Genomic DNA, 60,948 nt, shown 5'->3' on the forward strand with positions numbered 1-60,948 from the left:
ATGTAGTTCAGACTAAACTCACTAGCTGCTTTGATGGGTGATTGATAATACACAGGAGAGCTAAAACCCCTTTATAATAGCAGTCCTACATAAATGGTGTTCACATGGAAAACAGAAATAAAGCAAATACTTTAAATCTTTATTAACACACAGGAGAGCTGAATAGATCTTTAGAATTCTACTAATACTGTAAAAGTAGAAAACTAGAACTTAGTCTATCAAATCCGGCTGTGTACACTCTATGGATAGAAACTCTGGAACTAAAGAAATTGAGTAGGCGGAAAAACTGTAGAGGTTGAACTGGCAGTTAGTAGCTAGCTGGAAACAGTTTATATAGCGGGCCCTGACTGTCGATAGCGGATGCGGTCAATTTACCTACAATCAAAATCCCGACGGTCAAAATACAGACAAGATCAAAACACCAATTTTTTTTAAATTGAAACAGAATTGTACATACTTTACCATCCCAGTGGACATAGAGGGGGGATATAATAGTATGCCGAGCACAGCGAGGCACCGTACATGGAATTCATGTCGACCTATGTCAACATACAGACTTAAAAAAAATATGATAAACATGGGTCTAATTTTTCAAATAGGTATTTTGACAGTCGGTCAATTGCTGTCTGCATTTTGACCGTCGGGATTTTGATTGTAGGTAAATCATACCGAACCCCTCTGGAGTCATGTGCAGGAGATCTGGACTGGAATTGCTTGAGCAGTGGTAAGCTAATCTAAACCAAAATGACAGAGCCCAGTGTCAGGGGCATAACTCTGGGAGGCAATGGAGTCATCTGAAGCCGGGCTCTTGCTCCCAAGGGGGCACCTCTCCTCCCCTGCAAGTTTGAATGAGTTAGTTGAAAGCCATTGATATCGCGTCTATGACTCCCCCTCCTAAAATTTTTACAAATGTCACACACTGTATTAGAACCCATGACCTGTCTTACTTAGAGATGTGCACCGGACACTTTTTCGCGTTTTGGGTTTTGGGTTTTGGGTTCTGATTACCTTCAGGTTTTGGGTTCTAATGGGTTTTGCCAAAACACCCCCTAAAGGTTTTGGGTTTTGGGTTCTGATTTTTTTGAAAAAAGCATAAAAATGGTTAACATTGCATAATTTAGGTGTTTTTTTGCTCCTATGCTATTATTAACCCCATCAGCTTTCTTCTCCACTCATTTACAGTCTATTCTGAAGACCTCACACCTCACAATATTGTTTTTAGGCCAAAATGTTGCACCGAGGTAGCTGGATGACTATGATAAGCAAGACAAATGGGCGGCACAAACACGTGGCCCATCTAGGAGTGGCACTGCAGTGGCAGATAGAAAAACTAGGCCCCAAAGAGCACATTATTCAAAAGAAAAAAAGAGGTGCAAGATGGAATTGTCCAAGGGCCCTCCCACCCAAACTAGGCCCCAAAGAGCACATCATTCAAAAGACAAAAAAGAGGTGCAAGATGGAATTGTCCTACGGCACTCCCACCCAAACTAGGCCCCAAAGAGCACATTATTCAAAAGACAAAAAAGAGGTGCAAGATGGAAGTGTCCAAGGGCACTCCCACCCAAACTAGGCCCCAAAGAGCACATTATTCAAAAGACAAAAAAGAGGTGCAAGATGGAAGTGTCCAAGGGCACTCCCACCCAAACTAGGCCCCAAAGAGCACATTATTCAAAAGACAAAAAAGAGGTGCAAGATGGAATTGTCCTACGGCACTCCCACCCAAACTAGGCCCCAAAGAGCACATTATTCAAAAGACAAAAAAGAGGTGCAAGATAGAAGTGTCCAAGGGCACTCCCACCCAAACTAGGCCCCAAAGAGCACATTATTCAAAAGACAAAAAAGAGGTGCAAGATGGAATTGTCCTACGGCACTCCCACCCAAACTAGGCCCCAAAGAGCACATTATTCAAAAGACAAAAAAGAGGTGCAAGATGGAATTGTCCTTGGGCCCTCCCACCCACCCTTATGTTGTATAAACAGGACACGCACACTTTAACAAACCAATCATTTCAGCCACAGGGTCTGCCACACGACTGTGGCTGAAATGATTGGTTCGTTTGGGCCCCCACATCACAAGCTGCCATTTAATATGTCCCTGCACAAACTGGCTCTACAGAGGCAAAAGGTCGTCCTCATCCTCATCCAGCGATTCCTCACCACCATCAGTATCTTGTTCTTCCTCACCCTCACAGAGTATTAATTCGTCCCCGCTGGAATCCACCACCACAGGTTCCTGTGTACTTTGTGGACGCTGGTCTTTCTCGTAGAATTGATAATTCATTTTTATGAACATCATCTTCTCCACATTTTTTGGAAGCAACCTCCTACGCTTATTGCTGACAAGGTTCCCAGCTGCACTAAAAACTCTTTCGGAGTACACACTGGAGGAAGGGCAACTGAGGTAATATAGAGCCAGTTTGTACAGGGGCTTCCAAATTTCCTTTTTTTTCTGCCAGTACTGGTAAGGACTCTCTGACATGCCTACTTGGGTGCTGTCACCCATATAATCCTCCACCATTCTGTCAATGGTGATAGCATCATAGGCAGTGGAAGTAGACATGTCAGAAATTGTTGGAAGGTCCTTCAGCCCAGACCAAATGTCCAAACTTGGTCCTTTATCACCACCAGCGGGGGGTTTAGGAAATCGCAGTTGTTTCCTTGCAGAACCAGTTGCTGGAGAAAATGAAGGAGAAGGTGCTGCTGAGTCACTTTCCACTTCAGAAGATGACAGTTTTCTAACCAGCAGTTCTTTGCACTTCTGCAGGCTTGTGTCCGCCGGAAAGAGTGACACCACGTAGGCTTTAAACCGAGGATCGAGCACGGTGGCCAAAATGTACTCCTCTGATTTCAAAATTTGTACCACCCTCGAATCCTGGCAAAGCGTATGAAGGACTTCATCCACAAGTCCCACATGCTTAGAGGACTCGCTCCGTCTCAGCTCCTCCTTCACTTTCTCCAACTGTTTCTGCAAAAGCCTGATGAGGGGAATGACCTGACTCAAGCTGGCAGTGTCTGAACTGACTTCACGTGTGGCAAGTTCGAAGGGTTGGAGAATCTTGCACAACACTGAAATCATTCTCCACTGTGCTTGAGTCAGGTGCATACCCCCTCCTTTGCCTATGTCATAGGTGGATGTATAGGCTTGAATGGCCCTTTGCTGCTCCTCCATCCTCTGAAGCATATAGAGGGTTGAGTTCCACCGCGTTACGACCTCTTGCTTCAGCTGATGGAGGGGCAGGTTCAACAGTGTTTGCTGCCGCTCCAGTCTTTGGCATGCAGCCGCCGAATGACGAAAGTGGCCACAAATTTTTCGGGCCACCGAAAGAGTCCCCTGCACAGCTCTGTTGTCTCTTAGAAAACTCTGGACCACCAAATTTATCGTGTGAGCAAAACAGGGCACATGCTGGAATTTGCCCTGCTTTAATGCCCGCACGATATTGCAGGCATTGTCTGACACCACAAATCCCCAGGAGAGTCTAAGAGGGGTAAGCCATTGCCCAATGATTACCCTCAGTTTCTGTAAGAGGTTATCGGCGGTGTGCCTCTTACGGAAAGCGGTTACACACAACGTAGCCTGCCTAGGAAGGAGCTGGCATTTCCCAGGTCCTACTACTGGTGCTGCTGCTGTTGTTGCTGCTGGACAAGGTGATTCATCTACCCAGTGGGCTGTCACGGTCATGTAATCCCTAGTCTGCCCTTTTCCACTTGTCCACATGTCCGTTGTTAAGTGGACAGTGGGTATGACCGCATTTTTCAGGGCACTGAGAACACTTTTATGCACTTCACTGTACAGCTTCGGTATCGCCTGTCTAGCGAAGTGGAATCTTGACGGTATTTTGTAACGGGGACACACTAAGTCCATCAATCGTCTAAATCCTACTCCAGCAGTTATGGACACCGGAAGCACATCTAATACAATCAGATCTGCTAAGGCCTCAGTTACCCGCTTTGCCATTGGATGACTGCTGTCATACTTCATCTTCATGGCAAAGGACTGTTGGACAGTCAATTGCTTAGTGAAATAAGTGTTCCGACTTCCCCTCCGGGATGATGAATGACTCCCAGCAGCAACAGCAGCAGCGGCAGCAGTAGGAGGCGTAGCAATGCAGGATCCTCCAGAAGAATCCCGGATAGGAGAGGAGTCAGTCAGGCAAGTAACATGGCCTATAGGACTACTCCCAATCCTCATTGAGGAAGAAATTGACGAGGAGGGACTTTGCGGTGTAGTTGGGCACGTGGACACAACAGGACAAAGGGATTTAGTTGTCCCTGGACTGTGTACATTCTTAGCCACAGTTTCTGAACTAAACAGCAACTTATGAACGCTCTTCAAGTGACGTAGAAGGGAGGATGTCCCTAGGTGGGAAACGTCCTTACCCCTGCTTATTTGAGCTTTGCATAAGCTACATATGGCAAAACAATTGTTGGACGGTTTGGGATAAAAATAATTCCAGACCGAAGAGGTGGATTTATTGGTCTTCTGTCCAGGCATGGTGATGCCCTTTGGGATCTCACGGACAACAACTGTCTTGCCCGGTGCCTCATTTAAGCAAACCGCATCAGCATCGTCCTCCTCGTCAATTTCTCCCTCAGCACCAGCTTCATCAATATCCTCCTCCTGGTGTACAACACTGACACCTTCATTATCGACATCTGCAACTGCACTGTCTGTGATCCTTCCAGCACATGCAGAGGGTGTGCTGCGAATGCTGAAAGGAGCATCCTCTTCCCGTACAGTGATGGGAAGGTCAGGCATCGCAACCACCAACACCCTTGGACTCTCCACTGGGATTTGTGATACCATGTCTTCTTTGGAAGGCAGAGTTGTTTGCTGGATTTTTGTTGGTGACACCTTAAATCTCTTAAATTTTAAAGTGGGAGAAGGAGGAGGAGGAGGAGGAGGAGGAGGAGGAGGAGGAGGAGGAGGAGGAGGAGGAGGAGGAGGAGGAGGACTTTGATCATCTTGTGAAGCTGAGCCACTAGTCATGAACATAGGCCATGGCCGTAGCCGTTCCTTGCCACTCCGCGTTGTAAATGGCACACTGGCAACTTTAAGTTTCTCCTCCAATGATTTGCTTTTTCTTTTTAAGGGCCTTTTACTCAACTTTGGCTTTTTGGATTTTACATGCCCTCTACTTTGACACTGGGCATCGGCCTTGGCAGACGACGTCGATGGCATTTCATCGCCTATGTCATGATGACTAGTGGCATCAGCTTCAGAAGCACGACGAAGTGGCTCCTCATCTTTTCCTTTTTTTTTATCCTCCATATTTTGGATATCTAACGGTAGGCAGCGGTGTCAGCAAACTGGATACCGAGATATCAGCTGGTTGTTGTCACTATCCAGTGACAACAGCAGCAAGATACAAAAGTGGATATATATCAGTAACACAACAAGTGGCGTCAGCAAACCAGAGTTATGTACTGCGATATCTAACGGTAGGCAGCGGTGGCAGCAAACTGGATACCGAGATATCAGCTGGTTGTTGTCACTAGCCAGTGACAACAGCAGCAAGATACAATATTTATTTTGTGGATAGTTACACTGGTAGGTAACACAACAAGTGGCGTCAGCAAACCGGAGTTATTTACTGCGATATATGTAACGGCAGCGGTGGCAGCAAACTGGATACCCAGATATCAGCTGGTTGTTGTCACTAGCCAGTGACAACAGCAGCAAGATACAATATTTATTTTGTGGATACACTGGTAGGTAACACAACAAGTGGCGTCAGCAAACCGGAGTTATTTACTGCGATATATGTAACGGCAGCAGTGGCAGCAAACTGGATACCCAGATATCAGCTGGTTGTTGTCACTAGCCAGTGACAACAGCAGCAAGATACAAAAGTGGATACACTGGTAGGTAACACAACAAGTGGCGTCAGCAAACCGGAGTTATTTACTGCGATATATGTAACGGCAGCAGTGGCAGCAAACTGGATACCCAGATATCAGCTGGTTGTTGTCACTAGCCAGTGACAACAGCAGCAAGATACAATATTTATTTTGTGGATAGTTACACTGGTAGGTAACACAACAAGTGGCGTCAGCAAACCGGAGTTATTTACTGCGATATATGTAACGGCAGCAGTGGCAGCAAACTGGATACCCAGATATCAGCTGGTTGTTGTCACTAGCCAGTGACAACAGCAGCAAGATACAAAAGTGGATACACTGGTAGGTAACACAACAAGTGGCGTCAGCAAACCGGAGTTATTTACTGCGATATATGTAACGGCAGCAGTGGCAGCAAACTGGATACCCAGATATCAGCTGGTTGTTGTCACTAGCCAGTGACAACAGCAGCAAGATACAATATTTATTTTGTGGATAGTTACACTGGTAGGTAACACAACAGGTGGCATCAGCAAACCGGAGTTATTTACTGCGATATATGTAACGGCAGCGGTGGCAGCAAACTGGATACCCAGATATCAGCTGGTTGTTGTCACTAGCCAGTGACAACAGCAGCAAGATACAATATTTATTTTGTGGATAGTTACACTGGTAGGTAACACAACAAGTGGCGTCAGCAAACCGGAGTTATTTACTGCGATATATGTAACGGCAGCGGTGGCAGCAAACTGGATACCCAGATATCAGCTGGTTGTTGTCACTAGCCAGTGACAACAGCAGCAAGATACAATATTTATTTTGTGGATACACTGGTAGGTAACACAACAAGTGGCGTCAGCAAACCGGAGTTATTTACTGCGATATATGTAACGGCAGCAGTGGCAGCAAACTGGATACCCAGATATCAGCTGGTTGTTGTCACTAGCCAGTGACAACAGCAGCAAGATACAAAAGTGGATACACTGGTAGGTAACACAACAAGTGGCGTCAGCAAACCGGAGTTATTTACTGCGATATATGTAACGGCAGCAGTGGCAGCAAACTGGATACCCAGATATCAGCTGGTTGTTGTCACTAGCCAGTGACAACAGCAGCAAGATACAATATTTATTTTGTGGATAGTTACACTGGTAGGTAACACAACAGGTGGCGTCAGCAAACCGGAGTTATTTACTGCGATATATGTAACGGCAGCGGTGGCAGCAAACTGGATACCCAGATATCAGCTGGTTGTTGTCACTAGCCAGTGACAACAGCAGCAAGATACAATATTTATTTTGTGGATAGTTACACTGGTAGGTAACACAACAGGTGGCGTCAGCAAACCGGAGTTATTTACTGCGATATATGTAACGGCAGCGGTGGCAGCAAACTAGATACCCAGATATCAGCTGGTTGTCACTAGCCAGTGACAACAGCAGCAAGATACAATATTTATTTTGTGGATAGTTACACTGGTAGGTAACACAACAAGTGGCGTCAGCAAACCGGAGTTATTTACTGCGATATATGTAACGGCAGCAGTGGCAGCAAACTGGATACCCAGATATCAGCTGGTTGTTGTCACTAGCCAGTGACAACAGCAGCAAGATACAATATTTATTTTGTGGATAGTTACACTGGTAGGTAACACAACAAGTGGCGTCAGCAAACCGGAGTTATTTACTGCGATATATGTAACGGCAGCAGTGGCAGCAAACTGGATACCCAGATATCAGCTGGTTGTCACTAGCCAGTGACAACAGCAGCAAGATACAATATTTATTTTGTGGATAGTTACACTGGTAGGTAACACAACAAGTGGCGTCAGCAAACCGGAGTTATTTACTGCGATATATGTAATGGCAGCGGTGGCAGCAAACTGGATACCCAGATATCAGCTGGTTGTCACTAGCCAGTGACAACAGCAGCAAGATACAATATTTATTTTGTGGATAGTTACACTGGTAGGTAACACAACAAGTGGCGTCAGCAAACCGGAGTTATTTACTGCGATATATGTAACGGCAGCGGTGGCAGCAAACTGGATACCCAGATATCAGCTGGTTGTCACTAGCCAGTGACAACAGCAGCAAGATACAATATTTATTTTGTGGATACACTGGTAGGTAACACAACAAGTGGCGTCAGCAAACCGGAGTTATTTACTGCGATATATGTAACGGCAGCGGTGGCAGCAAACTGGATACCCAGATATCAGCTGGTTGTTGTCACTAGCCAGTGACAACAGCAGCAAGATACAAAAGTGGATACACTGGTAGGTAACACAACAAGTGGCGTCAGCAAACCACAGTTAAAAATTTAATTACTGAGTCTGTGATATCTAACGGCAGCCAGTGGTGTCAGCAACAACAACAACTTAATTTTTTTTTTTTATATTTTTATATATTTTTAATTTTATTTTTATTTTTTTTTTATATACTCTGAGAGGTAGGTACAAGGTAGTGGCACTGGCAACAACAGAGGTGACTGCCTGGTAGGTGTTTACAACCATATAACAGGTAGCCAGGCAGCACAAAAACCCTCTCTGGCAGCACAATAAAAATTATTAAACCCCCCTCTGTCTGTAGTATTCTGTAGCAGGCTAGCAGCAGCAGTGACACAATTAGAGATGAGCAGGCTATAGCAATATAGAAAGAAAACCCCCTCTGCGGCAGTACAATAAACCCCCCTCTGTCTGTAGTATTCTGTAGCAGCAGCAGTGACACAAATTACAGATGAGCAGGCTACAGCAATATAGAAAAAAAAATCACTCTCCAGCAGCACAATAAAAATGATTAAACCCCCTCTGTACTTGCAGCTCTTTAGCAGCAAGCAGCACAGTGACACACACAACGCTCCAGCAAACCCCCCTCACGGAGCAATAAATAAAACCCCCCTCTCTGGCAGCACTGCTGCCTGCTCTGCGTCGCCCCACAGAATGAAGATGGCGGCGGCGGGTCCCGGCTTTTATGTAATCCGGATCTCGCGAGAATCCGACGTCACCAATGTGACGTCGGGCCTCGATTTCGGCTCCGGGCCTGCGCGGGAGTCCGCGGACGTCCTGGATCCGGATTCGGATTCAGGACGTCCGTGCAGATCCGGATCTCGGAGATCCGGACCCGCTCATCACTAGTCTTACTGGAGACAGATACCTTACCGATTGAGCTATTCGGGGGGCACCAATGATTTAGCTTGCCTCCGGGCAATTGTGGATAAACTTACACCACTGCATAGTGTGACTCTTTATGAAGAAAATAGTCTTATGATTAAGGTTTAGTATATGTCCTGATAGTCTAGATCAGTGATGCCCTGCCATGAAGTTAAAGCACCTGGTGCAAAAATAGGCTTTATCTGTGGGGCATGTAAAAGACTACCACCATTAGCGTGAAGTCAAATTTGCCTCCCTGGAAGAACTATTCCCCCCACTGTAGGTCTACATTGTTTTATAATGTATGTGTTCATGGGCACACTTTATTTTCAAATTAAGTTATACTATGCATACCCTAGTCGGAAATGATCAATATTAACGATACAACCACTGTTAAATTTGTACTACTCCACCTACTGTAAACTGTTAAGTCTTTTGCATGTTGTCTAGTGCTTTATACTACATTACCATATCAATTGTAACTGATTTATAGCTTTTATTGCTATTTTATCCATCATAAATTGCATTAAAAAACTAGCTTCCATATTGACACTACCTGCATATATTTGACCACCCACCACACTCAAAGTCGAGTTGCATATACACCACAATAGAATGGTATGGCTGCCATCTTGGTTCGCACAGTTACGTAAATGGAGTATAGGAACCAGGTAATATAACAATGCAAACCCTGTGCGCAGTCATATTACTACACATAAATTCATATCCCACACTCGCAAATAATAAAATAGATAAATGGTTTTAATTCACAGCACATAGCTTAAATGGTAAAACACGACCTTCTTTGTACATAATTCGCATCTGTATGTTCCGTCTCTCATGGTCAGCGCTCCAGTTCATGTATAAAGTACACAATATGTACCAGTCTAAAGTTATGGACCAAATATATATTTGATGTTCCATGTTGCCACAAGTTTGTGTAATTGGGAGATTCGGATCTAACATGTTTCACAGCTTGAGTTCCAACCCTATGATGATGCCTTGGGACAAAGACAGCTGTGCATTTATCTGGACCAATCAAGGAGAAGCGAAACCGGATCTCCACCAATAGAGAACTTTATTGCATCCCTTTGTGTGGACACATCTTTTTGTTCAAGGAGTCAGAACATTCCATTTGCTTTTACTTCCCACTGATCAGGATCTCTGACTATAGTTCCCCGGTCTGGGGGCGCAAGCGATGGTAACCGTTTCCTTTTCTGTGTATTTGAGCAGATTGTATTTATATCTGTATTCCCCCTTTTAATTAGATATTGTTTTGTATTGTATAGTGATCTGTATATCCTGTTATTTGCTTATATATTTTGGTAACCCCCTGCTGTCTGCTAGGGACTCAAATATATGGTTAAGGACTTTATACCCTTATTCCGGAGTTTATACCAAGTCTCGACTATTATTTGCAATAAGCGGAAAGATTTAAAGGAAATTATACCTGGTATTTTTTACTTCTAATTAAGTACTAAGTACTGCGAAAGGATACGTGTTTTATACACAGATAAGGGTCGCTACACTTTAGTTCGCCCGTAGCTAGGGAGAAAAAAAAAGGTTGTAAGTTTACGGATTCGGCACGTAAACTGCGCACTTCACTTATTATCCATTGTTTGATATTAGACATTCACAACACCTAAATACAAGGGTCACAACACCCACATGCAATATATGTTCAGCACTTATGTATCGAAAACATGTCTACCATACAATATCCTTTACAGTAACCTTTTATTCAATCTGGATGGCTAAAATAATTACACATGCCATAGTAGTTATTTTTTTCTCTATAGCCACACACACACACACACACACACACACACTATTGTTCTTCCTACGGTCTCAGTTTGACATTTTGGTTTTCTATGATTTCAGTGCAGGGGCAAACAGGCCATTGGCTTTTATATTATGGAGTGCCAGTCTAATTGTAAATATATTGGCCAGTATTCAATGCCTCAGATTCGCCGGTTTTTTTCAGTGAATCTGGCAATTCGGTGGGTTAACGGCGAATTTTCTGTCACAAAAAACAATTCGCCATATTCAATGGAGGCAATTCGCCACAAATGAACAGCGAATGTCTGCCGATTCGCCGTAAATGATTCTCCACAATTCGCCTGTGATTTTCAATGGGGTTTTTAGTGGAATTCGCTGACAGTGTATTCAATGCTCAAATGGAGAACTGCTTTCTCCATTGATTTTCGCCATGATTCTCCGTTTAGCATTCGTCATCTTTTTTAAGTGAACTGGAATGTGATCCTTTAAAATGATGGGGGGTTTTTTTTGGGGGGGGGGGGTGTAAAAAAATCTTTTATTAATTTTTTTTATGAGTCTTTCTATTTTTTTAACTGGACAAGTAACACAAATATATTTTTAATTATATATATTTTTTTTTACATACCATATGCAGGGGGGCGCTGCTGGTCACATTACATATGCTGTGCAGCTGATTCACTTACATATTGCAGGGGGGCCCCGCTGATCTCAAATAAGGGTTGCAGGGACCCCCTGCCCGCTGGTGGGTGGCATGCAGTGGGGTCTGGCAGCGCAGGGTCATGTCAGGTAGTGCTGGCGGGCAGGAGGTCCCTACAGTGTATGTGAGATCAGTAGCAGGGTCCCTGCAGTGGGGGGGGGGGAACTAGTAGTTCCCATCCACTGCAGGGACCCCCCCGTTGATCTCACATACACCGCAGGGACATCCTGCCAGACCCTGCTGCATGCCACCCACGGGCGGACAGGGGCTCCCTGCAGCCGTTATGTCAGATCAACTGTGCCCCCCGCCCGTTCAGTAAAGTGCGGACCGCTGCGGAGGAGAAAGGGGGGCACCTGGAGGAAGATGCTGCTGAGCAGCCCGGGCACCTCTCAGCCGGGATCCGACACCCGACACGCAGCCCGCTCTGCTCCCCGACCCCAGAAGGCAACAGGTGGGACACTGACCTGACAGTAGGGAGAGACGGGTCCAGCAGCAGCAGCAATAGCAGACCTCCAGCAGCCCAGCGCAGTGTTAGCAGATGTCAGCACTCCACAGCGACTGCTGGAGCCGGAGGTCTGCTGCTGCTGCACCCGTCCTCAGGCTGTGTGATGAGTCTCCCGCCGGCATAAGCGCGCTCCCCCGCCGGGACTCCACTCCATCCCCAGCAGCAGTGGCAGGGAGCTGAATTCGTCATAAGGGATCATTTTCGCCGTCAGGGGCAGCGAGCCCCTGACGCATTGAATAGTATCGGCTGGTGGCGAATTGCGGGGGACAGAAGAATCACGGCGAGCGCACGGCGAATCCAAAACAGGATTCACTGCCATGCGCTCGCCGGTGCATTGAATACCCACCATTATATCTGTATATGTATTTACAGTTTCTTTTATTGCCCAGCAAATTATGTTGTGCTTTACAATTGGAAACAGTGATACAAACAAACTGGGTAGTAAGACAGCAGGAAAGAAGGAAGGCCCTGCTCAAAGCCTACACTCTATACCCAGCTGTAATACAAAGGAAGCAATTAAACCACGATCAATGTAGTGGTCAGAGTCCTATCTATACAATTTGGTATCCTGTTCCAGATAAATTGGCACTGCCTCATTTTGAATAAGGGCAGCTCAAAAAACTGCATAGACTTGTGGAAAGAACTATGGCCACACATTAGGACACACAGTAGTGCAACCTTAAGCACATTAAACCACACAGTAGTGCCTTTGAATCATTAAAACACAGTGGTAACCCTTGTTTACATTATGCCACAAAGTAAAACCCCTTATTCACATTATGCCCCTTATACAACACATTGGGACAGATGTATTAAGCCTGGTAACGTGATGAAGTAGAAGGTGATAACGCACCAGCCAATCAGGTGTGTTTGATAATGACAGTTAGGAGCCAATTGGATGGTGTATTATCACTCTCCACTTTAACACTGTACCAGGCTTAATACATACGCCCCATAGATGCAGTGCTCAGCACTCACCTGGCCATTGAAGTGGTTGTGTGAGACTCAGCCTCACACAGCCACTAATGCTGCTTTCCCACTGCCAAATCTGCTTTGACCCAATTTTTTAAACGTTTCATTAAGCCACAGGGACTGCCCGGACGCCGGATGGAACCCGCTGCACCACCAGCATCGTGCCCATGCGGGATGGACCCCGCTGCCTCCCCACTGCCCAGAATCCATCAGCCACAGGGAGGGACCCAAAGTACTGTGCCCATGCCGGACCCCGCTGCCCGGATCCCCCACGCAGGGCAGGTACCAGGGGATACCATTTAAGACCCTTTCCCACTGCCAAAAAAAAACGGGTCTTAAAGAGGTAAAACAGTGATTTTTACCCAATTAACAAATACCGGTATTTTTTAAATGGGTAAAGCATCCTGGAGCTTTTCCGCTCTAGCCATTTAAAAGGGCTAAAAAGACGACAATATACCATTTAAGAGCTGCAGTGGGAAAGGGGTATTCGTGACAGTCTGACACTTTAAATCAGCACCCTGCAGAACATTAAACCACTTTATTGCACCCAATGGATCGGCTCCTAACTTAGGGCCTTATTCTAGTTCACTCACTGACAATCCTTCTTAGATGGACAAAACCATGTGCACTTTAGGTGTGGCAGATGTTACTTGTGCAGGGAGAGTTAGATTTGGGTGGGGTTTAACTTCAAAGTGAGATCTATATTGCAGTGTAAAAATAAAGCAGCCAGTATTTACCCTGCACAGAAACAAATAACTCACCCAAATCTAATTCTCTCTGCACAAGTTACATCTGCCCCCCTGCAGTGCACATGGTTTTGTTCATCTAAGAAGGATTTTGTCAGAAAGTGTGAACTAGAATAAGGCCCTTAGTGCTCGGCGCTGTGGCAGTGTGGTGATGGGTAATGGACTTCTCTGCAAACAAACACTGGGAGCCAGAGGAGGTGGAGCTCATTTAGGACAGTGCAGAGAAGTAGCCAGGCACTCCTCTACTAAGATACATTGCAAAGGCACTTGGCAAAGACATTGCAGTGAACAGTTCTGCCCCCACTGTTTTTGCACTCTGTGCAGCAGTACTGCCATAGTGGAGGTACCCAGAGTCTTCCTTGGGTATGAAAAACATCAAATAGATAAGCTTTTGGAAATCGCTGTGACCTGATTTTACTACTGTATAAACATTTTATGAAATTGTGCAAAGCAGTTATCAAGCACAGTCTTGGTTGTTGATTGGTTGCTTTGGACAACTACCCCTTTTCATTCTCAGGGGCGCTATACATCTCACACAAGACACTACTAAATCTCTTGTCCATGCACTCATTATATCCCGCATGGATTATTGCAACAGTCTCCTAACTGGTCTTCCCAAGAACAGACTCTCGCCATTGCAATCCATTTTAAATGCTGCTGCTAGGTTGATCTTCCTTGCAAGACGCTCATCATCTGCTCTGCCAGTCCCTCCATTGGTTGCCTTTGTCTTTCCCGTATTCAATATAAAACACTTCTACTCACATATAAAGCTATTAAACATACTGCACCAGCATATATATCTGCACTTATCACAAAATATCTCCCATCTCGATTACTCCGCTCTACACAAGATCTGGGTCTCTTCTGCACGGATCATTAGCTACTGTACCATTCACTATTACAGGACTTTCATCGGGCTGCTCCCATCCTATGGAATGCCCTTCCACGCACAATAAGACTCTACACTAGTCTCCAAACTTTCAAGTGTTCCCTGAAAACTCACCTCTTCAGGCAAGCCTACCATATTTATGTTCTACACGCATAACCCTCTGAGGCACTTATGTATCATATAGCTTCCCTTCTGGACTTGTAACTTGGTGGGACTGCTATGCTATCACTGATGCCTGTCCTTGTGTTTCCCTCCTATATCCCTATAGACTGCAAGCTTGCAGCAGGGCTCTCCTACCTCTAAGTCTGTCTGTTGTTACCCAGTTTGTTTTATCACTGTCTACTATTGTAAAGCGCTACGGAGTCTGCTTCGCTATATAAAGAAACTGTTAATAAATAAATACTAAATCTGTCCAGTTATGATTATTTTGTGCGGTGCATTTCATGTAGCTTAATCGAACATAAACCTTTAAAAAAAAAAAACAACACGAAAACAAGGCTTGCCTCCGAGCATTGTTGCAAAAACTTCTAATATATCTGAAAATGTTTTGAATTACTCTTTAGGACCAAAACCAAGAAGGTATACGGTCGTATTATCAACCAAACTTAGGTCGACATGTAACTAGGCCGACATAGCGTTAGGTCGACATGGGTTTTTTTCACAGTTTTTTGAGCCGTCATGTGCCGAGCGATGCCAGGGGCTGCGGTTGACTTCCAACTGTGTCCATGTCGACTGTCGACATTTGGGTCAAAAAACAGTGAAAAAACCCATGTCGACCTCGCGACCTGTTGACCTAACCCAGGTCGACCAAACGCTATGCCGAACTTGTCCCATTTCGACCTAGACACCTGTCGACCTTCAACCATGTCGACCTAGAACCCTGTCGACCCAAGTGTGGTCAATAAACGATCCACACCCACCAAGAATACTAGGCACCTCATCCACTGAAACTAAAATTATAGCAAGAATGGTCAATTATAGCATCCCACCCACAACAAATTTGTATATCCGTTCAGCAACATACTAACAAATGTTTTGCATGCATTTGTTCATAGGTCAATTCTGTCCAAATGATTCCGCTTTCAGTTCACAAATTTGGGCTCCGGTCCGTCCCATGAGGGACCCGGTATTTGCTCTCCACTGCAGCTCACAGCGAACCAGCTTATTGCCATGTCGCTGACGTCATCTGAGGGGGCGGGAGAGCACTAAAGTATTACTGTTGCCTCCTCCATAGAAGTGAACGGGACCTGGGTTATCTGTTCACACTGCCCAGCAACCCGGGAATAACCCAGTATATCTCAAAAGGCCCTTTCACACCGCAGTGTGATCCGGGTCGACCCGACAAAAACCCGGGTCTCTCTGGTTATTTGTGCATTGTTTAAGGGGGTATTAGCTGCATGATTTTAATACAAGCCTTTTTTTTTTTTAAGTAGTTAAGTAAAAGTTGTTTACCACAAAGATTTGTGTAAATACTGTTTTTCAAAAATGTTGATCCCTGGAAACATGTTTTAACTAGAAATGTGATAAACTAGCACACCGATGAATAAGCTTTGCATTGCTGCAAAACTCACGAAAGCTTTTCTGTATGTTGTTGTTATTGTATGTTAGAGGCCCCTCAACATGTTTTGCTTGACTTTCGCTGGGTTCTGTTTGGGCAGAGGCTGCCAAGAGGCCAATGAAAATGCTAATTAGGAAAACATTCCTCAGATATCTCTTCACAGTGCACAAATAGCTCTTTCCTTAGTCCTCCCTTTTCTGATCCTCTACAGTGCAGCTGTTTGGAAAATACTACCTTAAATCATCCCACGCCAAACACTACAAGATATATACAACAGCAAGAAAGTCAGCTTGTGTAAATGCGGTCTTTTTTTTTTTTGTAAACAAACCCATTGCACTCAGTCACATGGTGCACATTCCATTTCAGTTAGTACAAACTGTATTGCACAGAGATAGGATGCAGGAGGGTAATTTGAGAATAAACACTGCTGGGGCCAACAATTGGCTACAGTACAGTATGTTATTGTGGCGTCATAATATTTTTAAAAAGGGGAGCACAGATTAGATCCATATATCAATAAAGTAACATCTAGTGGGGAAAACTAGCAAAATATTTCACATCCTATTGCGGGGAAGTACTTATGAAGAAAAAATGATGGTACTTGTGTATTATCACGGCGCCCATGCCACTGCGCTCGCCACACTTCGGGCTGATGTGGCTAGTGGTGGTGTGCTAAATCGCATCGTATGCAAATAGCATGCGATCCGTGGGCATCGGCGCCGTGATAATACAGAAGTACCAAAATTATTTTTTTGTTTTAAAAAGAGAAGATTTTACTGAAAAGATCCTTGTTTGCAAGCATGCAAAAGCCTTTTTCCCCTCCTTCAAAAATTAGCTTATTTTTATGGTGTTTCTAATTAGTAATGACCACTTAATGCATTTATAATTAAAGTTTGTTTGTGAGTGGCTGCAGAATCTTATTTTTCCTACGAAATAACTTTTTTTTTTTTATGGCATCACTAATAGGGAATTTTCCGGTATCCACAACAGGTTGGCTTTTTTTGTTTGTTTTCTTCTTAGAATTTAGCTGTGGATATGCACAGACATACACATATATTAGAATAAAAATAAACATCTACATTATAAAAGAGACAACTTAAGAGTTGGTCTTAAAGGGGGTTATTCTAGTTCACTCTTTCTGACAAAATCCTTCTTAGATGGACAAAACCATGTGCACTGCAGGGGGGACAGATATAAAATGTGCAGAGAGAATTAGATTTGGTGGGGTTTTACTTCAAAGTGAGATGTAAATTGCAGTGTAAACATAAAGCAGCCAGTATTTACCCTGCACAGAAACAAAATAACTCACCCAAATCTAATTCTCTCTGCACATTTTACATCTGCCCCCCTGCAGTGCATATGGTTTTGTCCATCTAAGAAGGATTTTGTCAGAAAGAGTGAAGTAGAATAAGGCCCAAAGTGTTTAACATCAGTCAAGATGTTGTAGTGATATTTATACTATACAATTTCCATCAGATAGAAATATCTGCACAAATACCAACATACCTGTATTAAATCACAATTGTACACAAGTTGTTATTATTATTATTATTATTATTATTTTATTTCTAAGGCGCCACAAGTGTTTCGCAGCACCGTACAAAGGAACAATACAGGGAGACAAAGCTTGGCATAACATTGAATAAATAACAAAAATACAGTACAAATACAGAGCGCCACAGATCAATACACATTACAGCTTAAATGTAAGTAGTGAGGACTCAATCAACATACAACTAGAGGCTTGAGGCCAATGATGGAGATGAGTATGCAGAAGAAGATGGTCACTGAGTGTTTGAGTATAGGAGAGCTGTGAGAGAAATGTGAAGAGAAGTGGGCTTAGACGACAAGAGGGAAGAGGGCCCTGCTCGGAGGAGCTTACAAACTAGTAGGAAGGGGAGACAGACAGATTACAAGAGGTGCAAGCAAGTGGGTGGTGGTTAGATAGCAGGATGTAAACAGGCAATGGGTCGGAGAACCAGCTAGTTTATGCAGTGGAAGGGTATGCTTTGATGAATAGGTGAGTTTTCAGTGCCCGTTTGAAGCTTTGCAAGGTCGGGGAGAGTCTAATGGAGCAAGGGAGTGCATTCCACTGAAGGGGTGCAGCACGGGCAAAGTCCTGTACTCTAGCATGGGAAGCAGTGATCAGGGAGGAGGAGAGACGACAGTCGTCAGCTGACCGTAGAGGGCGGGAGGGTGTATGAATGGAGATGAGGTTAGAGATATAGGGAGCAATGGAATTAGAGATGGCCCTGTATGTGAGTGTGAGGTGTTTGAAGAGTATTCTGTAGGGGAATGGCAGCCAGTGCAGATTTTGTTAAGTTATGTTTTCTGACGTTTACTTTAAATATTTGGCAAATTGATAAACTTTGGTTCACAAAGAGAGGGCTGATCACTTACTCGATACGTCCAAGCATACATAAATAGTTTTTTTTTTTTTTTCACGTACATTCCTAGCACACCGTGCAAAGTCTGACTATTGCTAATATGGGACCTTATTCTGGTTTGCTCATATTTTTGCTTTGTGCATGGGTATTTCTGCACATGGGCTGGGTGGGGTTAATACTGAGTAAGTAAAAAAATACATTGATTCCCCCAGCTCACTGAATAGTATTAGTAACCAATCTTGAACACTACATGATAATAGAATTCAGGGATATTGGTTAAATATACCTGCATATGGGAATGCCCAGGGTTTCATGGGTGTCCCCATGAGAACACTGAGTATTCCAATATGCTAATGAGCCAATGACGCAAGGGTGGGCAACTCACCGATGTCAGCTGCCCGCCCACTTCCCTCTGAATGTGCATGCAGCAACTAAGGTTGCTGAGCAACTTTAGATCTGCGTGCACGTTCCAACTTCATTCGATGGTTGGGAGCCAGTACGAATGGTGGGCCGGCATACCAGCATTCGTAAAATGGGATATGGTTTACTCGCAAGGATGCAAGTTTGCATCCAAGCGAATCAACCAGAAAAACCACCATGGTGTGTTCAATGCTAGTGGTAGTGACCATGGTACCACCTCATTAGCCAATGTGGTCATTTTGGAATTTTTTGGCTAGATATTATATCCTACTTGGGCTCACCATGCTCACTTAGCTGACTAATTAAACAGAGAGTCGGATAGATTCTATTCATGCAGTGACAGTGGGCTTTCTGACTGGGTGCATCAGATGTGACCATGTGAGGGAAAGCCCAGCTTTTCAAATGCTAACCATGACAGGCAAGGTTAAGATATTGATGCTGCCATCACCATGTTTCCCTGTTGTAAAGGTCAAAGGGCCTGATTCAGACCTGTTGTTCACTAGGCTGCATATACTTGCAGCCTAGCGAACAAGTCAGTGCCGCCCGCAGCCCTACCGAACGCCTGCCCCAATCCCATGGCTAGCATTCGAGAGGAGGTGTTCCCTAGAACATGCCCTCGCATGCGAGCAAACGGGAGAGAAATTATCAGGATTTCTCTTTCCTTAATAAAAGTTTAAACTGAGTCTTATTCCGGCAGCAGATGACCCATCTTCAATCCCAGGGGAATGCCCAGAGTTTATGGGGACACCCTTAAAAAACACTGGGCCTTCCCATGCAAGCACCCCCGGACCTCCCTGTACGGCACAAATGGCTCAGTCAGCGAGTGTGAAATTCGAACATAATTGCACATGCGCAAAGCCTCCACTATTGCACAAGGCTGCCTAGGTACAGTTCGGCTGGTATGTGTTCCCTGTGTGATCACTGCACTGTCCCTGCTTATATTGTTACCTACCTGGCTTCTGCAATGACCAGTGGCGCCGCTGATGTGCAGCTGAGCGGGTATTTCCTCCCTGCATCTATTTCCAACAGGGCACTTCTAGCGTACACCTGTATGTGTTCATAGATCTGTCACTATTTAACTGTACCTAACTGGCTGTTGTAAGGCAATCCAAGTCAAATTCCTAGTATACATGGCCAATATATTTGATTCTGATGGGGGTGAATTTGGACCAGAACGAACAGGTCTGAATCAGCCCCTAAGAGTGAATAACCCCCACATAAAAAAAGAAGTTTTAAAGGTTTATGAAATCCATGATGCATATTTTTGTTCCTTTATCGATCAGACATTTTTACTGCTTGAGGATCACAGGTAGTTTAGGTATATTGTCAGATCATATAATAAACTTTTCAAAGACAGAAGTACAGTACTAGCCTTTAATATGTCCCCACAAGCAATTCATCTCTTGCACACCTACTACAAATTTGCATGGCACACCTCCAAAATCAAATATCTGGGGGTTTATATCACAAACCATTACGACTTGCTCTACTCGGCCAATTTTTCCCCACTGATCAAATCGGACCTAGCCCGCTGGAAAGAACTCATCTCTTGGTTAGGTAGAATCGTGACAATTAAGATGAACATACTACTTCGCATTCTAGATCTGTTTCAGACCCTCCCTGTTATGGTCCCCGAAACTATTCTACTATTCTCCAGCTACATAAATGGTTCATCTGGAAACTCAAGCCCCCCCCCCTCCCCCCCCGCATTAGCTTCCTATCCCTACAGCGCTCCACCACCAATGGAGGTACTGGTTTCCCTGACATCACACTGTACTCCTATGCCACCCACTTGAGTCAAGCAATTGCGTGGTTTGCATTGTCCCAGGTACCTAAATGGATCTTGGTGGAATCTAAACTATGCAATATTTCCCATTATCCTCTTTACTTGGGCTTGCGCCCCCTGACAATCCCAATTATCGCCTTTACCTGTTCTATATGGGACCTATGCTCCTCTCACTTCAACATCACCACCTACCCCTCCCCTATCATTCCCCTATGGCACAACCCTGCATTCACGCCGGGTCTCAATACTAAACGTTTCTCCCCTTGGTTAAAGGGAGGTGTAAGAGTGATCCATGATCTTCTAGACTACACATGCAGCCCCTTAGATTCTCTCAAAGACAAATTTAACATTCCCGCTTTGAGTTGTTTCACATATATCCAAATTCATCACTTCTTTCATTCGCTTCCAACCGAATCTACCTCCAGACCCCTAACTCTCGAACACACCTGCCTACACCAACCCCTCCTCAAAAGGCATAATTTCATTACTATACAACTATCTGCTTCTCACTAGGCCCCCCTCTGAACCTTAGGCATGAAACCCATTGGGAAAAGGACCTAGGCGATCCACCAGATGATGAATCATGGACATTAATCCAGGAAAGAAAATCGACAAAGCCTCTATTTCGACTTTGATAAAAGAAAACTCACTTAAGGTCTACTACAGATGGTACTTAGTCCCAACTCGTCTGCGCAAAATGTTCAACTCCTACTCTGATCGTTGCTGGAGAGGCTGCGGAGAAGAAGGAACATTTCTACACATATGGTGGTCATGCCCCAAAATAGTTATATTCTGGAACGAGGTGGTCCACCTACTCAGTGCAGTCTTTTCCCTTCCTTTAGTTAAAGGTCCTTTCTCCTTGGCCTCCCCATCGATGGTCTGAACAGGGAGGCAGATAAGTTGTCAACACGTATTCTATGCACTGCTCGATGCCTCATTGCCAATCACTGGAAAAATATTGACCCCCCCTTCCCGACAGCAGCTCATTAATAACATTTGACATAGCTGCCATGGAAAAAATGATGGCCTACCTTCATAATGCTTCCCACAAGCCTGACTTGGTCTAACTGGATTAGCTATAATGGCACTGCCCTGCTAAACACCCATTCCCCCTCCACCTCAGACCTCTTGCTCTGACTCACACTTTAACAAATTTATATTAATGATATAAAAGCTTCTTTGTTTTTCCACTAATCTGCTCAGAGTGGTTGTTCCTGGGTCCCAGACTAGGTCTATTCCCATATCTCTGTCACTGCATCTGTCCTGTACCTACTTTTAGGTACGCTCATTTCTTCTACCTGCCCCCTTATCACTCCTTCTTTCCATTTAGCTATCCTTTTTCTGCCCCCCCCCCCCCCCCACCACACACACGTTCAAGATTATTCAAATTATCGTTTGATTGGCTGACACTGTCAAGATTACTTGTGTTATTTTTTGTTTTCTTCCTTGTTCCTCCTATCAACCAAGTAAAAGGTTATTGTGCAATACTCCAAATCCCTAGCTGGTAACTTGTTTAGAATAACATGTCAAATGTAAGCAGCTAATTGTACCAGTGCCACAAATTTCATTATGCTTGTATATAGTATTTTTATGTCTCCTTTGAGCATATATTTGTTCTAATGTTTATTTACCATTTAAAAAAAAAAAAAAAAAAAAGAAGGTGGAATCTGCTACTGTGCAGACACTCAGGAGTTGATACTCCTACAAGGAAACTGAATTGCCTATACCAAGATTGCCATTGAGGTTACACAGCAGACTGTAACATGACAGGTAGGAGCTGATTGGTTGCCTGTTTATCATTCTCCATTTTATCACTTTTTGAAGCTTGAAACATCTGGTCCTATATTTCCTATATAAAACGTTAAACATTTCAGGTCATTATGATGAATACAAAGGTTTGCTTGCCAATTTTCACAAATTCACTTGGCACTCAAAGTGTTAATCAACCCCTGAAAGAAAGACCACTATAAAAGATATGCAAACAACTCTCAGGATAAGTTAGCAAAGTCCAGTAACCAGAGGAACCTGAGTTTACATCACAGGTTCTAATAGTCGGTCCTCAGAACCCCACAAAGTGTATGTTTTGCAGGTCTCCTCACAGAATCAAGCGAAATAAGCTCCACCTGTTGATCTTTTAAAATGTCAGTCAGTAATGAGTGCACTTGAACTGTACAAAGTAATAAATTAATGTGCATACATGTTTTGCTGAAACAGCTTGTAGTTTACTCAGGATTGTCATGGACAGCATCAGCAATGGTTGCAACATCACACCAGCACAAAGAATTCCCATGACCATGTCACCAACTATACACAGTGGTTTTCTTGCTAGTTACTTAACAGCAAACTCCTTGTGCTGACCGAATGGGACAGACACAAACAGAACCAACACGTCCTCCTAAGCTAATTAGTCACACATCCATGTGCTCCACCTGTGTTTGTGTGTAGGGATCTACAGACTCCCACATAAAACTTCAGTCTCTTCATAAGTGACCTGGACAAACTACCCTGTTTGCCAGCTACCCTCACCATGCAAAGTGAAATCAGACCTTGCGGAGAGCGCACATTTATGGAAGACAGCTCTACTTCCTGCTTTACTGTAGACCACCTATTTATAGGTCTATCATTGGGTCATATTTTCATTCTTTGGGTAAAAGTTAAACAATGTTGTACTTCTTATAAATAGTATGCCCAGGAACAGGAAAAAAAATAAAATAGATCCTTGTCACAATTTTTTACCACCTGCTGCCTCCCAGGTGGTGTCCAAGAGGATTTAAAGGCCATTCTGTCCTCAATTTTAATGACCATCACTGAAGACGGGATTTCCTTTGAGTCAAGGGTTTAGCAAATTCACATGATAATTTAGGGTTTTCCTCTTTCTAGCTTGCTGATAAATGAAGGAAGATATTTTCTGACATACTGGGCAGGATAAACAGTACATTTCATATATTCCTGGCCATAGTCACAGTCTTTCTGGGGTATTTTTTTTCTCCCAAATGACCCATACAAAAAGGTGTATGTTCAACTTTCAAAACAAAAGGAACATTTATGCCCCTTTCCCACTGCAGCTCAAAAACTGTAAATTGCAGATTTTTCAGTGCAAAATACCATTTAAGGTTGCAGTGGGAAAGTGCCAGAGTTGAAATACCGTTAAAGTTAAATGGTATTTCAACCCGTTTTAAAAGCAGAGTCCTACACACTAAAATAACGTTTTTGAGGCAGTGGGAATGCCTCTTAAACGTTATTTAGTTATAACAACAGGCTACAATTCAGTGATAGGCTGTTGCCTGTGTTCTGACCCTCCCCACAACCAGGAAGTTTGTGGGGAGAAGATTGTAGAAGAGTGCACACGTTTTTGGAGCATTGCTGTTGATATTTAATCAAACAGCAGAATGTAAGGAGCTGCAAGACCCTCTCACATGCTGAATCAATCAGCATTACAGCAGAAACAATGACAAAATCCACAGAGACATGTGCTCTGTCAGCCATGGTGATTGTAGGGATGGCCATCGATGATTCAAAATCATCGATGGTTCATGGCCGATGTCAAATACTTTAGCCATCGATGGGGGAGAACCAGATGGTTTCCCTCCATCGATGGAACAGCAAAACGACGTTTTGCTTTTTTTTTTTTTTTTAAGTGCCGGGACACGGAGCATAGCTCCGCCCCAACACCCATGAAGCCCTGCCCCCGTGTTTTGATTGGCCCACAGGCCAATCAAACAAACATAATGGATGACCATTGATATGTAAAAATATCGATGGTCAACCATAGCATAGTTTAGCACTATCGATGGCCAGTTGCAGAATTGCCATCGATGACAATGGCAACGATGGCCATCCCTAGGTGATTGCTGCACTAATCCGTCCTGGCCCCTCCCCCTCCTTTTATACTGTGAAAACATCATAGGTGTGTGCCTTTTTAACCCTGAAAAGCCCATTTAAATGACAGGCACTCATTTCTGCTGTAAAAACGTTTTGAACAGCTTAAACGTTTTACCTGCAATGGGAATGGTACTTAAATGGTATTTAAAACGGTAATCTGCTGCAGTGGGAATGCTAATACCGTTTTAAATATCATTTAAGATTACCAGTACTTTAAACGGGTCTGCAGTGGGAAAGCAGCATTATTTGAACACCCCCTGCTTCTTCAATTGCTTAATATTCATTGTCTATGGCAGTGGTTCCCAAACTTTTTGGATCACGGCACCCTAATTTATCATAATATTTTTCACGGCACCCCTAGGCCAAAAGTTTGTTGCTGAGAGTTTCAGAAAAAAAATTAAATTAAATAAGTTGTGATTAGATTGTATCCTTAGGTCCAGTTATGTGGTGAGGAACATGATTCTCTTCTGTTTACCCATATATTTTATAACTGGAAGCCACGAGCACTGATTTTTGCCTATTTCATTGGCCATAAATACATTTAATTGGTTCTGGACCACCAACCTGAGGCACCCCTGCAAGTGCTCCACGGCACCCCAGGGAGCCACGGCACACAGTTTGGGAACCACTGGTCTATGGTAACATTAAAAGGTGGTCCATTGCAAATTCTTGTAATGAAACAAGTCTTGGAATTGGAGGACAAGTCCTCAGTACCGCCTGGTGGTCTAAAGTTTCCACAACTTGGTCCTCAGCCCAGGCTTGTTGTAGTTGCTTCTAACTTAGGCCCTTATTCTGGTTCACTCTCATAGGCAAATTCCTCCTCAAATGGACAATCCATATGCACTGCAGGGGGCAAATGTAACATGTGCAGAGAGATTTAGATTTGGTAGAGTTATTTTGTTTCTGTGCAGGGTAAAGACCCAAACTATACTTTGGGCCTCCTTCATCCACTCCAAAGCAAGGGTCTGATTCTTGTTCACTGGAAACAGGGCAAATTCGGCCCTGTTCTGATGCTTGGGGGTTAGCGCGTTCACAAGCTTGTATTTGCACATGTGCAGACCCAGATGAATGGCTTCAGCGAGCAACACACATGTGGGGCCTCTGTTGCGGAGAGGGAGGGCTGGGGGTGGTGGGCCATGGGAATGCGGGCAGACTGATGCCTGCCAGGGGTGTGCGGCTAATGTCATAGGACTATTTGCGAAGGCAGAAGAAATCATTCGATGGTCGGCGACTATCTAATGTTTTCTGCTGCTAGCAAAGGTATGCAAGGGGATGTGTTCTGGTTACACATCCTTTCGCATGTTACCCAGGTGAATCAGCGGTGGCGGGTGCTCAGACAGGCGATGTCTCAGGCACTTGGTAAGCTGCAAGGTTTGCAGCTTACTGAGCCAATCTGAATCAGGCCCCAAGTTGACAATATGCCACTCAATGGGTGGAAGCAGTGGGCCCCTTAGTCCTCAGGTCCCCCAATGCAATGCACCCCCAATGGTACCGTAGTTACACTTCTGCCCCAGCAACCTAACCCTAAACCTCCTGAAGGCACGTGTCCCTAGAAGTCAGCAACCCAAAACTATTGACAGTTTGTGAACCTGTCTAGAGTTTCAGAATGTCAAACTGCCGATCACCAATTTGAACCATTCTGACACTGATTACATCCTAATGAACTTCTGCCAACTACTAGGTGCCTCCAAGCCCTTATTACTACTAACTCATTATAAGAGGCCTAAAATGAAAAATCCCTCTTCATACCTCCACACACCCTCCCCTTTTTAAATGAAGGAAGGAAACATGAGTTATGTAGCAAGTCTGTATACGTAAGCTAAGCAACTTGCATTTATATTTTAGCGTTTGTCACAGATCTTATCTCAAATAGGTGACTGGGTTCTTTCATAGGTGGAGCTAGTAAATACAGTTTAGAATTCAAGAGGGATAAAAAAAAAAAATAGAGAATCTCTCTTAACACTTAGAAGACACAGCGTGTGAGTTAGCATTGCCTGAAAAGAAATGAACATTGCATAATTTTACCCTCCACAGTGACGTGCAGGGGCGGGTTTAGGAGTACCCAGAAACCCCTGATGTACCAAATTTTACTTCTGTCATGCTTACCGCTGTTCGATGAACGCAATATTGGCCCCGATCCCCTCCTGACATTGGGTCCTACCCTATTATTTAAGAAGTAATGGTTTCATTTTCTTTTATATTTACAATTTAATTACTAATATGTTTGTTTAATTAATTCAACAGAAAGCCTAAGGTGGCAGCTGCAGTTATTAATATGACCCTGGGCCAGATTTAACTAGTTGGCAGCTTGTGTTGTGCGTTGTCTGACCTCCGTTTAACCCACATCCCACATGGCCTGCCGCACTGCATTACATCTGGACCAAACAGCGATAACATAGTAGATGTTTCTCTGGAATTCTCTACCCCTCCCTACAAAACTTTAAACTGACTCACCTGCGCAATGCATCCTTTAAACCTGCGCAATGCATCCTCGGGACCGGGGATGCTACTGAATAAGAGTTTGATGGCCGCCATGGACACCGGGAGATGAGGAGTATAAATGTGCAGGAAATATTACTGTTTTTGGAATATTTCAGTTTTGGGATATACAGATAAAAAGATTCCCAACCTGTACCAGCAGTTCCCAAACTTTCTTGAATTATGGAGTCCTAGGGTAGTGGTTCACAACCTCGGCCCTCAGGTACCCCCAACAGTTCATGTTTTAAAGGTCACCAGGCAGGTATACTCCTTACTCACAGACAAACTTTCAAAGATCTATAGGTGGGGCTAAGTATTTTACTTGTGTACTCTGTGTGACAGGGAAAAATGATCAAGGTTAGGAACCACTGGCCTCGGGTATCAGCTTTTTTTTTTCCTTTTCAGCATCCCTACAGAAAGTGAAGGAAATTATATTAAGTAAACTGTACCTACCTGTCATCCTCAAGGTCCATACACACTGGGTGATTTTGCCCAGTATGTATGGACAGCGATGATCATTTTCATGGCTGGGGGGGGAAGCCACTCTTTGCATACACACGGGGCGGCTTTCCCCTTGCCGGCACCGATGGGGGGGTTTGAGTATGTTGAGCGATGTTGCAGGAGCACGCACACCGCCAGGGCATACACACTGGGCGGCTTTGAGCTGAATGCCACTCAAACTTGTTGTTTTGAGCGACTTTCAGCTCAAAGTCACCCAGTGTGTATGGGCCTTTAGGGTGAGTTATGTGGTGGTGTACAACTGTGCATAGGCGAATCTAGAATTATGGTAATGGGTGGTCCCAGATCTAGACATAACAGCAGGGGGACCTTTGTGCGGCGTAGCCGCGCGGCAAAAAGGGGGCGTGGCCTCATGGGAAGGAGGCGTGGCATCACAAAAAGGGGTGTGGTATTACACTTTAGACCATACACAGTAATGCCCATTACACATTTTAGCAAACTCCGTAATACCCATTACACATAAAGCCACACGCCGTAATGCCAATTACTTATAAGGCCACACACCATAATGCCCATTACACATTGTGCCACACATCATGATGCCCATTACACACTAAATAACAAACCGTAATGCCCATTACATATTTGCCACATAAGTGCTGCTTACCTACGTGCTCATTGCTAGGGGGTTCTTGCTTGATGGCACCATAGCACCCATTACACATGATGCCGCGCACCATAGTACCCATTACACGTGATGCCGCTCACCATAGTACCCATTACACATGATGCCGCACACCATAGTACCCATTACACATGATGCCGTGCACCATAGTACCCATTACCCATGATGCTGCACACATAATGTCCCTTACACATGATGCTGCACACATAATGTCCCTTACACATGATGCTGCACACATAACGCCGCTTACACATGATGCTGCACACCGTAATGCCCCTTACACATTAAGCCATACATTATGCATAATGCCACCACATACCACCACTTGTAACGTCCCTTAAGCAATGCCCCAAAAAGTGCCACTTACTGTAAATTTTTATATGAGCCTTCGCTGCTGATGCAGGCAGAGATGGAGAGCAGTGCAGCTGCTTCTATGGGGAGAGGAGCAGAGCGCAGCGCAGAGCACGCTCCCACTCCCCTCCTGGTGTCCCCTCTAGCCGAGTGGACATTTGAAATATTGTGCGTGCTCTTGTTGTGCATGATGTTGGGGGAGCACACCGGGCGCCAGCACCACATGATTAAAGGTGGGGCGGGCTGAGGTGAAAGCGGGGAGAAGAATTGGAGCGTAAGCTGCAGGGGTGAAAGTCATTGACAGCTGGGCAGAGAGCAGGGGGCTGCCCGGCTGTATTCAGAGCACTGCAGGTCACGGCTGTTTGAAATAATACCCCTTTCACAACAGAAAATGCAGGGATTTACCCGGGAATGTGGTCCCAGGATCATGCAGGGACATTCCCAGGCTGACCCCTTATACACCAGCCTAGTCCCTGCATTTTCTGGTGTGAGGGGGAGAGACAACCATTCCCCTCTCCCTACCCCCCCTTTAACCAACCAGCTATATCTTCGGAACCAACTGACCCATTTACATGAGACCAGTATCATATTGAAAAACTTTTAAGTTGGCTTCGAATGAGTTTGGTCCCGTGAAACTCGGCTGTTTGTTTCCAGAGAAATCTGCCCTCAAAGAACATAAACAGTCATGAAATTACATTTAAAAAAAATTGTTTAACCTCAATATCCCTGGAACCAATTAACCCATATGGATCCAGCTTGGCATCAGATTGAAGGCCCAGCGATTTGGGTTCGACTGAGATCAAGCTCAAGCTTCAGTGATGCCGAAGGGGGAACTGGCAACCGTTGAACTGGGTGGGGTTCGGAATTAGCGAGTCCCATGTTATCCTATAGGAAAAACGTTCAAGTTTTGCCTGGCCGTATCTCTGGTTCCCAGGGGGCTAGAGACACGGGGCTGGGCTCGTTTGAAAGCCCCATCCCTCAGCTACAAAATGGGCTAATGGGTGGTCCGGTGCACCCCCGGACCACCCCCTAGATTCGCCTATGCAACTGTGCTTCCAACAGACACAGGCACTGGTTTTGCCTATCACTTTGACCTTAAACACCCTTATTTGGTACTGGCACCCCTGCAAGATCCTTCCTGCCTTGGCAAACTAGTCCAGTGGTGGAACTTGTGAGCGGCAGGCCCAGGTGCAAAAATATATTTTGGGACTTTTATCCAAGAGTCAATGCTGGTCTGGGCAGCAATGGGCCCCTTAGTCTTTAGGGACCCTGGTGCAATGCACCTCTGCATGAGTCTATAAGGCTCATTTATCATGTAATATATGTGGCAAATTCCCCGAAGGGGAATTCCTCCAAATCTATTTAGGAGGGATTACAGTGTTAATCCTGCTGCGACCCCTCCTGCTCCCATTGTGACCATGGGGGGAGATTCTCTAAGAATCTCCGCCCCCCTTCGCATTTATAATTATCACATATGTTCTAACATATGCGATAATTATAGCAAAGGACAGCTCTTGCGTTAAGAGCTGTCCTTTGCGGTGAGAGCTGACGGGTCCCAGCGGCTCCCCCCTCCCTCCCACACCCGGCGCTTCTGCTGCTGCGCCGGGCTCTCCTCCTCCCTGCACCCGGAAGAGGTTCAGTGCAGGGAGGAGGTCACAGGTCCGGGCAGCACAGCTCTGTGCTGCCCGGACACAGGTGAGGGGGCGATGCGGTAGAAGCCCATTGGCTTCTATGGGGAAAAGCCCCCAGCCACGGTAACCCGGCGGGGGATGCTTACATTTTTAGCTTAGAGAATCTCCCCCCGTATCCCCAACAGGTTTCTTCTGAGATGGTGCTAAACCCCAGACCGGACATCAAAATCTGCAGTCCGGAGCTTGTAGTGTCCGGTCCAGGGGGTGTCCCGTCCGGGGGGTGTCTTGTCCAGGGGCTTCCCTGTGATAGCTATCATCAGGGACATGGGGGGGAGATTGCTGCCACCCCGTGTGGTCCGGCACGTCCGGTTTTTGCTACATGCCCGGACCATAGGCAGGACACCCACCGGACCGGACGCTACAAGCTCCGGACTGCAGAATTTGATGTCCGGTCCAGCGATCTTGTCCTGGTCCGGTTTTTACCCATGCCCTAATACATCCCCACAATAGGATTGCATATTGCAATGTGATCCTGGGTGGTAATATTCAGCCCAGACCGCATTGTACATACGATCCTTAATAAATGGGCCCCTAAAGGTGCCCACACACGCACAGATCCCGGCGGTGCGATGCTGTACGATGGGGTGCGCGCTCCCGCGGCACCTCATCGTACAGTACAAAAAGTATGTGCTGCACATACTCTTTGTACTAGCTTTTTCTAGCATAGCATGCACATCGTATGCACAAGGCATACGATGCGATGCTATGTGTGCTAGTTAAGCCCACAAAGCACGCCGGGATCGATGCGTGTGTGGGCACCTTTAGAGAGAGATAAAGTGATCCAGATAAACTGACAGTCAGCTCCTGTCACGTTTCAAAAGTATAACAGCTGTGTTACTGATCTTTCATTTGGTCATTACTAGTGTATGGGCACCTTTACTGTCACCATAAACCTTAATCTTCTGACAAAATATGAAGGCAATAAAGTAGAGGGCAAGTTTAGTGCCACGCTGCTAGCACACCTACCTCTTAGCAAGTGGTGCCGCTTCCGCAGATACGTCTCATGGGCAGAGAAGTCACTGTAGACCGTGTTCATGCCGATGCTGCGGGTCTCCAGCCAGTGCACGGCAGCCAGCCCTCGGGCACACACCTCCAGGGCTGTAATCCTCGCCGCCTTGCACAGCTCAGCACCACCCTGTCCCGTCAGCACCTCCCCTGTCGTGTACACGCCGCCAGGCACCGGGGGACAGGTCCACAGTGAAAGCCGTTATTTTACCAAGGTGCATCATCCTCCCGCAGAGCCGCTGTCAGAGCAGCAGATGTAGCCCCAACTATAAGCGTGCAAGCTTCCTGAAAATGTGGAAACCCTTCCTTAGGCAGAGCGCTGGGAGGTGGTTACTATTGAAAGAATCCCTGTCCTATTCTGCAGCTTTATTTTGGACTAAGCCCAAGAACCCACTCTCCCTTTTCTCGCGGGTGGGGTTTGATTTCGTGCCAAGAGCCCACGGGTCAGTGAGATCGTACTCGGCTTATCAGTGGCCAGCAGCAGCTCACGCAGAGTCGCAGACAACTCCTGGCTTCAACTGACACAGACAGGAGGTATTTAAATCCGTTTACCCCCTCTCCCAAGAGAGGCGGCCCCACTACACACCCCTCACACTTCCCTTTAAACAGCTGTCACTCTGCACTGCTATTGGCTGCATTATATATCGCAGATGCTGCCTTCAAGTTTGGAATAATAAATGTAGTTTGACCTGAAGTATCAACTTTATATTTAAAATAAGAAATTGGAGAAGAATAGCAGGCATGCCACCTATAAATTTATTTTATTACAGTTACAGACATGTTGTTCAACAGAAATAGTCAACTTGTTTACAGAATATAGCATAGTGCATAAGAGGGAGTGCAGGGCATCCCTTCTGTAACCTCACTCCCACTTCCCAACCACAATCATGCTCAGAGACAGTGGGTGACATTTAATAGGATGCGTTTTCTGTTTTTTGGCGATTTTGTGGCGTGAAAATGGCGAAATCGGCTGTTTAGTATGCATCGATTTCCAGCTTAAATCGCATGTTTTGGTGTCTAATTCGCACATGTTGGAAATGCGAGTTCATATCGCATTTTTTATCGCATCCAGATGTTTTCCCATTGAAAAGTATACAAATCGCAAATTTAATGGGTGGCGATTTTGGAATTCGCCATCAAAATGCGAATTGTTATCGGGAAAAAAACAGACCAGGTAGAGACTGGCGATTTCTGATTAAAAAAGTGGCGAAAAACTCATAAATGGTTAAAACCATCCCAGGTGGCTTACATTGCAATCATGAACTCCCCTACATATACCCCCACAAGATTATGGACACCTGTGCGGGTGTCTTTGTGATGGAGATTCTGCAGAGTGGAGTGGAGCTGCTAGTGTGTGAGCTGGGACGTTTGGAGGAGCTACGCAGGAGGAGGGATTATGCTGCCCATCAGATCCAGGTACCCCAACCACTTTGTGCTTCTCGTCGGTACCGTGCTAGGGTGTACCTGGACTCCCTCTCAGATCAACAGGTGGTGGAGATGTTTAGGCTGAACCGCAATAACCTGTTGAACTTATATGAGCAGGTGAGAGATATTTTAGACCCTTGTGGGGGTGGGGGGGGGGGGCAACTATGCAGTGTCTGGGCTGCAGAAATTAATGTGTGCCCTCTACTTCTTGACCACAGGCTCATCCCAGTCTGTGAGCTCATGGTCATTGGGGGTGTCCCAAGCCACTTTCTCTAAACATTTTTCTCAGGTGTTAAATGCTTTAAAGAAGCTGTGGCGCACATATCACATTCCAACGTTGTGAGTCCGAGTGGCAGGCACTGAAGGTGGCAATCTATCGGCTCTCAGCATTCCCAAATGTGCTGGGAGCCATAGACTGCACCCACATTGGGATACGGGCTCCTCACGTGAGGGAGCATGTGCATGTTAATCGCCGCGGCCGCCACTCCCTCAATGTTCAGGTGGTATGCGATGCCAACCTCAAAATTCTCAGTGTAGTTGCAGGCCACCCTGGGAACTGCCATGATGCCTATATCCTGCGTCACTCAGCTCTCTGGGACCGCTTCCAGGCCCACACCATGCCAGAGGGCTGGCTAATAGGTAAGTCAGTTATCAGTGTTTTATTAATGTAATTTGCTAAATACCCACATGATATGTGCCCAAAATAACACATTAGTATTTCATTTGTAGGTGACTCAGTATATGGGTGTCTACCATAGCTCATGACACCTCTGCGGAACCCACAAAGCCCTGCACAGCACCGCTACAATGCTGCACACATTGCCACCCACAATGTAGTGGAATGCAACTTTGGGGTGCTGAAAAGCAGATTCAGGTGTTTGGACAGATTAGCAGGTACACTGCTGTACCACCCTACCAAAGTAGTACTGATCAGCCAGGCTTGCTGCATGCTACATAACATTGCTCTGGGTAAACCAAATTATGTTGATGTTGGCAATGCAGCAGTCGTGCAGGAAGCTGAAGCTACACAACATGTGGTAGTTAGGAGTACGCGGAGGGGGAATGTGGTTCATTCAGAGATGATATGGCAGCATTTCACAGGTAATTTAGCTTGAAAACATTGACATTAAAGAATAACCCATATCACCCTGACATGGTGTACCTTACAAAACAACTCACTGCTTTTTTAACATTACACAGGGCCATTTGGGGACTAATGCACACCCCCTGCAAGGTCTGCCATACCTGATTGGTCATTGCCTTGATACATGCTGGTACCTAGGACCTTTCAATGTAAGTAATCCTAACATGGGTGAAGTGTATAAAGCATTGGTAAAGGTACACAACACAGGTGCAAGGGGTGGAGTTACCATGGAGCCCTGTGATGAGGGGATTTTTATGTATTGCTTAAATTACATGGTACTTACACTCTGCAATAGTAAATGCTGGACCCTTTGAAACGTCTGTAATAGGCCCAAATTAAATCACATTATTCTCTGTGTAAGGCAAACACAACCTTTGAAGGTAATATTGCATGATGCAAACACAAATCAAAGTATGGCTTCATTATTAAAGAGAATGACACCAAGGTTGCAGGTAGCAAAAATATTTTACTTGCTGAAAAAATACTTTTTTTATGCATATTGAACAAAATAGTGCAATATGACAATATCATCAGGACACCGGATGCATGTCAATTAACAGAACAATCCACAATTTCTACCCTTAAACATTTTTGCCCTGAGACCGGGAAATGCCACCCTTTCCAATAGACCCAGACCCACCCCTAGTACGTACACCACGCCGGGGGGGGGGGGGGGGGGGGGGGGGGGGGGGGGGGGGGGGAGTAGTGGGTGACCCACTCATGGGTGTGGAGGACACACTGCTGCTTTGAGTAGATGTGGTTGCTTGTTGACCTAACAAATTGCTTGCACTTAGGCTTAACTGACTTTGTAGGGACATCAATGCAGTTGTTTGCCAATTAATGGCTTGGGTCTGTGCCAGCATATTTTCATTAAGTTTTCCAAAATTTGTGGTTTGGCCCCTAATGGCCTGGCCAATCTCTCCTAAGCGTGTGTCTATTGTGGATGCAATACGAATTTGCGTACCTACACTTGCTATACTTTTCTAATTTGCTGGCCAATGCTTTGCACATACCCTTTCAATTGCTCAATTTGGAGGCTCTGAGACTCCATAAAAAATATTTGCTTCTCTTTAAATGTGTGAATGGATCTGGCCAATTCTTTGGCATTAATAGGACTGTTGGTGGCTTGCAGGAGTGGGGCCCGCTGCCCATGTGACTGAGTATACGGCGGAACATTAATTGCCTCTGTTCTTTGTTGTGCAGGTTCCAATGTGGTGACTGGTTCCAGTATTATTTCACTCCTATCATCCAGCATCTGTATGGGATCTGTTGGCTCTGGCATCCGTTGGGTTGTTCCTACAAAGAAGATGACAAAGGTAAGTATGTTATGCTGCATTTTGGTTAATGCGTCAGGGAAACTGAGTTATAATGGTGTGGTCTGCAAGATGCATAGTGCATCTATGTGGTGGATTAGTACTTCCACGATAAAGGGACTATGGTTGTTGTTTTGTAACAATGCCGATTGTCAGCGCCTGTCCCGCTGTCCCACCCGTGGGCGCCAGTGTCCCGCGTTGTGGGGGGGCTGTTGGGAGTCCCCCCTGTCAGCTGCTAAGCAGCGGGGAATAAACGCTGTGCGCATGTGCACAGCGTCTATTCCCGCAGCCAGGGGGCTGGGGGCATGGCTAGAGGCTCACAGAGCCTCTGGGTCATGCCCCCATAGCGGCAAAATGGGGGCGTGGCCTCGCGGAAGAGCAGCAAGTATATGCCACGCCCCCAAATTAGGCCACCCCCCGAAAATTTTGACGCGCCTCCGGCGTGCAGCAGCAGCGTCCCGCCTGCTGAACTTCCAAAGTTGGGAGGTATGAAATCCTTTACATAACAATATGACATCTCACCTGCAGGGTCCAAATCACCACGATCACGATGAGATGGATGAACCGCAGCAGCAGCCTGGGAGTCTGGAGCTGGAGCTATGAAATCAAAATGGCAGATTTAGCAATATGGACATTCCCACTTAAAGTGCATCATTTTTCTGGCTACTGTAAAAAATGTGAACATTAAGTATGCTAGGCTACTGTAAGTTACCTTTAACATTGTTAAATTATGCTAATATTAGCCTAGCATCATTTTTAAAATAAATGACACATGAGCACAGTGCAGTATAGTACGGCTGCCATTTTAATTCATCATATACAGCATCATGTTCAACATGTATAATTAAAAAAAAATCCAAGAAAACCGAACCAGTATCTAGGTGTACAATCACATGACCAACCAGTACAGGTCGACAGTGATAAGGTGAACACACAGTAATTTGTTATGTGGAACTACAGTACATGCCCCAGACCAGTGGCGTAACTATAGCACCGCAGCCCCCGCGGTCGCAGGGGGGCGCTGTGCATATGGGGGCGCCGGGGCGGCTGCGGTGCTATAGTAATCCCCCCGCCCCCCCATCCCCCGCATGCTTACCTGTCCGCGCGTCCCGGCTCCCCTCCTGGCTTCAATCAATGCTATGGAGACAGACCACGATAAAATGGCCGCCCCATAAAGCAGACTGTTCTCTGAAACTGTCTGCGGTATGGGGGCTGCCATTTTATCGTGGTCTGTCTGCATAGAATTTATTGAAGCCAGGAGGGGAGCCGGGACGCGCGGACAGGTAAGCATGCGGCAATGGGGGGAGGGGGCACGGGGGGCAGGCACAGGGGGCCGGCCGGACGGGCGGGGAGGGGGGGTTCCCCCCCATTAACAAAGCTTCGCCGCTGCCCCAGACAAACCCACAATGCGTTAATTGCCAAACAACACATTCATAAGGGCACCTTTCTGGGATATGTAGTTCCACAAAAACATTTCTATTGGACACACAAAATAATACATCATAATTACTGGTGAACATTATAATGTAAATTTGATTGTATACATGTGTTGACACCAGTTTGCGGTGGAGTAGGGGGTCTGTCTGTGTCCGCAATGTGCACGCCTGGAAGCACCTCGGGTGGGATTATTCTGCGTAACAGCCTTGAACATATGCCTTGAATGCGACATGCTGCCTAGGTCCGCCTCCCGTGCGACAGGCCTCTTTCCGTTCCAGGGCGAGCTTGGATTTGAGGAGGCGCTTTATATCGTTATATCGATTTTTAACGTTCCGCACACTCCTCTTCTGGGCACTCAGTGCATTCACAGAGTTGATTATGGTCTCCCACATCACCTTCTTGCGTGCCACAGTTGTGCGGTGGTGGTGGGGACCCAGCAGCCGGTCATAAAGTGGCAACAGAGCACGCGCCAGGGCCATATTCTCTTCATAGGAGAACCACACTTTCCTCCCACTGGCAGTACGGGTTGGATCCACCTCCTCATTCTCTGGGTCACCCTCCTCCTCCTCATCCTCCTGGGCTGCATCTTCCTCTACCTCCTCCTCCTCCTCTGTATCATCTTCCTCATGCTGAGCCAACTCCACCTCAGAATAAACTTCCTCCTGCTGCTCCTCCTCTGTGTGCCTGCCACTCTGTTCCTCCTGTGGGGGCACATAACTTGTTCCTGCATCTTCCTCCTCCATGTCCACCTGCTGAGCTTCCACCATGTGGCCTATCCCTGCCACAGCTCTTGCTGGCAGCATGCTGCCTCTCCCTGTCCTGGCTCTCACAGCGCTGCCTGTGTGAGATGCAGTGCTGCCTCTCCCCTACCTCTCACAGTGGCTGGGGTAATTGGCCCTCTGCTGCCTGTCTCATGCCTCCTCTCCTGTCCACAACCAACGCCTAACTCCCTTTCAAAGGGTAAAATGGCACCTGTGCCCCTTTATATAGTGGGTGTGATGGGTATTGTAAGGGACTAAGGTGGGCCAATAGGTTAGGAGGTTGTATGGCCAGTTCAGGCGGATTTGTGTATTTCGCTTTCTGGTTGGCCACAATATTGCACATGACCTAACCCAGAAATCACACTTTTATGGCATTATAATTCGCCTCCATTCGCACCATTTCGCCCATTATCGCACTTTTTCTGAGCAAAATTGGTACACATTAAATACGCGATAAAGTGCGATAAATGGCGATTTGCAAACAATTTGCACTTGGGTAAAAAATCGGCATTCACTAAATTTCACCCAGTATGTGGAATTGAATCATTGGTCAGAGTTTGTTTACAACACGATACTTACATTTGCAGGGTAGGGACATACAATGTTGGACAAGGCAAGCAATCTGTCAATGACCTTCATTGATGTATGATGTGGGGCGTGCCCCCTGCCTACGCTGTAGGCCCTCAGCTACACCCCTTACCGGGGAGCCAGCCCCCGACGATCCCCCCCTGACTGGCACGTAGCCGGCTGGCCCACCATAGAGAGATAGAGCCTGGCGTGCGGCCCTACTGAGGGTGAATCTGCAAACCTCATCTGGCTTCTCCTGTCCCGATACCTTGCGCAGCGCTTGTACCCCTGACGTCAGCTGGTTACTATTTACCTAAGGCAGAGGCGTAACTACCACCTTCTGGGCTCCATAGCAAAATCTTGGTATGAGCCCCCCATTGTCACTGCAATGACCAGTCAAAGAGGGTGTCGGGGAGAGAGAGGGGTGGTAAGGGAGAGAGAGAAAGAGGAGTGAAAAAGAGAGAAGGTGTCAGAGATATAGGGGGAGGAGAAAAGAGAAATAAAGGGCTGTGAGTAGGAGTGGAGAGACAGAAATATGAGAGGTTAATCCCCATCCCCATCCCCTCTCACTTAAACATACAGTAAGTGCACTGCTGCAGTTTACTTTCAGCATATAGGGAAGGTCTCCTTGTCGGTGGTGCTGGATCTTTCAGCTACTGCAGAGTGCAGACAGTCCCAGCTGGCAGCAGCATGGGTCCTCCTGAGTCCTGACTCCTGCGTGATTCACGCTGGGGCTGGTCACTAGATAGTGACGTCGAGCCCCGGCATCAACAGAGGGGGAGGGGGTCTGGAACAGCCAGACGGTTCATACAGCAGCTTCAGAGAGGTCAGAGTGGGGAGAGGGGAGGGGGACTGGAGCAGCCGGACGGCGCATACAGCTACAGCACCATCAGAGAGGTCAGAGTGGGGAGAGGGGAGGGGGACTTGATCACCACTTGTTCCGTTCTCCCTTGTCACAGTGCCGCACTGCCGCTGCGCTGTACGGGACAAATAGAATGAAAGGGTGCAGGGGGTGCCTGCAGAGCCCTCGGGCCCCCCAAAGGCCCGGGCCCCATAGCATTTGCACCCCCTGCACCCTCCATAGTTCCGCCACTGACCTAAGTTCAGCCTTGAAAAAGCTTACGAGTGAAATGCGAATCAGCATCATGTCTCTGTCGCCACTGCTGGTCTAATGAATTGTGTCCCGTAGCATAATAGCTTTAAAATATGCAAATGTACTGGAAAATGTTTGGTGATAATAATGTATAGAGAGGTGTATATACACCCTATCAATCTGCGGTGATTTAGTGAACATTAAACTTTCACGCACACTATAGTGTGCAAAGGATTCTGTGGGAGGCTTAAATAAACACTAGGCTCCAGTCCGTGGCTACAGCATTTTACTGCCTGTGAAGGACTGTGTGAGAGATCTAGATAAATACCGGACTTTGGATCTTATTCTGGCCCACACGCAATGCTGCCCGCAGTGCCGCCCCCCCCCCCCCCCCCCCCCCTCGCTCACGCAATGGCTTTGGGCTGTGAATGGGTGATTTGCATAATCATCCATTTGCAGCCTTGGGTGCGGGGGAGAAATCATTTGATGGTTGCCAACTATCTAATGATTTCTCTAGCGCTCACAGATCAGAGACACCTCTATGTAGTCTATGTAGCTGAAGTCTGCTGATGTGAGCTGCCCCCCCCCGCACACGTGTCACCAGGCGATTTACATGGTAACGTCCAGCATTTTCATGGGAATGCCCATGAAACTCGGAGCGTTCCCATGGGCTATGCCCCACGCTGCTGACCCACGCCCCCTGCTCGCACCGCTAGGTGGGTGCGCGATGGCGAACCTGTAGTTATTTGGTGATAACTAGGGATAAGTACGAACTAGAGGCAGCATTGCGCCAAGGAAGGGTCATATCCTATAACTTGTTTTTGTATACTGTAGTTCGCTATGCCCGCTCGCATCTGCACATGTGCAATGCAAATGCATGGGGAACCGAAGAAATTAGAAAAAAAAACTTTAACCATGGATGCAGCACACTGAGATCCTATGCTAAAAAAGACTTACTTTAAACAGTGTGTTTTAGTGCGGTGCTACATTACAGTGAACCCCTGTGATAAAAAGCAGGTTACAGGATTGAATCTGGCACAGGATTAACAGGCCTTTTATAATGGATCACATTTACAATGCGATCTGGGCGGAATATTACCGCTCAGGATCGTATTGTAAAATGCGATCCTAGCGGCAGAATGTATCATCCCTGACATGCAGGGACACATCTCCAAAAGGAGCCCATCCCTGCGATGTGCTGAGCCGGGCGCCGGGGAGTCTGCGCATGCGCGGTTAGTGCTGACCCTCCCCTGACCCAGCTGACCGCACTGTACTGGCAGCAGTGCGGTGTGTAGCCCATAGGTACAATGGGCTACCGCCATCTCAGAATTGCGATAGCCTAGGGATGCGATGCGCTGCTGGCTGATGTTGATTCATTGGGCATCTTCGCATCCCCCATAGAAACCTATGGGGGGAGGCGGCCTGTGGCAGTACAGGAGGGATCGCAGCACGGAGCGGAGATTCCTGCTGCGGTACCTCCTACATACATTGGGGTGTAAAGCTTTAACTGCAGAGATAGCAAAAAACTATTGGAAGACAAATGCTTATACAATATACGGAGTACTACTAATATGAGCGAATATTAGTATGGAGCGCTGCTTATATAATTAATATGAATAAACATCTCAAAACATTGGATGTGTAAGTGACCCTCATGTAATCCAAAAACTTCAATCAGTGGCAGCGTGTTATTTAAATCTGAGACACACAATATCAGTGTGGTGAAAGTGTGAGGTTTAAGCAGGTGCCAAAATATACGGATATTTTCTGATGTACTGCATAGTCTCTCTGACACATCATATTGGGCCTTATTCTAGTTCACTCTTTCTGACAAAATCCTTCTCAGATGGACAAAACCATGTGCACTGCAGGGGGGCAGATGTTACTTGTGCAGAGAGAGTTAGATTTGGGTGGGGTTTTACATCAAAGTGAGATATATATTGCATTGTAAAAATAAAGCAGTCAGTATTTACCCTTCACAGAAACAAAATAACTCACCCAAATCTAATTTGGTACTTGTTTCCTAGCACGGCCACAATCTGGAGTAATCGTGTCCCTTAATTAAGGGACACGATTACCCCCGATGGACCCGATTTCTTTTGAAATCAGGTCCATTTTGCCGGCTAGGATACAATATCGGGGGCATCGCGTCGGTCGGGACCATTAACATTGAAATGGTGAAAAATTGTGAAAAAATGTGAAATGGGCCAATATGACCCATTTCACATTATAGATGTCCCCGTCGTCACCCCACGATAGACGCCAACCCGAAGCGTGGCGAGCGCAGCGAGCCCGCGAGGGGCGGCGGTACGCGTCCTCCGACCTTTTCATGCCCTACTATCCACTAGGGCGTGGAGTGAGAATATAATAGTGTGGCGAGCGCAGCGAGCCACCGAGCCCGAAGCGTGGCGAGCGCAGCGAGCCCCGCGAGGGGACGCGGATACCTTCACAGTTATACGCGTCCCCTTGCGGGCTTCACAGGTGTCCGTGGCGACGCGGACACCTGTGAAGCCCGCGAAGGGACGCGTTTACCTGTGAAGGTATCCGCGTCCGCTCGCTGCGCTCGCCACACTATTCTATTCTCACTCCACGCCCTAGTGGATAGTAGGGCATGAAAAGGTCAGAGGACGCGTACCGCCGCCCCTCGCGGGCTCGCTGCGCTCGCCACGCTTCGGGTTGTCGTCTATCGTGGGCTGGAGTTTACGCGCTTACATTTGGGGGGGTTGGGAATTTTTTTTCATTTAATCCAATGTAAAATTGGGTCCCAGGGACCCAATTTACATTGGATTCAATGAAAAAAATCGGGTCCAAAATCGGTCGGTCGCGTCGATCGCATCGCATGCGACCAAATCGCATGCGATGCGATCGACCCGATTTTTCCGACACGACCACCCCGATCTAAATCGGTGTGGCCGTGCTAGGAAACAAGTACCTCTAATTTTACTTAGCGCCTCCCCGCTGCTGCAGGATCTGCGGGGCTATTGTTAAGCCACTGGCTGCACATTTTTGTGCGGACTGTGATGGGGGTGGGCATTCACAAACCCAGTGGAAGATGATCAAAGGCTCTCTAAGCATCGAATTTTTGCTGCTTAGCGAGTCAATTAGAGTCACCCCCTAAGTGTGATTTCAATGGGTACCTGGCATTCTGGAACCTTTTTTGCTACTAAAGAGGGCTGACTGGCACTTCCTTTCCAAGGTTTTAACAGGTTTATATAGTAGATTTGTTCCTCCCTCCTTCTACCCTCCTGTTGAACCTTATAATTGTCCAGTCCTATCGCCTCTATGGTCCCATAAGGACCCCGCCATTGAGCATTTATCTTAGTGTCTGTAGTGGCCACAAGCATTAACACTTTTTCACCTGGTTTAAAGGAATGGTTGACTGTGTTCGCTCAGAGTTGTACAATCTGTCTTAGACGGCCATAAAATTAGGACACAAACTGAATGATGTTAGGGTCCTGACAAAGTTGTTCTTCCCACCCTTCTTTTAACAGATCCAGAAGCCATCTGGGCTGTATCCCATAGAGGAGCTCAAAGGGACTAAATTCTGTAGAGGATTGGGGCACCTCTCTGACCGGAAACATTACATTAGGTAGGAGAAAATCCCAGTCTCGTTTTTCATGGGACACTGCTCACTTTATCATCTGTTTAAGGGTTTGATTAATTCTTTATAATTCTTTGTATTAATTATTTATGGGTGGTAGACTGAGGTGGCAATCATGTCTACCTTCAACAATCATCACAAATTCTTCTTAGAAGCTCTCTGGCAATAGAGACAGATACCTCCGGGTATCTGGTGGCGTAATCCATTATCACTAGTATGTATAGATGCCCTCAAGCAGATTTTTCCACTGGCTCCATTAGATCCATACCAATTCATTCAAAAGGAACAGAAATGATAGGGAGGGGTACCAGTGGAGCCCTAAACTTCGGCTTAGGGGTCATCTTCTGGCACACTGGGCATTCCTGACAATACCTTTTGACTGAGGCATAAGAGACTTAACTGTATGCGTTGGATGTTCTTCTCCTCCCCTAAATGACCACACATGTGTATGTGCAGCTTCCAATACCAACTGCTGGAGTTTTCCAGGAACTAATAACTTGTCTACTCTTGTCCCTTTTAAAGTGGTAATACAATATAGCAAATCATTTTTAAACACAAACTAGGCCACACCCTCTGGTGGTAAAGCAGCAACCAACCTAGCCACTTTTACAGTCTCAAAGGTGTGTACCAGAAAGGATAGGTTCTCACCAACAGGGTTCCATTGGGCATCAGTTTGGGTTTCCTGGGGTGGCTCACTAGTTGCCGTAGCTCTCCCGGATGCCAAGGTTTGGTAGTCTCTCATCTCTGGCATCTCAGCAACTGACTATATTAAAGTCATGCCATGTAACCAAATCCTGCAGCAATAGGAAGTCACAGCCCAGGATTACTGGATATGGTGGTCATTGAAAGCACACTGTGGGTGGTGGAGCCTTTGGCTTAACCACTGGGACTGAGTTATGGGCTTTAGTACTGGCACGAATCCTGACCTGGCTTTACACAATTTTCCCATGGTCAGGTGCCACTCAGTCACCACTGCCATCACCTCAAATGTCTGGGTGTCAGCCTGAAGGGCCCACTGCTGCACTGAGTGGTCTAACACCTACATAGCCTGGTCCAGTGAGACTGTCTCCACAGTTTGCGCCAAAGAGGTTTATCTGGCTGAAACCAGGCCCTAACCAGCCTGGTTAGTTCTGCCAGCTTAATCCTTGGAGGCTCAGAGCTCTCCAGCCACCAGTCATGGAATTTATGGGTTTTACTGGGGCCCATACCTCCAATCCTTTCAAGTATAGCCATCTTAAGGCCAGTGTATGAGCATGATTCATCCACAGACATATACACATAGGCTTTCTGTGTCTCTCCTGTTAAACAGAGTGCCAGCCTGTCCTGTCAGACCAACCTAAACATGTGGCCATGCACTCAATCAAAATAATGCCTCTACAGTATGTCATCAGCTAAGGTGAGCTTTGGTAGCCTCTTGCTCTCCTGCCCACCTTTCCTCATCTCCTTTAGCTCTTCATGCAACAGCTGTTGTCCATTAATCTGAATTTGCTGCGCCTCATGCAGCATCTGAATTTGAGCTTGTTGGCCTTGTTCCTGGGTTTGCTGTTTATCAGCCAGGTGCTGCTGTTTTTCATCCAGAAGATGCTGACCAGCAGCCATTTCAGTAAACCTTTTTGTCAATTCCTCCAAATTATCCTGTGTATCCTCTTTAAGGGCCAATTCAGGAGGCTTAATCTAAAGACTAAGCCGACACACACCTGCTTTGCTGGCCACTTAACACAAAACAGCAAAAAAATGTTTTAATGATACGTGCATGGCCCTTTAAGGCTGGCTGCCTTCCACACAATCCCCTATCAACACGTCACCCTGTTATTCCACTACAGGCACAAAATGAGGAAGTTGAACAGGCTAACCAGTTCACTAAAGACACACTCCAATTACAGCAAAACCTTTTTTCCAAGGCCAGCTGTACAGTGGCCATTATTCTAGTTCACTCTCAAAGGCAAGTTTCTTCTCAAATGGACAAAACCATGTGCACTGCAGGGGGGCAGATGTAACATGTGCAGAGAAATTTATATCTGGGTGAGTTATTTTGTTTTTGTGCATAGAAAATACTGACTGCTTTATTGTACACTGCAATATAGATCTCACTTTGAAGGAAAACCCCACCAAAATGTAATTCTCTCTGCACAAGTTACATCTGCCCCACCTGCAGTGCACATGGTTTTGTTCATTTGAGAAGGAATTTGCCTTTCCGAGTGAACCAGAATAAGGGCCAGTGTGTAACCAAACAAAAACAAACTTGCCAGTTTTCTACACAGGTAGCTGTCTTACCCAAGATTCTCTGCTGTGTGTAGATTTGACAAGGAATCACATACCTGTACACTGGATAAGATGAAGTCTTGCTCTTCATTTTGTAGCAGGTTAACAGCATACCAGGTAAGCAGCATAGTTGTTATGATTTGGGTGTAACCCCTAAGCTTTAGCCCCTGTTTAGAACACAAAAGCTGTATTCAAGGCCATTGACTCCTGCATGTCCTGCATAATTAGGGACTGCAATCAAAAAGTTGTTCCAAAATGCTTAAAAACAGACAGTGATCAGTCAGACAAATTGTTTAAATCATTCTGATATAACAAATTCTTCGGAGCATATATTTTTTTCCTGTTTTCCTGCCTTTGGGTGAAAATTTTTGATTGTCATATGCTCCCATACATACAATGTATGCTCCCATACATTTCCAGGTTTTTGTACCCACTAAATAGATCAGACAGAAAAATATGTATGTGTGTGTACGCACCTTTACTCTTTGAAAAAGTATGAAAGTTTGTGTTCATCAAAGTATTTAAATAAGTAAATTGTTTGTGCTGGTTTTTGGTGCAGACTGCGGCATCTGGTCAGTTGTATCCAGATATTAATCATTAGTTGATTGCATCCAGATGATGTTAATTGATCAGCCAGATTTGACCTGGGATGTTGTATCCTAGCTGCCCGGGTAGGACTGCGGAGGGAGGGGAAGTTAATGTGAAGCTGTGTCGGTCCGGACCTAGCAGTCACCCGGTCAGCACAGCCGCTGCTCTGATGCCTAAGTTTTGTATCAACAACACACTGCTTGAATACTATAACTCTACACCACTACAGCACATTAGAGATAGGGTATTGCACACCGACCAGCTTGCTGGAAGCTGTAAACTAGAAAATATAATGGCATACCTCCCAACATGACCCTCTCCACGACGGGCACAATGCTCTATTCCTAGACTTCCCTCTGAATGTAAGATTACCATCACCTTTCTTATTACTTAAACTGATCAAAACAGGTGATGGTAATCATACATTCAGAGGGAAGTCGAGGAACAGAGCATTGTGTCCCTCCTGGCAAGGGTCATGTTGGGAGGTATGTAATGGGTATTAGGGTCTGATGTGAGTATTAAGGGAGCAAGAACCAATCAGGTTTGCTGGAAAGGCACAGGCCTCCAGAAGCATAGATTACCTACAGCTGAGACATAAGGTAATGAGCTAATTAAGCGACAGCCTTGTGCACAGAGCAACACACAGGATTAAGTTGCAGTAGCACAGACTCACCACAGGAGGTCACAACAGAATCCCATACAAAAACATGAGAACCCTGGAATGCTCACAGAAATTACATGAAAATATAAACAGAATGAGCCACAAAGGTGGCTCATAGCAGTACCCCCCTCTTGAAAAGGACCCTATTATACAGACTTTCCCAAACAAAGATACATTAGAGAAAGATTTGAGGGTGATACACTGCGCTCACTAATGTGTTGGTATGTTCTTTAGGCACTGCCAAGCTCTTAAGGGTTACCCGGTCCCTTATGGATTAGAAGAATTGTTTGGTTTGGCTTTTGGCGCTTCCTATCTCTTGTGATCCCTAAAACTGGCAAGTTTAAATCCTATCTTTGTGATCTGTTTTTGATTTTGGTGTGGAGTTAGATGGAAATTAAGAGATGGAGAAAGTAAAGTTTATGTAAAGAATATTTATTTTTCCATTACGCTATGTGATATTGGTTAAAAAGCGTTATTCCAATTGGGTGATGGTACTACTTGGTGTTTTAGATACACCTAAAAGGGGTCCCCTGCTGCGGGAATTTTTTCAAAGCCGTGTCACCCTTAGAAGATCCCCAATAGGGGTTCAGGTAACCCTTTAGGTTCCTTTAAATCACCGTAGGTCCTTTTAGTAGGATCTACGGTCTTCAAGGGTGATGTGCAGAGAAAAATGTTTTGATCAGGGTGCTTGTCTGTAGAAAGGAGCCTGTGAGGGCTTAAGGTAGTTTCAGAAACTCCTTTACAATCTCATAGGCTTCAAAGATACATTAGAACGTGGAATAGTGGTTCAAAGAAACAGTAAAAAGACAAAACAGAAACAAGCTGTGGCTACAGCTTGTAACAGTGCCCCCCACCCCCTTAAAGGTGGCCACAGGACACCTTTACAAACCAGGACAGAGACAGAATGACTAGAACAGAACAAAACAAGATCTGACTTGATCAACAATGATTTCTTCTCCTTCTCTGAGAACATTTGAAAACATTAGGAGAAGCTGGCCAAAATCTTTCTCATAGAACTTAGGGACAACAACAAATAGGGGGAAATTTACTAAAGGAAATTTGTAAAAAAATATATGTATTTGCATCCAGAAATACACTTATTTTTGACATTTACTAACCCGAAAATACGGCAATTCGTATTGGTATTGATGTGCTATCAATACGAATACGAATTGCCGTATTTTCAGGAAAGTAAATGTCAACAATAAGTGTATTTCTGGATACAAATTCACCTATTTTTTACAAATTTCCTTTAGTAAATTTCCCCCATAGTCTTTCGTTATCAACCAGTATATCTTGTGTTCTAAAATAAGTGCCACCCAAATATGAACCATTCACTGTGGATATATGATATAACCAATTTCCTCTCAAATGTCCCTGACTTCTTAAATGTCCTCTTCTTTTCAGACTTTATCTGAGAGAACTTCACAGAAAACCAAAATAGTGCAATATTGTCTGTACCAAATACTGTTTTTATTTGTTAAAATGTGCACTCACATGTAGGGGGAAATTTACTAATATGAAAAACCTAGTTTTTCGTATTAGTATTTCCCCTACGACTGCATACAACTGTTTCAGTCGTATGCACAGTAGTGTTCCGGAGTGGAATTTACAAAGCAGTCATATACGACTGCTTTGTAACCCTCCGATGGTGTAATGATTCGTATTAGCTGGCCATATATATATGGCCGCTAATACGAATTTTTCAGGCAGTCTGCACGGATCAGTCAGATCCGTGCAGGCTGCAAGGTGTAAAAAAAAATAGAAAAATAAATAAATAATAAAAAAAAACAGCGTGGGGTCCCCCCACAGCCGTAACTAGCACCAGGCTGAAAGAGCCAGGTCGGTAATTAAAAATCAGGGAACAAATAGGGGTTCCCTGATTTTTAACAACCAGCAACAGGCTCCAGGTCCGGGGCTGGTTCCCAAAATATGGGGGACAAAATGAGTAGGGGTCCCCCGTATTTTAAGAACCAGCCCCAGGCCAAACCAGCCAGCAGGGTAATATCACAGCCGGGGGACACTTATTATATAAGGTCCCGCGGCCAAAACATTCTCCCTACCGACCAGTCAGCCTGGCCAGGGGCCCTGGGGGAGTGGGGACCCCCCAATAAAGGGGTCCCCCCCCTCCAGGACTTACCTGACTAGGCTGAAGCCTGGTGCTGTCCCTGGTGGCACAGGACCAGGTGAGTAGGATTTCCTTCCACAGCTCCAACATGGATTACCGCCGTGGACCTGGAGGACGACACGGACCGCCGACATGGACCTGGAAGACGACACAGGACACCGGATACCAGGACAGAGGGCTACCTACGGGATCAAGATAGGTAAGTATCAGTATGTGTGTAATGTATGTATTAAACTTTTTTATTTTCATTGTGTCAGTGTGTGTTTATTGTACTATTTTTATTACTGTGGAACTACAAGTGCCAGCGGGCCCTTTAATGCCCCGCAGGCTCGGACTTGTGGTTCTCCAAGTCCCAGCTTGCGTGGGAGGCTTGCTGGGACTCATAGTTCCACAGTTTTAAACAATAGGTTTTCATCTATTCTTTTACACAGAATCAGCCCGGTGGCCACCGCACAGGGCCACCGGGGACAGCACCAGGTTTCAGCCTGGTCAGGTAATTCCTGGAGGGGGGTGGACCCCTTTATTGGGGGGGTCCCCACTCCCCCAGGGCCCCTGGCCAGGCTGACTGGTCGGTAGGGTTAATGTTTTGGCCGCGGGACCTTATATAATAAGTGTCCCCCAGCTGTGACATTACCCTGCTGGCTGGTTTGGCCTGGGGCTGGTTCTTAAAATACGGGGGACCCCTACTCATTTTGTCCCCCATATTTTGGGAATCAGCCCCGGACCTGGAGCCTGGGGCTGGTTGTTAAAAATCAGGGAACCCCTATTTGTCGGAGATGAGATGAGATGCCCTAGATGTCATTGGGGGTAGTTGTGCCAATCAGGCGCTGTTTCCTATTGTCTTTGCCGGGAGGGCGCTTCCGCCCTTCTTCCGGCATTGCGGATCACGTGAGCGGCGTCTGACGCAAGATGCTCGTCACGTGACTCTGGCTGACCAATGAGAGCTCTGTTTTGCAGAGACCCTGAAATGTACTGGGTTATGATTCGGCAACGAGGCGCCCCTGCCTCTGTATACTTTATAATAAGTTTATTGCTGGAACTTTATAAAACATTAAAGATCGCTACCCTATTTAAGAAAGTGGGTTTAATTCCTTTGAGTCATCTTTGTGTATGTATTATCACCTTATGAGCGCTGTGGGAAATACATAAAGGGAGAGTGTGCATGATTGATATTCATTCATACTGATTCTGTCGTCATCTCGGAACCTGTATATTCATCTTCTGATCCTTAATAAATCTAATTTTTGCATTAAAAATTAATACCCTGATTAGGAGGGTGAGTTAGATTCTTTGCAGTCATCTTGAAATAAATATAATCGCCTTATGGATGTTATTTCAGAGTGCATAAGGAGAGAATGTGCATCTTGAATAATAGTTGATACTGATTCTGTCGGAGTCCCGGACTCTGTATACATTGTATTATGATCCTTTTTTACTAATTGGTGAATACTGGGTATTTTATGCATACAGGTTATATATTATTAGTAATAGGGTGGCAGAGTAAAGAATTGTAATATTACATACATTGATATAATACTCTCTGCTTGGATGGAGGAAGAGAAGGATATGGTATTTGAACTTTGAAAAAGGAAGAAGAGAAAAAGGAGGTACAGTATTTATTCAAAATTTGAAGAATAAATTGCATATATGGTCATGACACACCCAACCTAACATTAAGGTTAACATGTCCTGTGCCCTCTACTTCTAAGCCCCAGCCTCCACTGTAACTAGCCTAAAATGCTCTTTTCTCTTCTCCCATCTAACATACCTACATGTGTTAAATTTCCCAGTGATTTGTCCAAATTGGTCCCTCTAAATTTCCAGCCTCTCCTTCAGACAATATATGCAGATTACAGCAGATGGCATCTTAAACAGCTGTTATGGTTGGGGAGGATGAATGTTGTTAAGATGAACACCCTCCCTAAAATGCTTTATACTTTCCAGACTTCATAAGAGACCCAGAATAAAACAATCCACTATGACTTGATCAGTCCGTCGTGGTGGATTTCAACTACCTGACATAAAAAAATTACTAAAAAATTACTACTACAGTAGGTTGTTTTCTTAAACAGAGTTTTGGACTGGGGAAGTCAAGCAGTTGGTAGAATTTAGCACCTTGCTAAAGTTGGCGTAAGCCCAGTGAAATGCGTTGGTGGTACTGTTTTGCTGCAGATCTGTGGAGAAATTTGATTCATCACCTGCTTACTATTCTGACCACCGGGTCCCTAACCATTTGTAAAAGTCATCGGCTCATTTCCCTGTCCATCGGATATAAATTACCACGAGGTCGAGGGTCAGGCTTCCAACAAACGGCCACTGCCTCGGTTGGTGCGCAGGATCATACATTGCCGAATAATTTGGACTCCATTCATCTTTTGGGACTATTACAGTGTGGAAAGTGCAGGACATATTGAAATCCCATTTTGGGATCATCCTCCCACGTGAGATCTGGGCACATAGCCAATGTATTGGTATAATTTTATTTATGTGTGTTTTATGTCATTTTGCATTTTTTACATTTATATTGATTTATGTCATTATGCACAAATGTGCATTTAAAGTGTTCTATGAGCATTAAGTTTTAATATTAAAAATATAACTTTTAAGTGGTATTCACTCATCATTAAACAAGAGCGCTGCAAATTCTTTGTGTATAAACTTTGTTTCTTTTCTGTGGGGACTGACCATCCTCACCCCAGCAGCCACTCCATTAAGTAAGGCAACTCTATTTAAGCGCTCTAGAAGAGCAACACTCAGTGCTGACCCTTCAATTTCTCTCTTAGTTGGTAGAACTTCCCTTGGCTCACTTATCTTCCCAACTATTTCTCCCACCTGCTCAAAATTCTGTGCTTAAATATCCTCGGAATTCGGCCCACTGACTACCTTCTTATCTAATTCTGACTTTCCACCCAGTTTGGCCCTATCCCATTTCTCTAGGTGAGTAGTTGAGGGGCTCTTTAGGGTCGGCTAGCTGGTGACACCCATGGGAGGTAAACAATTCTCTGATCTTCAGGCTAAATGAGACATACACAGTCCTGATTATCGAAAGACCGTGTACGTGCGCGTTACACTTTGCAATTGTGTGAGGTCCCCCTGTGAACAAAGCCAGCAATGGAATGCCATCACTGGCTGTTTGCAAGATGATTGACAGGTGGCAGTAATTTGTGGGCGGTACCCTGTTTTTTTTTTAAAGTGCTGCCTAGAAATGCAGACATATTGCTACTGTTAGGAGGGAGGGATGCTGACATCAGCAGCGGCCTGATCTACCCTCTGCCATTGCAGTGCCACGGCCGCTGCACATGGGTGGGGAGAATCTGTTCTGTGGTGAGTTATTACTAATGGATTTCCATTAGTAGCTGCAGCTGCTATGGAAGTCCTGTCCCCAATATATAATTAGTATACTACAGATGTAGCCGCCATCAGCCTTGCTGAGCGCTTGCTAGATCCCCCTATCTGGCAAGTGCTGGTGGAGGGTGGCGATGTGTGAGTCAGCAGATGGAGACATGTGAGCGGCTCACTTGCTTGCGCATCCCTGTTCAATAAGGTGGTGAGGAGGAGAGACAGAAGGCTTCCCAGCCCGTATCCGTAGGGGGCAGGGCGGGGAGATGGGAGGAGGGCCTTAGGGCGTCCTGGAGAACAGGGCGCATGAGCATCTCCTGCGCACGCACCCTATTCTGTCAGAGTCTGGTGGCTATCAGATCACTCTGAGAGTGGCTCCATTTGTATATACAGTAATACACTTATTGTGCACTTATTCAGAGATTTCTCCACTGTACGTAACCCCTTCCCTGAATTAAACAAAGCTGAAAAAATCTTGTTATCAAAGGGACAAGTGATAAAGGGCTTTTCACTGCAGCATGAATAGAGCCCATGGTAAACATACATATATTACAGTTAGCAGCGTGTTTGCAAGTCATCATTACTAGTATGTAATTACACACACCATATACTAGCACTGGGAAATGAAGGTGTAATAGGCATGGGGGCGGGCCCTGCACCAACACTCGCTTTGCGTACTCACCTCGCTATGCTCCGTCTCTCATCTTCGGGATGATAATGGGCCCGGTATTCCCCTGTTGCTCCGCTGGACTCCAGAATTCCACTATGGGGGGAAGGGAATGGTCATCACAGGCACTACTGGCCTCAGACTGGTTACACCCACTTGTGGAACACGGCGGGTGTAACCCGGGTGGGGAAATACTCCGGGGGAAGGGAAGGAGCACAAACAACACAACAACAGATGCAACACAGACTATACTCACTAGTCGTCTACCGGTCCTCCGACTCGTCGAGGATACTGGTACCGGCACCTGGAAATGAACACACGTAACCTCCTGCTCCCTAGGGCAGGGCAATACACAAACTCACCTGCGGCTTAACGCTTGCAAAACCTACGTCCGGAAGCCATCTTATGCAACCTGCGACCTAGTGCCGGATTATCCAAAGCCACGGCCTAGCATCGTGCAACCTGGTGCCTAACACCCATGCAACCTGCGACCTAGCATCACGCAACCTGCAAAGAACACTTTCTGCACAGGGACACAATTGCATGTACCAAAGTACAGCATACAACACACAGTGCCAGATAAACAGTACAAAGCAAGCAAGACAACACTGCGCCAGAACACTAGTGAGGGCTTACCTCCCTCTGGCTGCTCCCAGGTGTACCACAGTAGCCACTGTGGCGATACCTGAGTCCATGGCCTGCTGCCGCAGACCAATTACCCCTTCTGAGAGGCCTCAGACCTAGGAGGGTCTGAGCCTAATACACAGAAAGGGCCTGAAGGCCTAACTGCCTTGGGTGGGGGCCAGGAGGGCCCAGCGGTCTTTGTGCACGAGCCTAACTGACCCGGCTTCCGCCTCCACAGGCCAACGGAGCCTGAATGTGCCGCACAGGCGTAATGCCCCAAACACCATGGGCCTTCTGCCCGACTATATGGGCCTAATGCCCAACACAACAGCAACCTAACTTCCCCATGGGCCTAGTGCCTACCTACTGCGACACAGGCCTGGTGCCTGAATTGGGCCCACAGGCCTACTGCCCGATTACCTGGTGGTCTAGGGGGGCCACTTGATCAAGCCTGGCCGGAGGTGGTATGACCCCCACCACCTCCAGGCTTCCTGTAGTCTTCACTGGGGCAGCGGGGGCCAGAGCAAGCTCTTTTGCATTGCACCCCGCTGCGCCCGGGCTTCCTGTGTCCTCTCCGACGGTCCCCGGCACCTTGTACTTCGCCCTTCCCGGGCTTCTGGCTCATGCTTTTGTCCTCCTCCTGCGGGAGTTCCCGCTCCCTGGGATGGGGGTGGGCCTATGATGTGGTGAGCCGGGATTGGCTCGCCACCGCCACCTCTAATTGGCTGCGAGAGCGGGAGCTGTGATTGGCTCCCCTTTGGCGCCAAATTCAAATCGCTGCACCATGATTGGCGGTGCCTGAATCCTGGAGGATGCAGGCCCGCCGCCATTCCACGTTCACCGCTGCCTCCACGCCCGCCATCGTCTGAGGACCTCCCTCCAGCTCCGTGGGATTGGGCCGGGCCACCCCAGGTAAGGAAGCAGGTGCCCACCAGCAGCAGGGCCAGTGACTGCATTAGTATACTGGCCCCAGCTTCAGGGTGCAGCGCCACCCGGCGGGGGCACTGCTTGTGCCGCTCCAATGCAGGGGGAACCGTCCCTGCACCCGTGCATATTCCTATACAGGGACCACAAGGGGAATGCAGTACCTATGCTTAGGGATGTGACCAGTCTCCAGACGTGGTGTGGCTAATCACCAGAGAGGCATTGCTATACATTAGGGAGCACATGGTCTTGACCCTTTGATAAATATATATAATAAACACTTGTAGTTCATGCATAGTAATGTACCAGATTAATAACAGATATGCAGCATACTGTATAGAAAACAGCATTGTCCTTTGCAATATTGGCCGATATGTAATAGGGTGCGATTTTTAGACTTTTGCGATTTTTGGTCAAAATTGACCAAAATCGCATTTTTTCTAAAAATCGCACATGTAATAGGATGCGAGTCAACGGTAAAAATCGCATTTTTTACCGCGAAATTGCACATTTTAAAGATGCGATTTTCAGGCACACTGAAAATCGCATCCAGATGTTTTCCCTTAGTAAACTTTAGAACTCGCATATGTAATAGGATGTGAGTTCTAAAGTCGCATATGGGAGCTTCAAAAAAATCGCAAAAAAAATAGACCAGCTTCTGACTGGCGATTTAGGCAGAAACATGCACAGATCATTGAGATCTGTGCATGCTTCTGCTGTAAAAAAATAGTTAAAAAAGAAATTTAAATAAAAAACTGGCGTGCGGTCCCCCTCCTAAGCATTACCAGCCCCGGGCTCAAAAAGCCGGTGCTGGTATCATAAAATCAGAGGGACAAACAAATAGGGGTCCCCTTGATTTAATGAAACCAGCACCAGGCTCAAGGTCCGGCGCTGGTTCCCAAAATACGGGGGACAAAATGACTAGGGGTCCCCCGTATTTAAAGAACCAGCACCGGACCCAAACAGCCAGCAGGGTAATGCCACAGCCGGGGGGAGACTTTTTATACAAGTCCCCCCGGCCAAAGCATTCAGCCCTGTGGCTGGTCAGCATGGGCAGGGGTCCTGGGGAAGTGGGGACCCCCCCAAAGAAGGGTTCCCCCCCCTCCAGAACTTACCTGCCCATGCTGAAGCCCGGGGCTGTCCTCCATGCCCCTGGGCTGTGGGCATGGAGCTGATTTTGTGTAAAATCAAGTTAAATCTATTGTTTTTAACAGTGGTACTACAAGTGCCAGCAAGCCTCCCCTGCAAGCTGGGACTTGGAGAACCACAAGTCCCAGCCTGCAGGGAATTAAAGGGCCCGCTGTAACTTGTAGTTCTACTGTTAAAAAAATAGTACACAACCCACCCCACCATCTCACAATTTAAAATACAGTCAAACACTATAAAATACCTAGGGGTAAATATCACAAGACACCCACATGACATGTATAAAGCCAACATTAAACCTCTAATAACCAAAATTACAACACAACTGGAAGGGTGGACTAAACTCCCGATATCCCTACTGGGCAGGGCCGCAGTCCTCAAAAGTATCATATTCCCTAAAATATTCTATTGCCTTCAAATGATCCCATGCACAATACCAAAATCAGATGACCAATACTTGAATAAAATTATGTCCAAATTTCTTTGGGCAGGGAAAAAATCCAGAATGTCCATTACCAAATTGACACAACCAAAGGAGAGAGGAGGTCTTAAGATTCCCAATTTCCAATTCTACACCTGGGCTCTACACTTTCGATACATTTCAGACTGGTTTGGTAACACCTCCACGTACACGGATCTGGAATTAGACATTAAAATACTCCACCCATTTTCCCCCTCAGCGCTACTTCATTCCCGGACGAACCTTATACCACAGGAAATCTTAAACCACACCCTTTTTAGAAATACATATGATGCTTGGATACACATCAACAAAAAACTAAACAGAAATCACAGCATCTCTCAATTCATAACCATATGGGGCAACCCAAACTTTCCTCCATCTCTACATAATAAGACCTACTCAGAATGGCATCATAAGGGACTGGATTTAGCAACCAAGCTTTTTGACCCTGGGGGAACCTTACTGACATATGACACCCTAAGCACACGCTATGAGTTACCAAAAAATCAATTCTTCATGTATCTCCAAACAAGACATTATGTCTTGCCCATGATAAAACTGATTGTACTCCCGTCACATCCCGATCCACTTGAGGCAGTATTCACAAAATTGTACACCCACAGATTCAAAACGTGCTATATATATGACGTTCTACTTGCTTTGATAGGGAAAAAACACCTGATCCACCTAGCTCAAGCATGGGGAGGGGATATCTCCGAGGTGACTTCACCCCAGACTTTATTAGCCGGATATACTAAGACTATGCAAATTCTGCAGTCCTCATATCTTCAAGAGGTACACTTTAAGACTATACATCGCTTATATATTGCACCAGCTCAGAGTAAATATATGTCATCAGAAGCCACGGGACAATGCTGTAAATGCAAAATGACCAACGCCAGATTTCTACATTGCTTCTGGTCTTGCACCAAGATCTTAAAATTCTGGCGAAAGGTACTCCACTTCATCAATGCTCTTCTCTCAATTAATCTCAATCCAGATCCATTAGCGTGTCTATGTATGAACTTCAAGAATTGGTGTATACCTCCTAATTCTAGGAAATATATCCCCTTGATAACAATCATACTAACACTCGCAAAGAAAATGATACTTATCCACTGGACAGTATCATCCGCCCCATCTCTATGCGAGCTTAAAGCGAAACTTTTCCAACTTTTACTTTTTGACAAACGTTCAGTGGTGCTTGGGCTGTACACTAAGACCGAAGCTTTTCTGACTAAATGGTACCCCTACATTAGAACGCTAGAGATGACTCAATATACCCAAGTCATGTCCTCTCTCCAACAGTTGCTCCCGGACAGAAACCAGTCATCTGTGCCATGACCTAAGACACCAACAATACAAATCCGAATTAGACTGTTAAAAAAATAATAAAAAAAATAATAATAAAAATAACGGTATCTACCGTCCTGATACTTCTCTAAATTCTACCCCCCCCCTCCTCTTCCCCCCCCTCTGCCCTATGTTTGTCTTGTCCTCGAAATTGAAGTGTACTCTTAGTAAAAAGCCATAGGCTTCTTGTGTTAATATATAGCAAGATAACGTCAATAGTATCTACACCTAGAAACAAGAAGGTAAACAGACATTGTCTCGATTGAATACCTGTTGAACTGTCAATCTGCTATATAATGTTACATTGTTTAATTGAAATAAGAAATAAAAATCTTTGAAACTAAAAAAAATAGTACACAAAACACACACTGACACACATTTTAAATAAAAGTTTAATACACACATCACACACACACTCATACTTACCTATCTTTATCCCGTCGGTAGGTCGCTGGCTCTGGTGTCGGCGGCTCCGGTGTCGGCGGCTCCGTGTCGGCGGCTCCGGGCTCGGCGTTCTGTCCGACGATAATCCATGTTGGACCTGTGGAAGTAAATCCTACTCACCAGGTCCACCATGGATGGTCTTCTGTCTTCTCTTCTCTCTTCTCTCTTCTTCTTTATCTTCAAGCTCTTGCGGCTCCGGCAGCTCCATTCGGCAATATGATGAAAGGTGCTGGAGATGTTTGATCTTCAGTGCCTAACATCAGAATGATTCTATTGGCTGCTCAGCAGCCAATGAGAAGCGCCGCTGGGAGCAGCCAATAGAATCATTCTAACCGGCGTTGAAGAGGCAACATCTCTGCGGAGACATGTTGCCTCTTCAACGCCGGTGCTTAGAATGATTCTATTGGCTGCTCCCAGCGGCGCTTCTCATTGGCTGCTGAGCAGCCAATAGAATCATTCTGATGTTAGGCGCTGAAGATCAAACATCTCCAGCGCCTTTCATCATATTGCCGAATGGAGCTGCCGGAGCCGCAAGAGCTTGAAGATAAAGAAGAAGAGAGAAGAGAGAAGAGAGAAGAGAGAAGAGAAGACAGAAGACCATCCATGGTGGACCTGGTGAGTAGGATTTACTTCCACAGGTCCAACATGGATTATCGTCAGACAGGACGCCGAGCCCGGAGCCGCCAACACGGAGCCGCCGACACCGGAGCCGCCGACACCAGAGCCAGCGACCTACCGACGGGATAAAGATAGGTAAGTATGAGTGTGTGTGTGATGTGTGTATTAAACTTTTATTTAAAATGTGTGTCAGTGTGTGTTTTGTGTACTATTTTTTTAACAGTAGAACTACAAGTTACAGCGGGCCCTTTAATGCCCTGCAGGCTGGGACTTGTGGTTCTCCAAGTCCCAGCTTGCAGGGGAGGCTTGCTGGCACTTGTAGTACCACTGTTAAAAACAATAGATTTAACTTGATTTTACACAAAATCAGCTCCATGCCCACAGCCCAGGGGCATGGAGGACAGCCCCGGGCTTCAGCATGGGCAGGTAAGTTCTGGAGGGGGGGAACCCTTCTTTGGGGGGGTCCACACTTCCCCAGGACCCCTGCCCATGCTGACCAGCCACAGGGCTGAATGCTTTGGCCGGGGGGACTTGTATAAAAAGTCTCCCCCCGGCTGTGGCATTACCCTGCTGGCTGTTTGGGTCCAGTGCTGGTTCTTTAAATACGGGGGACCCCTAGTCATTTTGTCCCCCGTATTTTGGGAACCAGCGCCGGACCTTGAGCCTGGTGCTGGTTTTATAAAATCCAGGGAACCCCAACTTGATTGTTCCTTTGATTTTATTATACCAGCACCGGCTTTTTAAGCCCGGGGCTGGTTATGCTTAGGAGGGGGACCGCACGCCGTTTTTTTTTTTTTTTTACAACACAGCGCACTGTACTGAAAATGTGCCGATTTTCATGACTGAAAATCGCACATTTTCAGGTCTAAAAAAGCGCCCGAAATCGCACCATATCGCACTTTTGCTCGTCAAATTCGCAATCCATTACACATGCAAATTTAGAGGCAAAAACGCGAGTTTGAAACATGCGAATTAGTGCGAGTTGGTGCGAGTTCAAAACTGTGCTAAAACTCGCATCCTATTACATATCGGCCATTGTGTTACATATGTATAATGTTATATAAAGTGCACAGCCAAGGACCTGATCTCTAGAGGAATATGTGGGCCCACACGCTGCAGGACCCATAGTGGATTACCCATGTACTGCTTTGGACAAGTCTGACCCCGTATACTAGGTATAACAGTAACAACTAATTACAGGTGCATTTAAACCATACTTGCCTACTTAAGTATGTAATATAGTGCTCCTCTCCGGGTAGGGTTACCACCTAGTCCCTTTATTTCCGGACACATATTAATTACACAGGTTCTGTGGCTGGCTGACTTCAAGACTCCACTTCACCTGATTTTAAACTGCCACAGAACCTGTGCAATTAACATGTGTCCGGAATTAAAGGGACTAGGTGGTAACCCTATCTCCGGGAGAAGCCCAGAGAAGAGTCACAGATGTACTGTTCAGGGAGCAGGGGGGGAGGGCAAATTGCAGCAATTCAGAGGTCTATGAGGGGGTAGGGCTAAAATGAAGCAATTTGCGTAATTTTAACCCCACCTCCTCCCCAAAGCACAGCCATTATCAGCATTTGTGTTTGTGGCCGGAGGTGATGAGGGGGGAGGGGGTTGGGCAGGATGCAGGTTGCTTGTTCACCTTCCAGGGCTGGCCAGCAGGCCACCTAATTTTCTGAAACTTGCCAGCCATTCTGGCAGGTTAGGCAACTATGATTTACACTTATGTGCTGTCTGCATGCTCCGCATTTATATCAAGCATACATTTACTGAACTTTGGCTACAGTATGTGAGAATGACCCTTAACACTCTCATTCTGCCTCCTAGGTGGTTACTGTATACGCTTTCTGATTGCTTTTAACTCTTGTACTTGTTTTTACTCATGTTCTGAGTTATGAAAATGGGCACAAGTTCAACTCTGTATCAGACCTGTCATGCTCATGCTTGTATTATATATTATTTATATAAACGCTCTGATACTAGTTGAAAATTGTGCACACCACAATATCATAGTGTATGTATCATAGGGCCTTATTCTAGTTCACTGTTAGAGGCAAATTCCTTCTTAGCTGGACAAAACCATGTTCACTGCAGGGGGGGCAGATGTAACATGTGCAGAGAGATTTAGCTTTGGGTGCGTTTTTTTATTTCTGTGCAGGGAAAATACTGACTGCTTTTTTTCTACACTGCAATATAGATCTCACTTTGAAGAAAAACCCCACCCAAATCTATTTCTCTCTGCATATGTTACATCTGCCCCACCTGCAGTGCACATGGTTTTGTCCTGCTAAGAAGGAAGTTGCCTCTAAGAGTGAACTAGAATAAGGCCCATAGTGACAGCAATCCCTCACCGTGTGGCCTGCGCTCTATCACACTAGCACAATCCCTCACCCCCCATCCTGGGCTCTATCACACTGACTTGCCTCTCTCATGTGCCTAACCCTCAGCTCCCTCAGCGGCCTGTAGCTCTGCCCCCTCCGAGTCCCTGTGTAGCTCTGCCTCCCACTGAGTGCCTCCATGTAGCCAGGGCCATCTTTTCATATGGGCTTAATGAGCACTTGCCCAGTGGCCCCAGGTATATAAGTGTCCTCTTCTTATAGCTGAGGATCCACTTTTTCTAGGGATACTAGAATTTTGAAAATCGTCCATGGGGAACTGGAGATATCCAACTTCAAAGCAGCAGTCCACATCCGACCTGTTCATTGCACTTCCCAGTCATATTTCTCAGGTTCTCTCTGATGTAGAGTTTTTCTGAGAGTATATTCCAAAAGCTGGAACTCTCCATTCTGTTGACACTAGCGGCTTGTCTCTATCGTGCCCAGAACCAGAGACATCAGCCTTCCAGCAGCCGGTCCCTGCTCCAGCTCCAAACATCTGGTGTACAGTTTTATATTTTTGTCAATGGATTGCTCTGGCTTCTGACCTCTGATCCCCAAGTCCCCAGCACCTCCTGAAAGTTGGGACTCTAGGTTTTCATACTATTGAAGGCTAAGAAATCTAATTCAAGGTAATGGAGATATCTGCAGTCAAACAAGCTGTCCATCCACCGGAAAACGACGAATATTAAGCCCACTCCATTATTCAACCGTCCCCTGTGTATAAAACACCC

The 60,948-nt window shown here is 45.9% G+C and overlaps 1 long non-coding RNA gene across 1 annotated transcript; it reads left to right on the plus strand.

The window, feature by feature from the left end:
- The first annotated feature begins 33,895 nt into the window (after window positions 1-33,895).
- On the plus strand, window positions 33,896-35,986 carry LOC146027437 (uncharacterized). Its single transcript, XR_014454844.1, has 3 exons — window positions 33,896-33,996; window positions 35,051-35,163; window positions 35,689-35,986. It is a non-coding gene; the product is annotated as an uncharacterized LOC146027437 (long non-coding RNA).
- The last annotated feature ends 24,962 nt before the right edge of the window (window positions 35,987-60,948 follow it).

This window comes from Crinia signifera, chromosome 1, assembly GCF_055691185.1.
Source record: "Crinia signifera chromosome 1, ASM5569118v1, whole genome shotgun sequence".
In the NCBI taxonomy this organism is placed as follows: Eukaryota; Metazoa; Chordata; class Amphibia; order Anura; family Myobatrachidae; genus Crinia; species Crinia signifera.